The following is a 69,018-nucleotide window of genomic DNA, read 5'->3' as shown; positions in this document are numbered from 1 at the left end:
GCTACCGCCGGGGGCTGGCTTCTGCCGGCACCGCCTGCCCCACCGTGCGGTGGGTGGAGGGGCATGTGGCCCCTGTCGGCTGCCATCGAGGGCCACCACGGTGGGCTGAGTGCCCTGCAATGGGTACACATGGGGTGACCTATGCGAGTTTGCTCCCGGGCCCTCGGAGCCGCTGCTGGTGAGGGTCATGGACAGCACGCTGGTGACAACAGTCGGTCTTGGGTGGGATCCTGGCTGGAAGAGGTGGGCTGAAGGACAGTCACTGCTGTCTCCCGGTGTGTCCCCACCTGTGTGCTGGGCCACGTGGATGAACTGGTGCGGCTGCGCAGAGCCACGTCCCCGCTCCCTCTGCAGGACTTCCGAGTGGTGATGGGGGAGTGGACAGTCCCCGAGGCTGCCAAGAGGGACTCCTGCCCCTCGAGGCAGGAGCCTAGAACATCCCTACCGGTCATTTCTGAGAAGTCCATGCTCTCCTTTGAATGGAGCTTTTAGGGTCATTTGAGAGCCTGGAGTGTGGGACAGGCAGGCTTTGAGGTGAACTAGGGGTGGCCCCTGAGTAGAGCAGGGGACGTGGTGCCTGCGGGAGAGCATGGGGACCCGTGCACACTGGAGCTCCTCAGCAGCCCTCTGCACGGCCCTGTGTGCAGGGGTGCTTCCTGGCGGTGGTGTGGGTTCAAGAGCGCCGTCTGCTAGGAGAGTAAGCACTCAGCACTGCGGCAGACGGGCACGGATGGACCCGCACCTGCTGGGTGGATTCGGGTTCGAGCAGCGCTCTTCCTCCGGGACAAACCACAGTCTGTTAGAGAATCCGGCTGCCGCGCCCTGGACGCAGACCTGGGATCTGGGTCCTGGAGGCCGTCTGGCTGCTGTTTGCAGAAGGGAGGTCAGGCGTCATCTCAGCTGACCTCGGCCCTGGGCTGAATCACGCGGGCTCATGCTCATTCTGTTCCCATTTGAGGTGAACTAGGGGTGGCCTAGCTCTGTCCCCAGACCTCTCCTCCACACCACGTCTGTGACATGCGGGCAGGGAAAAAGACTCACGAGGCACCTCGCTCTGCCGGTTCTCGCCCACCTGACTGCTCGGCCCCACACTGCCCCGCCCCCCTAATTGCTGGTTCACGTGCAAGGCTAAAAGCTGAGTGGGGACCCTGAGACCAGAGAGCAGGCCCCCACCCCCAGGAGCAGCAGCCACAGATCTGTGGGGGATACGAGTGTGACCCGCTGAGGGTCACACATTTATTGACAGAGCCCAGGTCACGGAGTCAGTCCCTTGCAGAGGAAGGCGCGGTCTCTCTCATTCACTCCCGGGCAGGAAGGCTGGGACCAGGTCTGGGTGTGGAAGGTGACCCTTACCTTGGGCACACAGACAACAGGTGGCCACGGACTGGGACGGGGGACAGACAGGGGCTCAGTGGACTGCAGGAGTTCAGGTGACCACGATGAGGCCCTCCATCCAGGTCTAAGTCTTAGGACAGGCAGGAGAGAGATGAGCCCCCGCTCTGGGTCCTCCCAGGACCAGAACCTGCAGGTCTGAGGAAGCTGTGGGACCATCACAGGTGTTGTCTCCCGTGATGCCGTTGATTCGGCGGGCTTCCGCCAGCAGCTGCCCCAGGCCCCAGGCCCTGGCCCAGCACCGAGCACACGAAGGCGGCCCACCCTCCAAGTGCACGACACTCACAGCCGACCCAGAAAGAGCCAGGACTCTCTGGTCCTGGTTCGGAGCAGGTTAGAGACCCAGGACGAGTCATTCACGTACTGCCTTTCCCACCTGAGCCCTGCACAGCCTTCCCACGGATTCGCTCTGCCCACCCTGCGCCCTCAGTGCAGGCAGAACATTTAAGACACACCCGCCCTTGAACCTTCCCCTGCTCTGGCTGTGATGCTCGGCCTAGTGCCCTGCGTCCTGCAGGCCTCAAGTCCTGAGAGCTCAGGGGACCAGACGCTCAGGACAATGAGGAAAAGAGGAGCCCTGGGACCCGGGCATGGGTGTGGAGAATGTGGGTCCTAAGTTACGTGCCACGTGGCTTTCAGACTTCACATCCTGGAGTGAGTGGTCGTCGATCTTGGACAGGACCAGCAGGTACGAGACTAAATGAGTTAACCTCGACAAAACCCTTTGAAGGGGCCCTGCACGCAATTACTCGGGAAGCGTTGTTGTCTGTAATAACTGGTTACTAGTAACGGCTGAGGAGCAGAGGCCTTGGAGCGCACCTTCCTAGTGCAGAGCTGCAAACACATCATATATTTAGAAAAGCAACTGCTTTGCACAATCCATTTGAGCTCCTCGTTTTGTTCATCATAAGCTCTTTAAAGCAGAAGATAGAGTAGTTGCTTTTTATTAACATTCACTCATTCATCAGATAGTCCCTGTGGCAGATCGATTTGCAAAATGTGGTCCCCTGCTATGTCTTGTCCCTGTGTGCCTTCTGTACCATGATGGTGGCCTTACAGGTGTCCCATGGCTAGGCCTGTGTCCCCTCTCCTTGAACCTTGGCAGACTTTGTGCCACTGCAACCAATAGGATACAGAGGAAGAGATGCCAGTTCCTAAAAACGCCATGCCCTTCCTTCAACCTTGTTCTCCTGGACAGCTGCCCTTGACACCTTGCCACTGTGCTGGGAGGAAGCCAGCACCCACATGGAGAAGCCCCCGTGTGGGGGGTTCCAGCAGACCACCCGCATCCGTGGCCCACATGCGAGTGACCAGGGCTCAGGTGAGTCTAGCACCAGAATTTGAGTCTTTCCTGGCCTCCAGGCTACCCAGAAGCAAGCTGTCCTTCCTGAGCCCCACTTAATTAATGCAATTTGAGCACCAGTTTGCGGTGACCTTAAGCATGGTAGGCACGGGGGCAGAGGGGCGTTCATGGGTGGGGCTGCCTTCACCCAAACCTAACAGGTCTGAGGCCGGCTGTGATCCCAGGCGGCAAGAGGAGGCTGGAGAGGCATGGAAGGGGCAGAAGGCGTGTGAGAGCCTAGTGGGCCATGGAGCATGGAGGGCCAGGCTGTGGGTTGTCAATATATGCCACACATTCTTTGTTCTTTCAAGGAAGAAGTCTGCCACCACTGCTTCCTGTGGTTTCATGGAAAACCAGAACTAAATAACCCACAAACCCCACGAGCTACTGAAGGAGTCTCCAGACAGAACATTCGAAGTGCCACCTGGCTGCTTGTGGAGGCCGACAACAAAGTGCCAGAGCAGAGGGAGGGAGTGAAAGTTGGCCTGTTCCATACAAGGGCCTGGGATGAGCTGCCTCTGAAGACATGACCACCTCCCCTCTCTGTCCCTCTGGGTGGTGAACACATCCACATGGAACAGATGGCTTCCAGGGTTCTATTTCCAATGCAGACAAACTAACAAACCAATCTTCTCCCCAAAAACAACTACAAACACGAACACTCTGGATGGACCCTGAAGGAACAAGCATCAGGCAGAGGGGAAGTGGGCGTAACTGAGATTTGCACTTCTGTCATCCACAGGTGTGCCCGAGTGTGCCGTCTGCATCTATCCAAGTAAGCTGGAGCAGCGCCCAGAATCCAGAGTCTCATAACAAGGCAAGAGTTTCCAAAAGTGTTCAGCAACTGAGTAGGAAAGAAAGTGACGCATCTGCAAGGGAAAAGACCCTGAGATAAACCCAGTGTTGGATTTACTAGACAAGGCCACCATTTGCAACTATGCTCCACGAAGGAACGGAAAACACCGTCACAATCAACGACAAAGATAGAAAATCAAGCAGACAATGTCAAAGCATCCAAATGAAAATTCTAGCACTGAAAAATAAATATCGTGAATGAAAAAGGTTTACCTGATGGACTTCATCAGCAGACTGGACAGGACAGAGGAGCGACTCAATGAACCAGAATGCAGACCAGGTGATAGAAATCACCCGATATGAAGAAAAGCAAGAAAACACTGTGGAAATAAACGGTCTGAAGGTGCCAAGACAAAAACCTTCTCCACCAGGAATTCTAGATCCAGTGAAAGCAGCCTCAACAGAGAAGAGTAAAGACATTTCCCCCAAAGGACAGCTGAGAGAATCCTCTTGCAGGACCCTCCAGAACAAGAAATGGCAAAGGGGTTCCCTCAGGCAGAGCAAAATGATGCCACGTGGAAATGTGGGTCTTCAGGAATGAACGAAGAGCACCGGACGTGGCAAGTATCTAGGTAAAGAGAAAACAAGAATTTTCCCTTTAGGTTCTCAGAAAAACATAAAACCAGCTAAAGCAAGACCTGGACATGATCTTGGGAGTTTATCATGCATGTGAAGTAACATGTTTGATGATGATCTTACAAAGGACAAAGGTGTGAACAGACCATTAACCCAGGTCGACTGAAAAATTAGGGAGCATTTGTTGTATCCCTGGAATAACCCCTAAAATATCAACTCAAAGCTGCATAACTTGAACATCAAGAAACAAATTACGATGGAATTATTTTTAAAAACAGTCACAGAATCCAAAAGAAAGTAAGAAAGTAGGAGAATAAGAATAACAAACAAACAAACAGAAAAGGAAAAAAAGACAGGAAACGAGATATAAAACAACACACCTAACACTTACTAATTCCATTAGTAGAATAAGTAAGTACTCCAATGAAAAAGGCAGAGGTTATCAGAATGGATCAGATGGAAAGTGAGATCTGTCAATGCCGTCTACAAAAGAAGCATCTCAAGTATGAAGACAAAATAGGCTGAATGGTGAGGGGTGGGAAGCGTACACCATGAAGACAGGAAGGGTAAGAAGTTCAAGTAGCTTTATTCCCATCACGTACAGTAGACTTCCAAGACAAAAGATGTTGCCAAAGATAAAGATGGACGTTTCGTCAAGATAAATGGGTCCATTAGCCAGGAAGAGGGAATAAGCACAGAGTCTGAGGATGTATGAGACACTCATTGGTAGAACTAAAAGAAGAAAAACGAGGTCACGCTCATAAAAAAAGGGGGGGTTGCTGGAGAGAAAAGTCTATAGAAATGTAGAGGACCTGCACAACATCATCCATCACCTTGACCAAGCTGATACTGAACACTAAGCCCGATCACTGAAAAATGTGCCTCTTCCCAAGTGCGCACGGTCTGTTCCCCAGACAGACCATATTCTGAGCCATGGAGCGAATAAACCAAATGTAAAAGGGTTGAAGTCAGACGGAATGTGCCCTCTGGACCCAGCGGAATTAAACTAGAAATCAACAATAAGAGAGCTAGGAAAGTCCCGCGTGCCAACAGCATCTAACATGCTCAAGGAGGACATCTCAACGGAGATCAGAAAATACATCACACAGAGGGGATAACGGAAACACAACAGGTGACAGTTTATGGGGTGCCTTTAGAGTCGGGCATACAGGGAAACCCACGGTTCGAAGTGGCTTCTGTCAGAAATGAGCAAAGGTCCAAAATCGATCACCAAAATTTCTATCTCAAGAGCTAAAAAAAAGAGAGAAAATCAACTCAGAGTAAGTAGAATGGAGAAAGGAATAAAGAAAAGATATCAGAGAAATAGGAAATTAATAAAAATAGGAAAAATTGACAACAAAGCCAAGTGCTATTCTTTGAAAAGATCCAACAGTTGATTAAAACCACAGCTAGACAGACCAAGAAAAAAAATCAGAAAAAAACCATAAATGATCCGTATCAGGAATGAAAAAAATTGCTTATTTCAGATTGTTTTTTAAAAAGATTGATTGATTGATTGATTTTAGGGAAAGAGAGAGAGAGGGTGAGCAGGAGGAAGGGCAGAGGGAAGGAGAGACAGACAGAGAGAGACGATCTCAAGCAGACTCCTTTCTGAACAAGGAATGAGGAGCCGATGTGGGGCTCGATCTCACAACCCTGAGATGGTTACCTGAGCCTAAATCGAGACTCAGATGCCTAACCAACCAAGCCACCAGACAACCTGCTATTTCAGATCGTAAAAACACAAGAAAATACCATGAATATCTTCATGCCGATATCTTCAACAACAGTAACAATTTGATAAGGGCATCATTAGTAACTTTACCCCGGTGGGTCCGATACATTCCTTCTGTGAATAGGACAAATTCCTTGGACGAAACTAGTTGCCAAATTTTGCATTAGAGGAAAGAGGACGTCTGTGTATCTCTATGTCTTGTTTTTCTTTTTTTTTTTTTTTAATGAGGTTTTGCAACAACCAGGGCACCTGGGTGGCTCATTCCGTTAAGCATCTGCCTTTGGCTCAGGTCATGATCCCGGAGTCCTGGGATCAAGCCCCACATCTGGTTCCCCGCTCAGCTAGGAGCCTGCTTCTCCCTCTCCCTCTGCCCCCCCCCCTCTCAAACAAATAAATAAATAAAATCTTTTTTAAAAAGCAAAGCAAAGAAAAACAACAGCAGCAACTAGAAAGCAGTATTCCTCACGGACTTCAATGTCCATGCACAGCTCAGGGAACCCAGCGACCTACGGAAAGGGATGACCCATTAAGACCACGTAGGGCTTCTCTCAGAATACAAGGACGGTTTCACATGTGAAAATCAGTTAAGGTAACTGACCAGTATGAACAGAATCAAGGAAAAACCAGGCACTTGTTTCAGTAGATACAGGAAAAGTCCTTGGACAGAATTAAACTTCCAATCGTAATAAAATTCTCAGCCAACTAAGCATAAAGAGAACCACGAGGACAGCTCCGTGAACCCACAGAAAACTTCTGAGCATGTGAGGCTCTATTTTGGGACCCAAACTTCATCCCGTTTTGGGGACAGGAACTGAACTACTGAACTGGGTGAGCGTGTGTGACTGAACCCGGGACTTCAGGTTCGGCACTCTTGATGAGAACCGGACACCTCGCGAAGGGCGTCTGGCCAGGCACTGGCACAGGGCACCCGGAATCCTGTGGGTTGAGGAATGTCATTCTGTCTCCAGCCATCACTTTTGGAAAGAACTCGTACCTTTCCTAACGCTTCCACACCTTGCCCATAAAGACCGCTCCCTTCGACTCCTCAGCGGGACACAGTGGGGCTGTGCCCCCAAATCCCAGTCCCGAGACCCAAATCAGAGGTTCTGTTCTTATCCCAGCGCTTCCGTTTTCTCAGTCGACACCAACATCGATGGTAACCTCACGCTCACTGCGGTGAATGCTGTCCCTGCAGGGACCCTGCTGTTCCCACATCTACTCGGCATTTCCTGGAGGTCCTGGTCCGTGCAAGAGGGACTCCGCACAGATGTGAGAGGAAGCGGACCATCTCGGTCCTTGGGTGGAGCTGGGGGTCGAGCCGCAGCTAGAGGGCGGAGGACCAAAGGCTGGGCCGACCCTCCGAGCGGGTGCCAGAAGAGACCCTGCGCTGGGATGGCCTCTCTTTAGCCCTTCCCCAGAGACAGAGAGTGGCTCCAGGGTGTCCGCCCCCCCCCCCGGCACCCCGGCTGGACAAGGAGGAGGGAAGCTGTTGCAAGAGAGGGAAGGGGCAGCAGCATCCCACCCCGATGAGGTCCCCACGATTCCACGGCTCTTAGCACAGGCTGGACACCCCACGGAGCTAAGGATGGTGGTACCGGTGTGGTCTCTGCTGGCATAGCCGGCATCTGAGCAGTGACAAGGCACCGAGTCCAGGAGCGAAGCCGGGTGGCCCGGCACGACCAGCACCCTTTCCTCCCCAAAGACCAGCAGCTGATGAGGGGAGTCGGCCACGGGCGACCCCCGGCCTGCTGCCCGCACCCCGGGAGGCTGTGTCTGGCCCCCCTGTCACTTAGTGGGCTCTGGATCTACACCTGTCACTCCTGGGATCCGGAGCCAGTTTATCCGAGGTCATGAAGGGCCCGGAGAGGCTGGGAAGGAATGGTGAGCACTCGGCTCAGCGCCTGGACGAGGGAGAAGCCGGGCAGCCCCCCGGCTCTGAGCACAGGCGGCCGACACCTTGCGTGGGAGCAGCCCCATTTGCTAAGAAATGTGCAGAGAGGAGAGGGGAGAGTTAGTGCCGTTGCCTTGGCAACCACTCTGTCACATTGTAACGAGGCTGGCATGGAAGGAGGCTTGTCTTAAAGGAGCAGGAAGCATATCGCTCAGCCTCCCAGAGGGGTCTCAGCGGGAGCTCAGCTCCTTCCCACGCGCTCGCGAGGCGGGCGCTCCAGGGCGGGACGCCTGTGGACCACACCCTCGGGGCCGCGTCCCAGCCCAGCTCAGGGGCTCCTCGTGGTTTCCCAAGTGGGAAAGCTGGCGGGGTAGGAGGAAAGACAAGCATCTGCACGGGGCAGCAGAGAGGTGTGTCAGTGTCGCTGGCTTGGTCCCCTGGCACCTGACTTCGGTCAGCCCAAAAGGGGTGAACCAAAGCACGGAACTCGGGGGGAGCCTGCTGGTGGCAGGGGGGCCGGCACCGGGTCCCTTGGAATCCCGAACTAGGACCAGCTCGCCAGGGGATTTTTTTTTTTTTTTAAGGTTTTATTTATTTATTTGACAGAGAGAAAGAGAGAGGTGGGGGAGGGGCAGCCTAAGGAGGGGAAGCGGCGGAGGGAGAGGGAGAAGCAGCAGGCTCCTCGCTGAGCAGGGAGCCTGACGCGGGGCTCGATCCCAGCACCCCGGGATGGTGACCCGAGCCGGAAGCAGACCTTTACCGACGGAGCCCCCCCAGGCGCCCCTCACAAGAGGACTCTGATGTGGGAGGTCGGTATGAACAGTGTAAACCCTGAAACTTGAAAATAACGGAAACACTAGAAATAAACACAGAGCCAGGAGGGCAGCCAGAGGAAGATCGAATGACCTCCGCCCCGGGTCCACGCCAGGATGGGAGCCTGGGCTGGAAGCGCACTCGGCTCGACCGCGCCCGGGCCCTGGGGATTTCCCTTTCTCCTCATTAGCAGGTTTTCTGGGAGATGCTGCTTGTGCTGTGGCGGTAAACGAGCTTCTAGCTCCCAATGTCTTCGGCTTCGCTTTGGTTTCCCGTCCTTCTCCAGGTCCAAGTTCAGGCCGCTACCTCCCGGCCGCAGAGCGCGAGGGGATGACCTCACCCTTTCTCGCCGGCGCCCGCCGCCTCTCCTGCGAGTTTCTAGGGCTGAACCGGTGTGTGCCAGGCTTGGTCCCAGGCGTCTCCCACGCCATGGCCCGCCGGCTGCACCCAGCTGGCAGGAAGGGGCTCGGAGGGCAGGGCCCGGCAGGCTGACGAGTCCGCATCGCAGGTCGGGACTCGGACCGCCGTCTTAGGGGACACCGTCTTACACTTCCGCAGGCTCCTCCCCTGCACACCTGCACACGCAGGTGTCTGCGCGGCCGTGCCCGGTGACGGCACCGGTTATTCTGGGCGTGGGCATCTGTTGCTCTCGCTGCTATGCTCTTCTTTGCATTTTATTTTCTTAAAGCAATACGAAAACGAGTATGTAACTTTAAAAAAAAAAAAAAAAACCCTGCTTTACTAAGATATAAAGTCCATCCGGCATGATCCACCCACCGAAGCATACCATACAATGGTTTGGGGTATATTGTTATTTAAGAAATTATGCGTGTGTGTATGTGGACCCTAAAATCATCAGACTTTTTAAAAGATTATTTATCTGTTTATTTGGGAAGGGGACGGACAAGCAAGAACAGGAAAGGGGCAGAGGCAGAGGGAGAAGCAGACTCCGTGCTGAGCAGGGAGCCCCATGCGAGGCTTGATCCCAGGACCCCGGGGTGGCCTGGTGGGAGTGGATTCTATGGGGTCCTTGCTTCTGGGTCTGGCTTACCTCTCTTAGCACGATGTCCTCCAGGTCTGTCCACACACTCGTGTCAGAACGCGGGAAGCTGAGTGGCAGCCCAGCCTGCAAACACACTACCTTCTTATTCACCTTCTGTCAAGGGACACTTGAGTCGTTTCGTTTTCTGGCCATTGCGGTTAGGGGTGCCATGCGCGCAAACGTCCAGACCTCTGTTCCAGACTCAGCAGAAGGGGAGCTCAGGCGGCAGGCCCGGGTCCCCGAAGGCCCTCCATGACCCTCAGCACCTCCCTCCTGGTCCTTCTGAGTCTACAAAATGTTTGTACCAGTCCTGCATTCTCAATAGCCTAAGGGGCTGGTACCGGCTTCATTCATTCCTATCCCACAGCAGTGTGGGACAAAACGCTCGAAGCCACTCCCTGGTGGGGTCAGGACTAAACCCCGGCCCCCCAGCTCCGCGCAGCTTCTCCCAGCGACCCCCAGTGGCTGACGGGCCGGTGAGAACCCTCAGTGCAGGGGGAGGACGGGCAGCGGCAGAGAGCTCCCGGGGCGGCTTCTCTCCCCTTCTCCCAGGGGTCACCTGCTCTCGGGCTCTCAGGGCCCACCCCACTGGACGGCAGACCCCAGAGAGTAGGGGTCCTCCACGGCAGAGCCGCTCAGAGAGCGGAGGCCTGGCAGCCCATCAGTGCCTTCTCTTCTCAAGGTGCCCAGGCCCACCTGCACCCCCTGCCCAGAGGGTGCCTCCTCCAGTGCCCGGCAGCACGGGGACAGGTTGAGAGTTGGCATCCCATCCTGGCTCTGCCCCTCCTTGGGTGACACGCTGTTACCCCCACCAGGGCTCCCGTTTCCCCGTCTGTGCTGGGAGAAGCTTGGGCCATCCCACTCGCCGCGGGCAGCCTTCTTCCCAGAGTGCACTTTCCAACAGCTACGCACTCAACAATGGAGAAGAGAGACGCGTGTCTAAGCATCTCTTGTCACCTGAGCTTCTCAGAAAACAGGTGCTTGGGGACTTTTATCCCCAGAAAGGGGTTTAAATGGGAAGTGGGAACCCCAGGACAAGCTGCCCTGGTCTACGACTTGCATCTCCGGCAGGGAGTACGTGTTAGAGGACAGCGTCCGGTGACAGGAAGGACAACACAATGCAGACCTCTGGGGGCCCCTTCCAGGCCTGTGTGCACCTGCCCCCCCAAGTATGCACACTAACCACAAACACAAGGACAGATCCTCACGCACACGCAGCCCCAGGACACCTTCTGTGCCCCCATGCTGACCACCCCAGGAGGACAGGAAGAAGGCCCACGCGAGTGCCAGGTGACCTGCTTGCTAACCCTGTCTGCGCCCCCCACTCCCACGCCTGCCTTGAGACCCCCTTCCAGGGTCTGAGTGTCAGTGTACCGTCTCATTAAACGCTGACATCTAAGGACATGTTCACCTTCGGTCTCAGTACCTCCTGGAGAAGAGATGTCGAGCTTTCCCCGGGGGCGGGGCGGACAGGCCAGACCCTCCCCCGGCGGCTGGTTCCAGCCCCGCCCCCTGCCACCCCCATTCCCCAGGGCTAGGGTCCAGAGCCCCTGCGGCCCCAGCCAGCGAGGATGGACTCTTCTCTCCCGAGTTAAATTTCCCCCGCCTTTTTGATGTCACATCCTGTCCCAGCCTGCTTCCCCGCCGCCGCCCTCCCCACTCCCGCGCGTGAGCGTGGCGCGCGGGTCCCTCTGCGCCACCCGGCCGCCTTCCTCGCAAACTTTTGGCACCCCCGCCCAGGCGCGCCGGAGCGGGTGGGGGAGCGCAGGAGGAGGAGGGGCCGCGGAGGGCCGCGCCCCGCCCGGGGACAGCGGGGACAGCGCGCAGGACGCGCTCGCCATGCAGAGCGGAGGCTCCGGGTGCTGAAGGCGCGGGGCCAGCAGAGCCGGGAGCGCGTCCGCGTCCACGCAGCGCCGGCGCCAGCACCAGGGCTCCTGCATGCCAGGACGGCGGCGGTGGCAGCGAGACATGCAACCGGCCCGGAAGCTCCTCAGCCTCCTCTTCCTCGTCCTGATGGGCACGGAACTCACTCAAGTACGTGCATCCAACGCCATTTTCCTCCCCGCGAGCGAGTGAGGGAGCGCGGCGGCCGCCCAGCGCGCACGGGGACCGGCAAGTCCGGAGCCGCTGGCGGGCAGCTTGGCGCCTGGCTGGGGAGGGGGCCCGAGTGCAGCGCGCGGGGCTTGGAGGGAGGGGTGGGGCCGACCCCAGACTGCTGCGCGCCCCCACCTCCCAAACCCCCAGCCCCACCCGGAGCGGCTGTGAGGCTGCCCCCTCTCTCTCAGGACCCCCAGCCTCCCACTCCCCGGAGAAGTTCAAAGGGCAGCTTGAGGGGCTCCTCCAGCTGCTACTGTCATCTGGGGGGAGGGAGAGGTTGCCGGGCAAGGTGTCCAAGCTCCTGGCGTTTCCAGAGGTAGCTCTGAGTCCCACCCCCACACCCCTGCTACAGAGCATCTCTGCCTTTGGGGAGAACACTGCCCTTGGGGCTCCCCAAGCAGGTGGTGGTGGCAATTGTGCCCGGGAGGCCAGACAGTGCCTGCGGGGCTGGGTGCATTGTGGGCTCCGCGCGGAGCCTGGTGGGGGGGGGGGATTGTGACCACATGCGCGGCAGGAAGTGTGAGTGGCAAGCCGCCGTGTGCCTGTGTGTGGGGACTGCTGGGCGTTTTAAGCGGGCTCGCCATCCCCTGAACAATGTATCAGTAGAAAGCCTGTCTCGGGCTGGTATTCTCCATTTTTAAAAATCCATTTCTGAGCTGGCAGGGCTGGGAGGAGGAGGGCCGTCTGAGAGCTCCGGAATGGGGGAGTCGCTTTGGCACCGGGGTGCTGGTTGAGGCTGCCAGCTTCAGGAGTCCGGCTGCTCAGGAGTGACATTAAAACGCCCTTTCGATGGTGCCCCTGTGCCACGCTCGGAGCCGAGGGATGCTGGCCCCTTGGAGCTGCGGGTCCAGGGGGCGGACGGGCGGCCCCACACCTTGGCCACAAGCCCCAGCCGTCCTGGCCCTCCTGTCCTCCCGCGGTCTCCCTCCATCTCGGGGTAAAGAGGAAACACAGAGGGCAAGAGGTGGATCACAGGAGAGAAGCCTCTGGAACAAGCTTCCCTTGTTCCGCCTCGAAGCCCTTGCTGGCTCCCTGGCTCTGCTCGGGAAGGGTGGGGGTGGGGGGGAGGTTTCTCTTGCTCCCACTGCCCTCGGAGACCCTTTCCCTGGTGCCCCCAGATCGTCGGCTTCCCTGGAGAGACTCGGCACAGTCTCCTGGAGAGAAGTTTTCTTGGCGCGGGGAGAGCCCAGCCAGAGGGCTTGTGCGCCGTGGATGGACATCTTTGCACATATGCACGTGCATACACACGCACTTACACACAGGAGCACACCCGGGCAGAGGGGAGCCGGGCAGGGGGTGATTGGCAGCATGTGCCAGTTTTGGGAAAGAGATAACTAGCTCTCCAGGGCCCCTGAAGGGGCTGTCCTGAGGGCCCTCCAAGCCTCGGTGGCCTTCTCGAGTCCAGGCACCCTGACCACAGACGGCTGTACTCCGGCGGTCTCCTCCTGGCATCTTTTTAAAGATCGCCTGTTCTGGGAAGAAACTTTCCGTTCAGCTTCAACTGGAAGCTTTGTGTTGGTGGCCAAAGTGTTTGCCTGGTCGTGCTCATGGACGTGCCACCCCCCACCCCCGCCCCCTCCCCCGGCCGAGGGTCAGCCAGCCCCCGCCCACACACCTGCCTCTCCTCCTGCAAACAGGTCCCCCTTCCGGACCCAGGTCAGCTCCTGCCCCCGCCTCCCTGCACCAACCAAGGGAAATGGTGTTGTTTTCCTGTTCTGATGCGGAGCTATGGATGGAGGATGGAGGTCTCGGGGGACTGTGTCCCTCAGGGCAGCCCGGAGGCATGGCCCCACCCTCCCAGGGCTGCCTCTGGGGTTGGGCTGGCAGAGTTCTGTCTGCTGGAGGCCTATTGTCCTGAACTGGGGTGGGATTTTAGAACGAGGCTTAACCAGCTTAAATCGCTGGGATTGTTCCTAGTCTAGGAAGGTTCCGAGAGTGGCCAGCAGCTCCAGAGATCCCCTTGACCTGGCCCTGCCCCGGTGGCAGGAGACCCCGTGCCTGTCCCCTTGATCAGTAGCCTCTAAGGTGGAATGCAGAGAGGGAGAGGGTGTGGGCCAGAACCGGGCTGTTGGGAATCGAGAGCTGCTTGGGGACATCCACGGACCCAAGAGTCTTGCTCTCTTGATCCTGAAGTGATTCAACCCTGGAAAGCCACACCTCGCGGCCTCGTGCACAAAGCTCCGAATGCTGGTGAACCCCTCAAATCAGCCAGCAGAGAGCCGAGCACTGGAGGCTGAGCCCTGCGGGGTCTGTCTCCCCCGCCCGTCCTGCTCCTCTCCCACTGTCTAAGCCGCTCCCACGGCCGCACCCTCCCTTTGGAGACCCTTCCCGAGCTCTGCACACGAGGCTCCAGGGCCGTCATGGTGGGGGTCAGCCCGCGTTCAAGTGCGAACGCGTCAGAAAGGCGAGGCTCGTACCTGTGCTTCACGTGTGCGGCCAGAAGGAGCGAGGGGCGGGGCGGGGAGAGCAGCACACGGCCGCGCTATCTGTCCCCCGACAGCGCGTGTGATGAGCCGCGCGGCCCAGTGCCAGCCAGTGATGGACGGCCCACTGCCTGCCAGGCGGGTGGGCCCCATGAACCCTGTCCTCGGTCGGAGACGCCTGACTCGGTCTCGTTCTTCGATTTCCAATCAACGGCTGGTGCTTCACGCTCCTTGAGAAGCGCCTTAGGAGTTTCCCGTGGGTGTGGGGGACCTGACCCTTCTGTCCTGGGGGAGGCTGGGTGCGGGGGAGCTGACCTCTCTGTCCTGGGGGAGGGGGGCACCTGGGGCTACTTGAGCCCCAGGCCCATCCGGTCCAGCAATAGGGACGTGCTGTCTGCATAGGAAGGTGCGAAATGCGTGGGGGCGCTATAGTAACGACTTGACTCGGCTGCCCTTACCTGTACCAGGCGCCATTGGGGTGACCTTGAGAAAAACCCTTGGCTTCTTAGTATGAGCTTCCACCTTTTAAAAACGGGTTGCCTCTCAAAGACGTCGGCCCCCGACCAGACCCCGTCCTGCCCTGTTGCTAACCCGCCCCCGGACCGTGTGCTGTTCTCCGAGGCCAGCCGGTGGGGTTTGGCACAGTCAGACGGGGTTCGCGGTGCAGAGCATGTCCGAGCCCTGTGGTCTGGCGTCTGGGCTGACAAGCTTCGTGGGAAGACCCGAGGCTCTGCCGTAATGGTTTGTGTAAAGGGCAGGAGAGTGTGTACACCCAGGGCCCTGGGGTCGGAGCAGGCGATGTGCCAGCCTGCGCTCCGAGCAGGGAGCGGGGGCAGGGGGCGGAGGGGGCTCCCCGTGGGTCTGACCTCGCAGGAGCAAGGCTGTGTGGAGGAATCCGATTTATTCTAACAGAGAAGCAAGGCTCCTGTCTGTAGCCAGGCTCAGCCTTTCTTGAGGACGCCAAGCCTCGCCCCCACACCCTGAAGGGCTTCCAGCTGTGAACAGTGAACTTGAGGCCTGAGTGTCGTTCCAGATGTGAGCAGAGCCGACTCCCCCGGGGGAGGTGTGGGTGGGCTCCATGCACAGACAGGACAGCTGGGGTGGGGTTAGTCCCTTAGAGCCCCGCTGGGACCCATCACACCGAATCCGTTCTCTTCTGAGATTCTGCCCATCCCACAGAGGAAGACACAACCCGCTCCCCTGAGCAAATTTCATGAGGATAAAACAGCCCAGTTCTGTGACCTGTTGGAGTCTAACCTTGGACGGATGAGCCCCCCGACCTCCTGTCCAGCTGCGTGTGATCCTGGCCTCCCCCGTCTGCACTGGATGCTGGTGGTAGTGATGGGGGGGCGGGGGCTTGGGCGCTGTGGTCTTTTCCCGAACCAGTTAGTTCATGACGCACCGCATTTCAGGAGGGTCTGTGAGCTCCCTCCCCCCTTAGGGCTGGTCCAACAGAGGAGCATGGAGGGGACCGCCCCCCCATTCCCAGGTGGGCCCCCCTTCCAGGGACAGGGAGGTGCTGGGACACCAGGACGGCACAAAGCTGTAAATCCTCTTTGGCAAATCACGGAGAGCAATTTGCTTCTCATTCCACTGACTTCCGCCTTCCCCAGTAAAAAGAAAGGTAATTTTCTGCCTTGGGTTGTATTTATTACTAAAGTTATCAGGCCCTGTAATCAGTATTAACATCACCGTGGAAAGTAATACAAAACTAATTACCAGCTAAACTGAATTAGATACACGGCCACTGCCAGCCGGGCTGACAGGCCCAGGAGCCAATTTTTGGCTCTGAAAGGAGCTCGGAGGATGTTCCTCACACTCTGGAAGCAGCCGCTGTAGGGCCCTCCCCATGGCAGGGGCCCCCCCGACCGTCCAGGCAGCTCGGCCCCTGGGCAGCAGGCGGGAAGCAAAGATGTCTGTCCCTTCGCTTTCCAGGTGGTCACAGGCGTGAGAAACTCGCCGGACCCTCCGGCACAGGGTTAATCCCACAAGGAGGGTGACGGTCGGCTGGGTGTCCCCGAGTCCCACTGCCCGCCAGGAGTGCCGTCCGGATCTGCAGGGGGCAAGCCCAGCGATCCTGTGCGGCATCTTCACGGTCCAACCGAGGACCCCGAGGCTGGAGGGGACGTAGCTGAGTGACAGAGCCCTGGTGCGCCCCAGATCTGTCTGCCGCCTGAGACGCCGGGCTCATGTTTCCCATTAAGGCAGAGAGGAAGTGTGAAAAGCAGAGGGAAAGGCTCAAGGTCATGAGCAGCAGCCAGAAGGTGCCTGGAGCCATCAAGCCAGACCTGCAGACCTTTGCAGGGCAGCCCTGGGGCGTCGGGTCGGCCGAGTCTCCAGCGGCCGGCCCCGTGCTCGGACCTGGAAACTCAGCTTTAGAAGGGGAGCAGCAGAGCTCTGCAAACATTTTGGGGTGTTGCCCGTGCTGTGGTCTCCTTCCTACCATGAAGGGTGGCGGCCTAGAGCGAGTCGCCATCCCGGGGGCGTCTGGGAGAGCGCACCCAGGCCCCACCCCTCAGTCCTCTGGGGAATAACGTGAGGTGTGAGGAGGTTGCTCTGCATGTCCTTGGGGGTCCCAGCATCTGCCTGAGGGCTGAGTCGGAGAAGCCGCAGGACACACAGACACACTCAGGAGAAGCCGCAGGACACACAGACACGCTCAGCCAACGCCGCTCGTCGCGGACGGGCCGGCGGTCCCAGCTGCACCATGTGAGGCTCTGGCATCACCCACACAGCCCCAGGGGAGGAGGGACCAGACCCAGCTCCCCTCCCTCTGGGCCCGGGTTAAATCTTAGGACAATGGCCAGATGACAGAGGGTGAAGGTGCCTTTTTTGCTCTCGGGCAGTGTTTAAAGACTCGAGCTTTCCGACCCGCTTGCTCTGATCTGGGCCACAGGGACTGGTCCTGTGTGGTCCGTAGGCAGGGTTTAATGACACCTACAGTCCGTCGGTCAGTCAGGAGGAGAGTGGGCAGCCTCGGGGCAGTCTGGGGAGAGGCGGGCGGAAGCCCCATGCGCAGCCCCGCTCCGCGATCAGCAGCGCCTCTCCCGTGGCACCGGCGAGCAAGGCAGAGACTTCTCTGGGTGCGAGATGGCTCTCGAGTGTGGCTCTGGGAAGTAAGCAACTCCCACTTGTTTCAAGTGATGCTTGGGGTGTCTGAGGGTTGGAGAGAGAACAGAGGTGTGTTCAGACATGTTATAAATAGCGAGCTCAGCCCGCAGGGTGTTGGTGTTAAATCTGACAGCAGAGCGGGATTCGGAGCAGAAACGGGGATGGGCTTTCTGAAACAAACGCTGCCCGCGGACGTGAGTCCCTGGGCTCCTGCCCTGCCCAGCGCACCCCAGCTCCAGATCTCTGGGCAGCCCAGCCTCCAGGCCTTGTCCTGTGGACGCAGAGGCAGGGGCAGGGGCAGGTCAGCTGCGAGTGGGGAGCCGGGAGAGGGCGCCGGGGGCCTGGCATCAAGGCACTCTCTTTCTCCGGAGACAACCCTCCCTCTGTTGGAGCTGGCCAGGCAGATTTCTGAGGCCGAGTCCGGGCCCGGCAGGCAGAGCGTGGGCTCTGGGAGGGAAGAACGTGTGGCAGAGCCCGGGTCCTGCTTTGAGCGGGGGCCTCTGCCTCCACCGCTGGACCGAGCGTGGACTCGCGGATGTTTCCGTGACTCTGTCACCTTCCCATCCACGTCAGGAACCGTGAGCTCGTGTCAGGATCCCTGACTGACTCAGTAGAGACGAGTCCGTCCTTCTCAGTCAGTTACAGGGACTTCCCTTAATGGACGATGGGAAACAGTGATTTTCGTGAGGGATCCCCGAAAACCACGAGTTCAACCCATAGGGCCCTGCAGAGTTATCTCGTCTGGGCTCTTCGAAGGGCCTCTCCCAGACGTGGACCCCATTTCCGCTGGGCAACTAGGAGAACATGCAGCCGTGGCCTCCAGGTCTGGACAAAAGCCCATCTGAGGCAGCGTTTATGAGAGCAGCATAGAACTTTCCAGAGCGGGAGCAGAGAGTGTGAGGGCCCACAGGGAGGGGCCATGGGCAGCCAGCTCTCAGCTCTCTCTCTGAGGGCTGGAAGGGGGTGTCATGGCTCAGGGAAGAAGCAGGCCTGGGGACAGCTGTGGGTCACAGAGCACCCCCCCCGGGAGGCAGCTGCTGTCCCCACAGGGCTGGAAGAATCACCGTGAGCCCCAAAACCTCAGAGGAGTTTGAGCCTGCGTGGCCGGTGGAAGGAAGTGGCCTGGGAGGTGGCTCGGCACCGGGCCGGGCCAGCTCCCTGCAGCACAGTGAGTGAACTTCCAGCAGCGGCAGCTCCCAGGAGCGATGGAGCACATGTGGGGCAGGCTGGCGGCGGCTCGTGGAGCCCTGGCTTGGGTCTTCTGGATCCGCTCCGGACATGCTGTCCCGGTGGTCGGCCAGAGAGCAGAGCATCCTCAGCAAAGCGCACGTCAGGCCTTTCCACATGGCCCAGCCCCACAGCGGCTATGGCCGGAGCCCCTCCCCTACAGAGGGCCCGGCAAGTGCACGGGGCTGGGCCAGGAGGGGACCCCCCCCTTGGGAACGCGTGTGAGGAGCAGGGACCCTGTCCACCACCGTCCCGCAGGGGTCAAGCCAGAGGCCATGGAGGGGGCGGAATGAGGGGATGCTTGCATTGAGCTGCCCGTGGTGGGCCTCCGTGGCTGCTGGGAGAGGGGGTTCAGGTCATCTGTGGGCTCCTCCCAAGGTGCCCGGCCCCAGACCAGACCCTGTCCCTGCTGCAGGGTGTTCTTCCCGGCAGGAAGCAAGCGGAGAGGGCGCGTAGGGGCTGGAAGGAGCAGAACGGCTCTGCAGGGACCCTCCCTGTCTCCCACGTCGGTCTTCCCTCTTCCCCCACCCCAGCTACGGGCAGAGAGCTTGCAGGGTTTCCTCACAGCAAAAAAGCATCCAAACTTGGTTCTTTGGGGGTGTCCCTTGGCTCCGACCTGAGCAGAGTGGACCTGTGTTCTGTCTGTGGCACGGAGATGTCCCGAGTTCCTCCCCGCGGGCCACCGGAATGCAGCGGGCCTTCATCAGGTCGTGCCCCGACCCTCCCCCAGGTGCCGTCCCCTAGAAGAAGGACGCGGCTCTCAGCAGGAGGGTCCTTCCGCAGGCGCGTCACGTCGGCCCTCCTTCCGAGAGCTCTGAAGCCCTGGGCGCTCGAGGCCGGCGTTCTTGTTTTCGTGCGTGCTGGTGAACTTGCAGAGTCCACCAAGGTCAAGGCTGGAGCATAGAGACCTGGCTGGTCCCCCCCAATTCACATGTTGACATCCTAACCCCAAAACGTGACGGCACCGGGAGGCGGGGCCTTCGGGAAGCCCTTTGGGATGCACTCTGCCGACATGACAGGCCGAGTGCCCTGGACGTGGCGAGGAGGCAGGCCCCCCCAGAACGCGACCCCACCGGCCCGTGCTCTCGGATGCCCAGCACCCCCCTCCCCCGCTGTGAGCCACAAATATCTGTTGTTCACAAGCCGTCTGCCGGGGCTGCTCTGAAACGACCAGGGGAGCAGACACCACAACAGCTGTCGGGCGGAGGGACACCACGTTTTGGGTCTTGGTCCTGGGAATGGAAGGCGCCCCAGGTGACCTTGGACAGGTCTCGCCATCCTTCTGAGCCTGACCCAGTGAAAGCATCGGCCAGGGGCGTCCACCATGATGAAGGGGCGTCGCGCCCCCTCGCGTGAGGGTGTCCGGGGCTCCGCGCCTGCTCCGTTAGTGCTCCGGGGCTCGGCCGTGTCGTGAACCTAAGTAGAGGCCTTGCTGCTCGGGAAATCGTGCGGAAACTGGGATTTAAGTGCCTCCTCAGGAGCATGTGGGGTTGGCCGGCGCCAGGGGTCTGTGATCCAAATGCCTCGTTCTTCAACGATTCATAGTTTGCTTTGGGAAATACGGTGCGGCCGTCTAAACCGGATCGCACTGGCTCGAGGCTTCTCGGATGACCCTCTCCAGCGCACGAGGAGGCGTCATCTCTGCTACTGACGCATGGAGTCCGGCCACTGGAGAGGACTTTGGTTGGGACTGGATGAGTCGGAAGTGAGTTCCCTCCAACCTCCAGCTCGTCAGAGCAGGAGTGCAGGGCAGGGAGACAGGGGTGCATGCCAAGGTGATGGGGCGCAGGGCAGGGGGCAGGGGAGAAGGGTAGGGGGACAGGGATGCAGGGCAGCAGGGCGTCAGGGGTGCAGGGCAGGGAGGCAGGGGTGCATGCCAAGGTGATAGGGGTGCAGGTCTGAGCGGCAGGGGTGCAGGAGCAGGGCTGTACCCGCTGCACACCCCTGTTCTGTCTACACACACCGTCTGGGAGGGAGGGACATGAAAGACGCCTCTGTCCACTTCTTTATAAACACCGACAAGGAAGAAAGAGGTGGAGATGAGGGGCTGAGCGGCGTCTGGCTGGGTGGAGACTGGCTTCCCCCCGACCTCCCAGGGCCAGTTCTGCTCCTGAGTCACGCAGGACCTCCGAGGCACTGTCCGCATGTGGCAAACCCAGTACGAGTAACCCAGAGCCGCGTGTTTAAAAACCAGCTCCCAGCCATGACTTGACGGAGGGGGTGTGTGTGTGCCAGAAACCCTCCCCCCAGCTCGCCAACGTGACTGCAGAGGCGGCTTCCCCAGGCCAGCCCAGTGCTGCGCCCAGGGTCAGAGCGAGTTCCAGGCAAGCGGAGCAAAGCTGCTCCGCGGTCCCCAGACTTTCCTGCCTGCGCCGGTCCCTGGGACGGAGCGTCATCTCTGTCATCCCCACGGCCTGGGCTCCGGTCTCTCCAGGGAGGAGCCCGGCCACGTTGGTGCTCTAAAGATTTAGAGTGCCAACTGCAAATCCTTATGGACATTACTGACGTCAAGCGAAATCAGATGTTCTTCAAAATCAGGAGCTTTTTGTCGTTGCCTAATTCTTGACACTGCGCATCTGGAGTCTCACCGCCCGAGAACGAGGCTCTGCTTGGCGGGCGCTGTTTTTGTTTCCAGGCAGGACTGCTTCAGCCTTTGCGTGTCTGTTAGCAGCAGCAACAGCTCTCAGGAGGGGTGGCCGAGGTCTCTGCATGGGGGGGCGGGGGCGTACGTCCCAGCTCTGCCATTCACTTAAACCCTGATGGCTCAGTGGAGGGCCCTCCTGGGTACATTTTGTCTGGTGCCAAGCAGGATACCTCCCTGCGTGCCGAGGCTGCACCTCCGCTAACCGTCCAGTCTTCGTTATACCTGCAGAGAAAGCAGACGATCACTATGATCGAACCCATTTCATAGATGGGGAAACTGAGGCACAGGAGGGCTATTGCCCTGGCTCGCGTCTCCCAGCTGCGGCCGGCTGTCCGCCCCGAGTCTGCATTCTCATTCTCGGCGCTGAGTGGCTCATCCGTGATGCTCCCCTCTGGCCAGGGCGTGTCCGCGGTGGCAGTGCCGGCCGTCTGCTCTGGCGCTGGGACCGTTTCTGTCCGGGGCCATACAGCGCTCTGTCCCCATGTCTCGGCCTTGTCCCGGGCTCGGTCCACAGCCGGCTGTCCCTGTGTCTCGCACTAGCAGGTTATAGGCAAGTACGTGCAGCTTTTAGGGCCTAAGAGTTTGTAGATGGGGTTGAGTTTGACCTGGAATTCTTCCCACCAAGTAAGTGGCCACTGTCTGCAGGGGCATCTGAGTGTGTGGTTTGGGCTCCGAATCCGTTCGTCGTGTGCCGGCCGAGGAAGGAGGCAGAGCGCCGGTTGCCTCCCTGGTGACCTGGTGCGACCCAGGCTCCCCAAGGCTCCGCAGAGCCTGCAGTACCAGCACACGCTGGGAGATGGCGCCCTTCCCCAACGCTTGGAACTGGCCTCCTGCACTCCGGCTTTCCTCAGCGAAGCCAATCAGGAAACCAACCCTTCCCCCGGGTCTCCCCCCACCGCACTCAGGCCAGGACGTTCCTGGCTGTCATCAAGTCCACTCTCTGAAAGGGGACGGAGCAGAGTGAAGCCCCCGGGAAGGCGGTGCCCATCTTCCGGGGGCCCCAGGAAGGCTGGCCCCTCGCAATCCCCTTTCGGAAGGGGGTTTATTCTCACCCAGGCAGCAGCGATCTGGGGGATTCTTCCCTTCCCAGAGGGCTGGGGCAGCTGGACAGGGACCGGAGGAGGTACCTTTCACCCCCTGGAAGCTTCCTGCGAGGCTAAAGCCCTGTGCAGGGGTGCGACCCAGTCAGCCCCGGCGTCCGAGACGCGCACGTGTCCTGGCCTGACGGTGCTTTGAAGGCTGGGCACTTGAGCTAGAATGCCCAGCCCCTCTCCCGCAGCACGGGGGCTTGGGAGCACCACTCTCGCCCCCCAACCACAGACCCCAAGGCCCCCACCCAGGGCCATGCTCCTCGAGGGCAGGGCACCTTTAGCTCTCCGGCTGAGATGCCTGAGCCACAAACTTGAACCCAGCTCCTGCCCTGTGAGCTGGGCCTTGCACCCCTCCTGCACACTCGGACCCCTCCCACCCACACCCAGGAGCCCACGCTGGTGGGTGCCAGCCACTGCTGCAAGACCCTTGCTTCCCAGAGGCATTAGAGCGCCCCTACCTGCTCCCGGAGAGCCTTCCCCTTTACACTTCTTTCCCTCTCCCCCGGGGCTGGGGCTGGAGACCCCCTCCCAGCTGGGCTTCAGGGGGCAGCAGGGCTGGCCTGGGAAGCCTGGAGCCACCCCCAAGCAGGTCCCCGGCAGCCAGAGCTGACCGCCTGGTCCCAGAGGGATGCCCAGGCCTGACTCAGCTGGGAGGGTAGCCAGGGCGCACGGATCTGGACAGCCAGGCCACAGAGGCACAGGCGGATTTCAGGGCTCGGGGCGGTGGTCAGCTTTCCTCCCTGAGCACCCGTCTCAGCCTCTCGGCGGCTGGGGTTTGCAGGCCTCCTTGCCAGCAGCCAGGGGGCGGCGGGGAGCCGGAGCGGAGAGGAAAAATCCACCCATTTCCTGGGCAGATTGCGTCGGCCGCCGCCCGGCCGTGTCCCCGCCTCCCGACCGCGGCCCCCGCGCGCAGCCCGCGCGGCGCTCAGAGCCGGAGCCGGAGCCGAGCGGGCGGCGGGGCGCGGGCGCAGGGCGCGGAGGGGAGGCGGCACCGCGGACACCCGGCGGCGGGCGGCGGGCGGCGGGCAGTGGGCAGCGGCCACTCTCCCCCCGGCGCCCGGGGCGGCGCAGCCATGGCCGGGGCGCGCGGGGCGGCGGCGGCGACGGCGGGCGGGCGACGGCGGGCCGAGGGGGCGCGGGGACTCGGCCGGGCGCCCCTGCCCGCCGCGGTGCCCGCCGCCTGAAGGCTGCCCGGGGGCGCGGAGCCGGCGCCGGCGCGCGCGGGCGCAGGAGGCGACTCGAGGCGCGATGTCGGTGCCGCTGCTCAAGATCGGGGTTGTGCTGAGCACCATGGCCATGATCACCAACTGGATGTCCCAGACGCTGCCCTCGCTGGTGGGCCTCAACACCACCAAGCTCTCTGCGGCCAGCGGCGGGACGCTCGACCGCAGCACCGGCGTAAGTCCCCGCCACCGCCCCGCGGGCCCTCCCGCCGCTCCCTCCGACCCCGACCCCGGGCTGGGCGGCGCCGAGCAGGGCGCAGGGCCAAGGGCACGGGCTAGGGTCTCCTGCGGCTTCCCCCGGCGGGCGGGGGTGACCCCGTCCTGTGCTGCCCCGCTGCCAGCGGCCTGCCCTGGTGCTCAGGGGCACCGCCTCCTTCCTTTGCTGGGTTTCCTCGCGGGGCAGGGGCCTCAGGGCCGCTGTCGCTTCCAGTCCCCTTCAATTAGTAGTAAGTCCCTCACTGACAAGGTCAGGAAACTGAGGCAGGGGACTTGGGGACTTGTCCAAGGTCACTCAGCAAGTAAGGGGTGGGGATGCCTCTGCTCCACCCTGTGGGGCTGGTCCGGCCAGGGCTCCAGCGGAGCCCGCCCTACTTTGTGCGAGCCAGCGGGACTGGACCGCGGGAGTGGGCCGGCTGGCGGGCGGGGGAGCTGGCAGCTCGCACTCCATCAGGCTCCTTTCCCTGCTCTTCCCTCCGCCAGGTCCCTCAGGGTCCTGGAGCCCCAAGATGCAGTGGCCCGGGTGGGGTCCTGGGAGGCACTGGCTGTGGCGCTGGCCCCCTCTCTGTCTCATCAGCCCTCTGTCCTGCCTCCCAGGTGGCTTTTTCTTCCCTTGTCAAGGCCTTGGCTGGGGGGTTGGGGGAGAGTGGCCAGGGCGCCTGTGGGCAGGGCTGGCTCAGATGGTGGCTGGAGCTGCGTGAGCCAGGCTAAGCGGGAAGCACCCCTGAGCCGAGGAGGATGTGAGGAAGGCTGGCTCCCTCGGAGGCGGACGGGGCTGTGGGGGGTGGAGGCGGCAGGAGGCTTCTCTCCCACCTGGTTTGGGCTGCCCAGGGCACAGGGCTCTGGGAGGATGTCTCCACGTGACCCTCCTAAGCCCCTCGTCGTGTTCACCCCACCTCGTGTCTCAAGAATGACATCCAGGGCTGCTTTCATGATGACTGTGCTCCTGAGTCTGGGTCCTAAGCGGCTGGGGTTGGTGATGAATGAAGCAAGTGGACAGCTACTATAGATTCTCCACCCCAGCCCCACGCTAAAAATAGCAGGGAGGTGACCTGAGGCGACAGGGCAGGCTGGGGGGGAGGGTCTGTGCTCCGGGAGTGTTTCCGGACAGTGGTGTCGCCCCGTGCCTGTGCCTGGCGCTCCACACCTGAGCCGGGCTGCAAGGCGGCACCAGTGGTCCTTGGCATACCCCAGGACTGAGGCTGGCTGTGAGCTGGCCCCCCATGTCACCAGAAACTTGGTGAGATCCACACAATGACTCGTGGGTAGCAGCCCTCGTGAAGTCGGAAGGCTGGCGTCCCCTCGGACAGCGTCGGCCAGGCTGCCTGTGGGGTGGCAGCCGGGGCGCGGGTCGTTGCGGCTCTGGGCTAATGGGCTGCCGGATGCCGGCTATTACCCGGGCGCTTCATCTCCGGGTATCAGGGACGGCGTCGCGAGGCTGCGCCAGCCACCCTGGCTTGCCTTACGGGGAGGAGATCTTGTTTCTGAATTACGTGCTGCTGTGAGTCAACCAGCCCCTGCTTTCCTGCCTGACTCCTCTGTCAGGGCGTGTGGCCTCCCCCCTCCTGCTACCCAGCCTATCCATTCGGTCACATGCCGGGACACCAAACATCCCCGGAACCGAAAAATCCCCTGAATTGGAACAAAATTTCAAGTCTTGCCTGTTAAGCTTCCTTGCAGCCCCCGGGGGACCTCGATGGGATTCTGCCCTTTTGTTCTCAGGGGCTCCTGCCCCTCCCCGGGGTCAGAACGTGTCTTTGGCCCGTTTTTTGTCCTTCTCTGCCAGGGGTCAGACTTGGACAGCCCTCCCTGGCTGTCGTTCCAGGTGAGCTGCCTTCTGGTCTCACTTGTCTCCCTCTCGCTCCCTCACCACCCCCCCCTGCATCCAGGTGTTGCCCACCAACCCCGAGGAGAGCTGGCAGGTGTATAGCTCCGCCCAGGACAGCGAGGGCAGGTGCATCTGCACAGTGGTCGCCCCCCAGCAGACCATGTGTTCACGGGATGCCCGCACGAAACAGCTCAGGCAGCTACTGGAGAAGGTGAGTCTGTGCGGGGCGCGTGTGCGCGTGCATGTGCCCATCTACATGCGTGTGTGCACCCACACCAGCACCCAGGGTGGGCTGGCCTGCACGGTCTGTCCCAGCTTCAAGACCGCCCTCTTTCTTGGCGTGTCCAGACTCAGAATGTCTGTGGATGAATGAATGGGTAGATGGAGACCACCCGCATGCCCCACGGAAGGCGCAGGAGGAGATGAGTCGACCTTGCTGGTCACTCTGCGGAGGAGCCCCGTGGGCATGGGGAGAGGGGACGAAGGCGGCTCCCAGGGGCCACCGTTTCCAACGAGATGGAGACCTATAGTCCAGAGGGCTCAGGGCTGTGGCTGAGCAGCCACCAGGCAGAGCACCCAGGAGCCCCATGGGTCTCAGCCGATGGGCTCTTTTGCTGCCCACGGGAGGTGGAATCTGCCAGTTGCAGGTCTAGGGGGACAAGTGCACCCGGAGTCCGCCCCTTGGCAGCCGCGGGCAGCAGCGCTGTGTGGGTCCCGCACACATTTTAAATCCGTCATTTCAAGACCCTTCACAAGAATCATGTCAACTTGGTGAGATTTCTCACCTGGTTTCACCGCCCATGTACGCACACGGACACCGCACACCCGTGCACATGCCTTGTACTCACCACCCACACCTCCACACCGGGTACACACGCACCCCACATACACATGCGACACACATACACACACATGCCTCATACACCCACCACACATCCCCCCACACATGCCCACACCCACATACACACACACACACACACACACACACACCGGTAAGAGAGGACTTTGCCAGTTGAGGAGAAAGGGGTGGGGCGGAAGCCGCTCCCCTCCCCTCTCCATGCTGTGCTCCTTGCTGGGGCAGGTCGTGGCCCTGGCAGCCGAGGGAGGACAGCACAGCACACGGTGCGACGTCAGGACCGCCCCGTGTGAGCCCAGCTCAGCCGCAGCCTCTCATACAACTGCAGGTCCTTGTCGCGGCCTCCGTTTCCCCAAGTGCAGAGGGAAGGCGCGGGTTAGCGGTTCTCGGGGCTCCCAGCTTGGCGCTGTCCCCAGGACGGTGTTGTGGGGGGCGGGGAGAAGGGCACGGAGGCCTCCGGCTCGGCCTGGCCCCCGCTCCCGGGTGAGGGGAGTCTTTGCTCCGCCCTCTCTAGCCCACCCAGTATGTCGTTTAGAAAGAATTAAAGTAAAATACATTTAGCAGATTCCGCAAACGTTCATTAACACTAAACTAGACCGAAGCCTAATTGGGCCTTTAATTATTCAGAATTGCAGAGGAAGGAGGTGGAGTTGGGAGGGGGGCAGGGGGGAGGGCGGGAGGGGCAGGCTGCCTCCCGGAGCTCTTGGGGGAGGTGCCCTCTGGATTCCAGAAAGCTCTCGAGCCCCTGGGGGTGCAGGCCTAGGGCCCTTCTTCCTGCCTCCATACTCGACCGCGTCGGGGCTGAAAGATTTAAAGCCCTATTTTATACCCCAGTGGGCACTGTGTTTTCAGAGGGCAGCAGCCTTTTGTTGTAAAAGAGGGCCTCACGGCTTCCTGCGTTTCAGATTGTGCTGGAGTTGGGGGCAGGGCTGCTCCTTCCTTGGGGGGGGTGGGTCTCCCTGTGCCTGAAGTGCGTGGCTCTGGTGGTGTGTTCCCTCGGAGGCCCCAGTGCCGACCTGTGGCCGGCCCCACAGGCAACCCGCCGAGCGGAAAAGGCGTGTTGGGGCCACGGGTTACGTTCTCTTTGAAAAAGCCGTCAGCCCTGACTTTGGAAGTGTGGGCTTTGGAGGCAGGCCAGGCTTTGGATCGTTGCTGACCGCTGTGGGATGGTAGACAAGCTGCTTAACTTCTCTGGGCCTCGGTCTCCTTCTGTGTGGCCTGAGACTCGAGACCGCGCTCACCTGCCAGGGTGTTGTAAAAATCGGATCGAATCAGGGAGCGGATGGGCTCAGCCTGGGGGGGACGGGGTGACCTTGAACTCGTCAGTTGGCTTCGAGGGACACAGCCTGCTGGAAATAGGACGGATGGCCCCGGGGCTGGGGCGTAGACCGGGTCTTCTGGAGGGAGAACGCCCACCTGGGAGTGGTTGTGCCCCTCGGACCAGTCGTTGCTTTATGACCGGCCCGAGAGGGGGTCCTCACTCCGGGTGGGACGGACATAGGAGAGTCTGTGTTTTGTTTTAAGGCAGTGGAGTTGTTTGGCATCTTTAACATTGGCTTTCTCAATCTTAAATTTAATCTTACTCAAAATCCGTGAAAAGCATCCCTCGTCTGGCAGAGGAGAAGCCCGTTGCTCTGCGTGTGGCCCCTGTCGGAGGGCAGAATCTGGAGCTGGTGCCGACCCAGCAGCTTCAGCTCAGCCCGCGGAAGCCCCCGCTCTTGTCGGTTTTGCCAACACAGCAGGAACGCTGTGTCTCAGGAGGGAGAGGGCTCTCGGCTGGGGAGGCCATTTGTGTTCCTCCTCCCAGCATTGTGGCTGCGGGAGGACCTCGGTGCAATAGGCTCAGGGATAGGGTGGGGGTGTGGGGGGGGGGTTGCTGCGGTCCTGGGAGTGAAAAAGCCCCAGGCCCCTCCCACCCCGCGTTTCCCATCCAGCCAGCTGGTTGAGACAGATGTGTGTGTGGTTACTGCTGGGCAGGCACTGCGCCAATGAAGTGGTGCCGTTTCCAAGTAGTAGGCAGCCGCTTCTGGCTCTGGCGCATCCTGGAAACCTCCCTGGAGGAGGTGGTATTGGGGCTGGGCTTTAAAATATGAAGGAAACCCAAACTCACAACTCTTCTCCAAGAAGTCCTGTGGTTATTGGGTGAGACAGAATTGAGCAGGTGAGGGGGCAGGGAGAGGGTAAGAGAGCACATGTTTCCAGTTCCCCACAGGAAGGGTCAGAGGGTATCCCAGTCACCCACATCCGGTATTTTACAAACCCGGATTTTTAAACTGGATTTGTGTGTTACTTTTAAATAACTAGTCGTAAAATCCCAGGCATTTAAAAATGCTGCAGTGAGTAATATCGGTTTTTCTCCTACCGAGAAGCATTTCGCTTGTGCTCTTACTTTATCTACGGGGATGGAGGCTATACCGGAAGTGGTAGAAACCGCACTGTCATCTGTTCACTGACCGAGTCAAGCTACGGGTCATACCCAAACGATTCCGTGCCTAAAAAGGGATTTTCAAAGGCAGCAAGGAAATCAGAAATGGAGATCTGCGGTAGTTGTGAAGTGTCTTCCTCCCTGGTGATTGGATTCGATTCCCAGAGTGACCCGAACGCCACTGCACAACCCTGAACTCCATCTGCTCCCCCCACTGCCCCCAATGCATGTACACAGAAGCACCAGCCAGTTTCCCCAAAAATAAAACGCCCTGGCAGGTGGTTGCACCGAAACTGTTTTTCTTTTAAGCTCTCTGGAATCCTGTTGAATATTAAAGTTCCATCTTGAGGATAGACTCAATTCATGTCTGTCTGCAAAGATGGGAAATAGAGATTCTTCACGGGCCGGGTGATTGATTCCTGACTCTGTGCATGGAATGCGTGTGTTTGCAGAGCAGTCATCTGCCCATGACACCGGGAGGGGTGATAGATGGTGCGCGAGATGACACAGAGTCAGAAAGAGCAGTTCCCTCGTAGCTTGGCTCCCTCGTGCCCCCCACCTTCGCAGCAGGATCCCCATGAGATGTAGGGGGATGGAGAGTCTCCAGCCGGGGGCGGGGGGAAGCCCAACAGCACCGTTCAGACAGGCTGGTGTTTAAGCCTGCCTATCCGGTTTTATCCTGCAGAATAAGGAGACTGAGACCCAGTCTCTTCCCCACTGACAAAAGAAAGGAAAAAAGAAAAGTCACCCAAAGCCTCGTAGGCCTGGAGCTGGGAGCTGAGGGAGGACCTGAGGCTCCTGAACCCCTGATTTGCATCCCTGGCTGGGAGAGAACGCATTCCGGAACATGGCAGAGGAAACGTTTCCTAAACCAATTTGCTCTGTTTGGGGAGTTCTTGGTCATAACGCTCCCCGATGCTGGTGATTAACTAGTAAATAATGCATGGGCCGCCTCTGGCTCCCAGTGTGTCGGCTGCGTGGGAAAGGTCACTGTCGTGTATGAGGAGGCAAATAAGCCGGGCAGGCACCCGCTGCAGCTCCTTCCCTGAACCTGTTGCCTTTTTGACAGGTGCAAAACATGTCTCAATCCATAGAGGTCCTGGACAGGCGGACCCAGAGGGACTTGCAGTATGTGGAGAAGATGGAGAACCAAATGAAGGGACTGGAGTCCAAGTTCAAGCAGGTGGAGGAGAGCCATAAGCAACACCTGGCCAGGCAGTTCAAGGTACGTGTGCTGCTCCTCCTCTGAGTCGAGGCCGGGCTTGGTTTCTCTTTGCGCTTCCCCCTTCCCCTCCAGAAAGAGACACTTGGGGCCGGGGAGGAGCCCAGCAGACATGGGCCTTTGCCTTGTAAATGGCCGCCGCTGTCCTTGGAAAAGGAGAGGCAGCCGGCCCTCGCTCTCTTTTGGCGAAAGACACAGTCAAATGGGAAGATACAGCTGCAGTTTTCAGCCCCCATGAGCTTCCCAGGCCGGGGTCCCAGGACCTGGCTTCGCAAGCCAGGTCATAGATTAGCTGGGGAGGGACACGATTGGTCCTCATCATCCGGCAGCTGCTGTAGGTAAATCACATTAGCCAAGGATTAGCTTAATTGATTAGAGCCATTTCTGAGCAGGGATCACTCGGGGCAGTTTTTCACATCTGACCTAATTTAGCTATGACAAGGCACACTGTAGATTTGTAGGGAGGAAAGAGAGAGACACCAACATCTTTCTCACTTCCTGGTAAGTGTTTTTTCTTTTTTTTTTTTTTTTTTCTCTCCAGGTCTCTCTGGACATTAAAGCCAGAGTTTGGCCTAAAATTATATATACATATATAGAAATATGTATATATATACATATATATTCCTTAAGTTTACTCAGCTTCAAAATGATTAAATTGAAAAATTATATGCACCTTAATTAAGGCACACGTGCATGTTAATTACTAATCTAGCCCAGATATAAATGAACAGGTCAAATTACACAGCCCTGCTTGACTAGAAATTGCTGATGCTCTGTCTTCCAGTCCTTTTTATGCTAATGTTTTCCTTTGATGTGCTCCCTGCATGAAGCAAGAAGTAATCCACTTTTAAAACTGATACATTATACAGACGAAACGGCAGGCTAACGAAGTAATAAATCTATATTATGAATAAAATAATAGCAGGCCTGATCCTATCGAGGAGCAATGAGCCAGTGGCTCATGGTGGAGGCAAGGGACTATGTTGTCCTTGCTTCTGATGTCATCATCGTGGTGCATTATCTCGGAGAGAGAGATTTTTGACCTGCCTGACCAAAAAGAGTTTGTGTCTCTCCCTGAAAGCCCAGCACTCTCTGTGCCATGCTAGAGTCCGATTCCTTTGAAGATGGGGGTGTCTTTAGTGGCCATGAGCTAGCTCGTCTTTGCAAGCACTGTCCACACAGGCATCTCTCTCAGTTCCAAAATTTGGGGCAACATGGCCCCAGGGGAGGAAAAGCAATGCCTTGCCTTTGACCATGCTTTAATTGCATTAAGAATTACACCAGGAATTGTGAGAGAATCTCTATAAATGTTAAAGCAGTTGGTTTGGACTAAATCTAGCAATGGAGTGTGTTTTGGTTTTTTGTTTTTTTGTTTTTTTTTTTAAGTGACCGTGAAAATATTTGTCTATTGATGGCTGTCTGTTTAAGGCAGGCTAGTGAGGTAGCTCTTCAACAGTATTTCGTTTTCTTGCTTGCAGGGCTAACTTAAAAGCGTTTTTTCAGTGCTGCAGTGACTGAAGATGCAGTCCACTCCCATGTAACCATGAAAGAGGGTCAGAGAGCTTTTGCACCATGCATTTTTACTATTATTTCCCAATACTTAGCACCATGACACTAAGGAACCTTGAACACAACCAGGACCCTCTTTTGCATGCGACTGTAGCTGCATTCCACGGACAGTTTGAACCCTTGTCAATGCATTTTTTGAAAAAGAAAAAAAAAAAAAAAAGAAACTTTGTGTGTGTGACTAAAAGCATGTAACCTTAAGATGTTGCGTTCTAAACTGACAATAAAGACCTTTCCCAAATATGTTGGTGTTCTGAAGACTGTTTAATATGCTCTTCTAACTCTTTTGGGCCAGAATACATAAACCTATAAATGAAACAGGAGTGTGCACAGACTCCCTCACCCGGGGAGAAGCCAGGCCAAGGCAGGGTGTTGCAAGTTTTTGCACGCAGAGCACTGAACCCAGCTTATTTTAACCTTGCAGGCGATAAAAGCGAAAATGGATGAACTTAGGCCTTTGATACCTGTGTTGGAAGAGTACAAGGCCGATGCCAAATTGGTATTGCAATTTAAGGAGGAGGTCCAGAATCTGACGTCAGTGCTTAACGAACTGCAAGAGGAAATTGGCGCCTATGACTACGATGAACTTCAGAGCAGAGTGTCCAATCTTGAAGAAAGGCTCCGTGCATGCATGCAAAAACTAGGTAGGACCAGAACCCTGCGGGGGCGTGGCGCTGCCCCGCCCACCTCCGCTCACGCACAGGCTTAGGGAGTGGTGCTGAAGCGGACAGCGCCCGCCTGGCCTCAGGGAGGGCGCTGCCAGGGGCGTGGCGCTGCCCCGCCCACCTCCGCTCACGCACAGGCTTAGGGAGTGGTGCTGAAGCGGACAGCGCCCGCCTGGCCTCAGGGAGGGCGCTGCCAGGGGCGTGGCGCTGCCCCGCCCACCTCCGCTCACGCACAGGCTTAGGGAGTGGTGCTGAAGCGGACAGCGCCCGCCTGGCCTCAGGGAGGGCGCTGCCAGGGGCGTGGCGCTGCCCCGCCCACCTCCCGCGCAGGCTTAGGGAGTGGTGCTGAAGCGGACAGCGCCCACCTGGCTTCAGGGAGGCCTGGCCTGGCCGGATTAGGGCTCCTGGGTAGGGCTCCGGTTTAGGAGCACAGGTAGGCGGCACTCACCCTAGGGCACTGGCCAGCCCTGTGCAAAGGCTGGCTCACAGACCCCATGAAGTCACACATCCGGAAAAGGGACTAGATGCCACATGCCATCTGCAGAATGTATGTGTGTGCGTGCACACGTGAGTGGGTGTGTGTGTCTGTGTGTGATGGGTGAGTTAGGACATGAGTTTAATAGGGCCGGAAGCATACATCTCATACTCTCTCCAGGCTGGGGACAAGGGCTGACAGAACTCCTGAGAGAGCGAATCATGCGTAGTTTGAATAAAAGAAAACAGAAAATTCAGTCACACCAGCGTAGAGGACTTGCCATTCACAGTGAGAAAGGGCGTCAGTCCCTCCTAACAGCCTGGATGGAGGGAGCCCCTGGGCTCACTTGATCCTCAACCCTGTTGTTGCTTCCTTGGGGGGGGGCACCAGATCTGGGGGTTCCCCCACCATGGGGCGACCTGTCTGGATTCTGGCTTCTGCTTGAATTCCCACTCACCTTACAACTCCCCTGTTGGTTGCTGTCACAGATCGTGACTTACTGGCATCTGAGCCCACTCTTCTGGCCTGTTTCCCAATTTCCAATTCATTCTTGGGCTTCGTGTGCAGATCAGCTGGCCCTTCTCTCCTGCTATGCGTTTGACACCAAGGCTGTTCGTGTTCATACTGTATACTTAGTGTACCATAGGGTAATTTTTAGGGTAATTCTGGTTAATGAAGAAGTTTTCCTTGGGTTTTATCTGATATTCTAACTTGACTCCCTCCCCACACCTACCCACCCATACCCCAAATACCTTCTTATAAACTTTCAACATCCCAAAGTAGCAAATACTTTTAAAAATCCCTGATGCCTTGAGGCAAAAGGGAGAGAACATCCAAAAGGCAAGGAAGTAGTCGGCCAGCCCCCCTGTTGGAGCAGGTCCGTACACCCAGATTATTTCAGATGCTGTTCTAGACCTCCCAGCAAAGGCAAACACTCAAAAGTTCCCCAGCCCAGGGAGGATGGCAAGAGGCGTTGGGAGTTTAATCTGGCTTAATATGGGCACTTTGCTGTGTCCCATGAGGGATTGTCTTCTGCATTTTTCCAGTGATGCCCCAGTCCTGGTGTGTCAGGGGCAGGGAGACCTGGGACAGCCCCAGGAGGGTCAGGGCGGGGTAGTCACAGCATTTCCTGTTCGGACACTGTAGGGGTCGGTGTGGCTGTTTCGAGTGTTCACGATTATAGAACTGTATTTATGACTGTGGGTTATATAATCACTTCCGTTGGGCACAGATTGGGATTTCTACCCAGCATTAGCCTACGCTGACTGCCTCTCTCTCTCCAGACCCTCCAAATGCCCCCACCAGGGGTCTCAGCCTCTGAAGAATCCAGGAGCCGGGTGGTGGTGAGGGTGGTGGTTATTGTTTATTTTGTGCCCTCCCTGGGATACAGACTGCATATGTCAGTGAGAAACTGAGATGGGACCTCCATGCTTTCCCTGTAGGGGGGGTCAAGGAGCAAAATGGAAATTCAGAGTGGAAAGTTACAAACACCCAGAAGCCACAGGCCTCTCCCGGGGGGGACATCACCCCTCTTGGGAAGAGCCGCCTTTCCATCAGCACCTGGTCTGTTTTTAGAAGCTGCGTGAATTTTCCTTCCAGCTTAGGATCTTGGGGCTTCCGCACAGTTACCCTTGGGCCACCGAGATGTTCGATCTGGGAGTAAAGAGAGAGGATGACTCCCGGGGGCCCCGCTCTCTCCCATCAGAATGCAACCATGTTGTCTTGCTTCTGTGTTTCTTTCTTCAGAAACACCTTGACTTGGAGGTAGACCCACTGAATCAGAGTCTACAGTGGGGGGGTGGGGGCGTGGGGGGGCAGGGATCTGCATTTAACCAACAGCCAGGAGATTCCCATGAACACCAAAGGGTGAGAGCCCTCGGTCTGTAAGTTAGGTATCACCTGCGGCTGTGTGACTGTCCCCAGGCACTGACTGTCTCAAGGGCAGCCACTTGCTTATCTGTACAGTGAAGGTGTAGGAGTCCCCATGCCCTGGGATGACCATGTGAGTCCAGGGACACCTCATTGCCCAGCAGAGTGGGTGGGGGGTAGGGCAGGCGAGTTGTAAGTGCTAGGTAGGCAGCTAGGTGGGCAGACAGACAGATACGTTGACAGGTGGAGGGACAGATAGGTGGGTGGGTGTGGGGGCAGATCAACAGGTAGGTGGTAGTTTGAACAGTGGCTCTGCCCTCTCCCTAGGTTCCCATTCAAGCCCAGTAATTTAAGGACCGCATTCCTATCCCGTAGCTGCTTGAGATGGTCTTTATTTCAGCCTCACTAATGAGTATGATCTCAGCAGCCTCTTTCCTGCTTGGAGGTTCTGGGGACCACAGAGCCAAGGAGGCATCTCCTGCACTGTGAGGCTCCCTGTTCCTGACAGCTGCCGGGGAGCTTGGGGCTCCCGCTGGGTGTAGCCTTTCAGTAGCTCCTGCCCTGCCCCCTGGGCACCTCGGCTCCTTGGTCTGACGTCTCCCTGTCAGTCCCCGTTATTTCCTCCCGGTATAGACACTCCAGCCCCCTCCGCCAACGTGCTTTCAATTGGGTGGCTTCTTGCGACCACCCTCTCTTTTAAGTCGACGTGGTTGGTAATTCCTGACCCCAGTACATACACAGAGCAAAAACAAGCCTCCGTTTGTTTTCTGTTTCTATTTGTAAAGATTGCTGTCTCGATGGGATTGTATGTTTTTCCCAGAGGCCCAGCCAGAAAGGATTCGGAAACTCCGTTTCTAAAACCAGAGGTGGGGCTCAGCCTCTCTGGGCATCTCTGCGAGAGAGGCGGCTTCTGACCGCTCTCCTGAGCTCCCCTTGTTCCCAGACAGGGGAGCGCCAGAGCTGCCCAGCCACCTGGTCCACCAGGCTGGGGCAGGAGACTTCATGGCCCCTCTCCACTGGGACAGATGACCCAGAAGCTAAACCAGCAGGCCCAGAGACTCAGGATCCAGTGCAAAATGCTGTTCATACATCAACATCCCGAGCATCTCGTAGGTCTGTTAGCTTCAGGCCTCAATTTTCCACTCTGTAAAATGGGGGCAGGGGGAATAGCTGAGTTTTAGGGCTTCCCCCAGGGGGAAGGAAGTGCCCAGACACCCGGGGCCCTGGCATCAGAATCTCTGGGGCTCTGATTGTTCCACCAAGAACACATGTGAATGAAGCCTGTGGGCTTCAGTGTCAGCAGTCCCCCAGCCCCGGGTCCATGTTGATAACAGTCAGGCGTAGATATCTTTGCCAGTTTGGGATGTCAGGGCATGGTGCTTTGCCTGGGCTCCACATCCCTGGCTCTCTCTCCTGGGGGAGACAAGTCTGAAGCCTCCATTCCATTCTCTTGCCCTTGAGATGGGGCAGGCTCAGGAAGGCAGAGGGATTGGCCCCAGTCTGCTCCCAGGAGCCTGGAGGGACTGGGGGAGGGAGCTGCTGCCAAGGGTGAGGCCGAAAGTCACGTGAGCAGGTTTTGCAGTCAGTGGGGGGTGGAGAGATAAGCCAGGGAGACCTCAGCCTGCAGGAGACCCCACAGCAAAGAAACCAATCCACAGCTGAGCCCCAGTGGGACGCTGGCAGGGCAGGCTTCCCGTTTGGAGCCTCCCAGGAAGTACTGGGGATTGTGCCCCGGGGAAAGGTCTCCCGGCACCTGCCCCTGCCCTGCCCATGTGCGGAGGGGAGACGGGGGGACCCTCCCTGGGTGCCACTCCCAGGCTCGGGGTCTGCTTTGTCCTCAGGTTCTCCCTCCTACGAGGATATGTGCCTTCCCCAGCTCCCAGCCCCGCAAACAGTTCCCAGTCCAGGAGGGATGAAAGCTGGGGCTGAGGGAACCCGAAAGCTGGGGGCCCAGCCTGCCTGCTGCGGGGCTCTCGGGCCCTCGCTCTGGCCTCTGGCCTGGATCTTGGTGGGCATGTCACCCCGGGCCTGCTCCAGGCTCCCCGTGGAGACTGTCCCAGCTGTTGTTCAGAAGTGCACCCCTAGCAATAGCACGAGGCAAATGATTTCACGCAGGGCACTGTTTTGTCTAGGCCCCTGGCTTTGCACGGCGCCCTCCCTCCTGACACCCGTCCTGGGCTCTGCCCCTGAGCTCTGGAGGGCGAGGGCGGCCAGGCCCTCCCCGCAGGGCGCTCCGGCCCCGGAGCTCCGCCTCCTCTGAGCTGCACCTGCGCAGGGACCTCCTTCCCTCCTTACGCACATCCTGAGCCCGCGTGACAGAGAGGGACACTTTCCTGAACTGAATGTGCCAAGACTCCTCCATGAGGCTCTGCCGTGGGGCTTTTTTAGATCCTGTCAGCTCCCGAGGTCTTGGCAGAACCAGTCTGGACAGAGAACCAAAAATAACTCCCTGACTCAAGCGGGGGGTGGGGGGGCAGCCTCCAGCCCGGGAGGCCCTGGAGACCTGAGGCTGCAGCCAGTATTTGGAAGAGCAGGGCTCCCCGGGCAGCTGGACCCTTCTCTGCACGCTCTGATCCATGATCTCCAGGCTCCCTCCAAGGGGCTGGGGAGGCTGCAGGTAGCCCTCGGAGCCGGGGAGCACCTTGGCGAAGGGAGAGCAGACCTCAGCCCAGGGACGGCAGGTATTGGTGCTACTGCAAAGCGTTTGCCTCCAGATCAGACCCGACCTGCAACCTGTTTCCTTCAGTGGCTGGCTCCCCTGCTCTGCCCCAGCCCTGAAGGCCCACCGTGGGCAGGACACAACTGGGTGGTCCGAGGCAGCCCCGACCCCAACTTTTCTCCCCATCCTTAATCTGAATTCACAGTCATGAGAACGGCAGCTGTCTCCCCTGAGCCCGACATGCACGCCAGGCGCCCTTCTAGAAGCTCCCAACTGCTTCAGCCCCTACAGCTGCCCTTTGGGCTTCTGTCGCACGCTCAGAGGAGGGGGACCTTGCTTTACCTCTCATCCCCTCTGCTGGGGCATGTGGCGAAGGACACCGTGAGGGTTTTCTGAGAGATGAATCATTTTCCCTCTGAGGAACTGAGAGATGATTCCCTCACTAGTTCACGGACAATGCCTTGGGCAGAGCCTTGGGGAAACAGCAAGAGAGGGCAACAAGCTTGCAGCCCGGGGCAACCAGACCTGGACCCTCGGGTCTGAGGCCCCAGGACATATGGGGTCACTGGCAGGAGTTGGTGAGGACGAGGTGGGCAGGGTTCCAAAGGCGGAGTCTCAGGACGAGGCGTGGGTTTGGGCCGTAGAGGACAGGGGGCAGGGCAGGCGGAGGACGTGCAGGGGGAGGGACAGCCAGAGCAGAGGCGTGGCGGCGAGAAGGGCCGGGCCTCCGTGCTGCCGGGGTAGGCTGGCCCGCCATGTTCGCCCGCCGGGGGTGATGTGGAAGACGGACAGCTGGTCTCCTTTGGGGAGGTCAGCCAGCTCGGGGGGCTTGGCCGGAGCCTCGGTGTGAGTCAGTATAGCGCTGTGCGGTGTCCGATCCCGCGGTGTCCGATCCCACGGTGTGCTATCGGATGGGAAACCCATGGGCCCACCGGACTCCCCGAGCCATGACACCCTTGAGGGCGATGGCTCCTCCTTCCAGGCTGCGGGCAGGACCGCTGTCCCCTGGCTCCACGGTGGGGAGGCTGTTGGTGGCTGGACGTGTTCCTTGTCACCGTCTCCCGATCCCCACCCAGGTCAGAAAGGCTGCTGTCTCCTTGGGGACAGCCAGCCCTCAGAGCCCCCGCGTCATAGGAACCAGGAGAGTACAGGAGGACACTGGCCTCGGGCACCCCCTTTTTCTCCCAGTTCCTGTAGACGCTGGTGAACTTTGGACCTTCCTCCATGCCCCTTGTCCTCCCACAGATGGGGACATGTGCACGGGGCCCAGCGAACTTGCTGCGATTCTCAGCAGGGACCAGGCCCACCCGCAGACCTGCCGCCAGCCCCCGAGCGATGACTCCTGCCAGGAAGCCATGGGCTGTGAGGGGACAGTGTTTACGTGGGAGGGCCCACGGTTGCTCCTAAAAGCAGAACAGACAGGAAATTTGGAGAGGGGAAGGGATAGGCCGGTGAAAGTAGGTGTGGACCCAAGGCAGCGGGTTGCGGTGAGGAGGGTGGTGCTGCTGACCTGACGGGGACCTGGGTGCCCACCCCGCCCCCCAACGGCCTGCAGGCGGCTCGTCCCTCCTCACAGCCTCTGCGCTTCTGCCAGCACAGAGATGGGGCGCCCGGCACTGGGCTGGGGGGTCAGGGGTCTGTCTCTGCAGTCCTGCGTGATGGCGTTAGCGCACATACACACCCCTGCTTTAAGTTCTTAGAGACCAGCTTCCGAGGCCTGGCCCGGGCCCCACTCTCCCCCTACTTTTATCCTGATTATCCCGGCTAAACTGTGTCCCTGGCTTAAGTCACTGTCAGTCTTCTGAAAGCCCCGGATCTTCTTGGAAACTTGCTGACTGGGCCGTGTCTACCTGCCGACTAGCTTCTGGGGCTCGGGAACTCCAGGCTGGCGGGGATTCATTTATTCTGGAAGACCTAAGTGGTTGTGGAGTCTTTGCTGGGCCGGCAGGTGCAGCCTGGCAGGCCCACAGGGCTGTGGGAAGGGCGCTGGACTGCAGAGAGAGCTGGGTCTCAGCCTCCGCTGTCCCCGAGTGCTGGTGTGGCTCTAAGTACCCCCCAGCACCACCCCGGCCTCCATCCCTGAGACGGGCAGCACCGAGGCCACCTCTGAGGCCCGGTCCGTCCGGCTGCCCTGCTCTGTCAGTGCCTCCAGAGTCTCCACTCTCCTGCCTCAGGGCTCCTCCCAGGCAGAAGGGACCTTGCCCCCTGCGGGAGATGCTCACAGGCTCTCTAGGGAAGGAGAGGGGCCTTTCTCCTAGTCCAGTTCTAACTGGCCCCGGGACATGGAGCTGTGGGTTCTTCCCAAAGAGGTGTCTTGGGACCCTGCGGGGAGCCTAACACATGGAGCTTGGGATGTTCTCTTTCCCGGAGGCTTAAGGGCTCAAGCTGCTGCCGTGCCCACTGCCTGGAAGAAAAAAACCATGTCGTGGCGAGGCTGGTCACCCCCATGTCCTGCTCTGGCCCCTCCAGCCCCAAGCCCCTGGGGACCGAGGGAGGGAGACAGTGGGGGGGCTGCTGCCCCTCCCTCTCCCCGTCCACCCTGGCCTCAGCGGCTCTCTTTGGGGCGGGGGTGCTTCTCTGGACTTTGGGGCTAGGGGTGTCACCGGGGAGAAGAGAAGCAAGAGCAGCCGACACCCTGACCGAGGCGGGCAGAGGGACCCCGCGTCCTCCGCAGTGGGTGGTCGGGCTCGGGACAAGGGAGTCACTCCTCTGCGCTGTGTACTGTCTTCCAGCCTGCGGCAAGCTGACAGGCATCAGTGACCCCGTGACCGTCAAGACCTCGGGCTCAAGGTTCGGGTCCTGGATGACGGATCCTCTGGCCCCAGAAGGTGATAACAGGGTAAGTGCTTCCTCTGCTGGGCCTGGGTGCGAGGGTGCTGCGGTCACTCGGGGGACAAGTGAGCCTGGTCTCCATCTCCTGAACGTTTGGCCCTCACGCCAATGCCCATGTGCCCACCTGTGCCAAGAACCGCCCCGACGGCTGTGGCGGGAGCCCAGCTGGGCACCCCCACAGGTTTGTTCCCCACCCTACCTCCGGCCGCTTTGGGGAGGGGCTCACGTCCTGGCTGAGCTCCCTGTGCTAACCCCAAGTCACAGACCACAGGGATGGGGCCCAATATGGGAACAATGGTGGCAATTGTTAGAGCAGGGCACCCCTGCCAAGCCCTCCCTGGCTCCGCTCTAGGGGAGGGGAGCCCCCAGCCACCCCAGCCCTGCTCCAGGAGGACCGTCCGGTCGGACAGGCCTTTCCTACTTCAGTGGCATCTCATTTGTGTCAAGGCCGATGGAAACGCAGGTTCCTTTTTGATTTAGGGAAGAGATTGTGTTCGTTTCCCCCCCGATAAAAAGTCAGAAAAGGAGAGAAAGGCAGGGCCCGGGTTGAGCCTTGTGAGCCCCTTTGGGGGTGTGGGGTGAAGCCTGGCCGGCTGAGCGCGGGGCCACCTGGACGTGGCCGTTCAGTGGCCCTCAGAGCCTCTGCCAGAGGAAGACTGGCCTAGGGCTGTCGGGGAGGAGGGAGAGGCCTGGGCGTGTGACCTCTTGCTGGCTACGCCTCAGGGCACAGAACAAGCCAGAAGTCTGGGGCGTCTCCCACTGACCCCCCGGCTTTCGGCGGCTGACAGGACGGTTAGAAACTGATCACTTTTTTAAAAAGTCTCTGCTCTTCCTTCAGGCGGGATTGAGGGGGGCTGCTGGGCCTTGTCTGGGGGACTCTTACTGGGAAGGGAAGGGTCGCTTCCTCTCCGGAGATTTCTGGCCTCGCCCTCCCCTCCCCCACTGCCACAGCTGCAGGTGGCAGGAAGCAGCAGCTTGTATTTTGGAAGTGAGGTGGCCCCGCACTTTCTGCTGGGGAAGGTTGGGGGGAACAGGGACCGCCGGCCCGGCCCGTGGTGGCTGCCACCTGTCTACCCACCCTCCCATCCCCGCCCCTAGGGCAGCTCACACCAGCCTCTGCTGCAGGGGACTCTGGAGGGGCCGGTCGGGGACTGCAGACCCGGGATGCCAGTGCGGACAGGTGTTTGGGGCGGTTTCTGTTCTCATTCCTGAGTCTGGATGGTCAGCTGCTGCTTGCAAGTTCTCTGACAGTCTAAGGGGCTAATTGTAATCCCGATTGGTCTTCTGGCCCACATCCCCCGTGGCGAGCCCCAGCGCGGCTCCAGGGTCAGCCCCGCGCTGGCACAGCGGAGCCCTTCTGTGCGCGGCGATCCGTTAGTCACATTCCCGGCCCTCGGCGCACCGCTCTGCCTGCCGGTCCGGCTGGGCGTCCAGTGACCCCCTCGCGACCTGCCGGTGTGGAGGTTGCCGTTACCCCTGCTATTTGGTGAGAAAACCCCGGTCTAGTCTTGTGCCCACGGTCTTGGGAAAGGGCGGTCAGCGGTTTCACTAAGAAGCGTCTACAGCAGTTGCCCGGAGACTGCCCCGTCCCTCCCCGCCCCCTGCCGTCCGCCTGCCCACCGCACACGCCCCACACCCCTGGGTCTGGGGGTTTGTGCCCACGCGTGCCTCCGGCCCCACTGTGACACCCTTTCCTTTGTTGTAAGCAGTGCTCTCGGAAGACCCTTTCTCAGGTCCCAGGTATCGGGGCTCCGGGAAGCCGGGCTGTGTGCCCCAAACAGGGAAGCTGTCTGTTCGCAAAGCTGTCGAGGGGTGGGGGGTGCTCTTGATAACTCGACACCTGTTTTCTGCTTGGTGACCAGATCGCCGTCCAGAAAGGGAGGCCCCGGGGATGGGCAGAGCATGCGGAGAGGGGCAGCAGGAGGAGGCTTCCGTGGGGAGCTGCTGGCAAGGGGAAGGGGGGAGCGGAGCCTGCTGGTGGGGACGCTGGGCAGCTCTGCCGCACACCTGTGTGGCTGGGGCCATTCCAAGCCGTGCGCTCAGCACAGCCACCCCCAACTCCCGGCGTGCTGAGTGACACATCCCTGCCCTGCCATTCATCTGAAGGACAGATGTTTTGTTTTGCTCTTTCTCATTCTCCCTCCCAGTGTGGTCACACATGCAGGACACCAGTAACTTGTTCCAAAGGGAAACAATCCATGTCAGCTTCGGGGCAGACTGCCATGGCGGTGTGGTCAGAGACACGTGGCCAGAGGTTGGCGGGGGTGAGGGGGGTGCAGGGAACGCTGCACAGGGGGTCCCTGGTGGGGGGCCCGTGGCGGGGGCTCCAGAGGAGTGGGCACAGCTCACAGCGACCCGACACCTTCGCACTGAGCTGCTAGAACAGGGTTAGCTCAGGACGTCTTGTGCCTTTCCTTCTGTGACTCTTTTATTGATCTCCAGCTGTGTGCCAGGCCCTACGCTGGGCTCTGCGGTGTTCTTCTGTGCCCAGAGCTGCCTTCCCTCGGTGGTGACTAGCCCGCATGCTTCTGACGCTCTCACCCCTGATGGTAGACTGTGCCCCCCTGCCCCCCAGGAGACCCTCTCCCTGACTCTGTCTGGAGTCCACGACACCTTCCCTCCTGTTCGCTGGCTTCGGCCGTAGACGTCCCAGGCCAGTGGGCATCCGCTCCTCTGTGTCTACATCTCTCCTCCCCTCAAGACTCCACCCACTGGATTTAAGCACCTACCCTAATCCATCTTGGGATCCTTAATGACATCTGCAAAGTTCTCTTTTCCAAATAAGGTCAGAGTTACAGGGTCCCGGATGTGGACATGTCTTTTGGGAGCCACCCCCTACAAAATTGAGGCCTCCCTGCCTGGGGGTAGAGGGGGTGTAAGCAACATCTTCTAAGAGATGAACTTGATCCGTGGTCCGGGGGCACCGCAGTGGGAGCAGCAGGTGTGGGGCACAGGGAGGCCGGACCACAGGTGCCTGAGAGCCAGGGACTTGGCCTGCCAGGTGCAGAGGCCGCCGGATGCTGCCGGGAAGAGCCTGGGACTGGGGAGTCAGGTTTACAGAACAGCGATGGTCTGGATCACAGTTCTGGAAGGTTCTATCAGGTGGCACCAGCCCCGGAGGCCGATAGAGAGCTGAAGGCATAACCAAGGGTAAGGGGGCACAGGCCACAGCAAGACGTGCAGGCTCCCAGCCAGAGGGCCCAGCCTCACCTACACATTGGCGTCACCTGCTTTCACCAGCACGCGTGCCTGGCTCTGTCCCTGGAGTCCCATGCGACTGTTCTGGGCTCGGGGGGCAGCTGGGGGCTCAGGGGGCAGCCAGGTTCCAGGTTCTAGAAGTTCAGATATGGGGGTTCTGGGTGAAGCCAGAGAATCGGAGGAGGCTTCCTGGGGGCGATGGGATTCTGTGTGAGCCTCGGGACTCGAAGGGGTGGGGCAGGAGAGGTTTTCCGATCCAGAGATCATGGTGAACCCGGAGGGGCTGCCACAGTGAGGGAAGGGGTGACTTTTCTCCGGCCCCTCAGAGCTGCAGTGCAGTGTGTTCTTCGGTAGAGGGGCTCGTTGGGGGTCTTGCAGTCACGGGCCCAGAGCTGGTCAGTAGACATATAGGGTCTTGTGCCGGCTTTCCCTACCGGCCTAAACTGCGCTTTCCCGAAGCGTGCCCTGGGTCCGATTCGCTAGTTTCCGGGAAGAAGAGGCGGTTTACAAATCCGGGAAGAAGAGGCGGTTTACAAATCCCGAGCAATTTGGTGCCCATGTCACCCATTTCTGCCCACGAGAGGGAGGCACCGGACCCTGGAGGTCCCCCGTGCCACAGGTCCACTCGTGAGGGAGGAGACGTTGGCACACGTTCAGGGGTGCTCTCCATGCTGAGCGGGAGAGAGGCAGCTCCCATAGGCAGGGGTCGGCAGACGGTTCCAAGTGGGGCATGTTGTTTGGGCCGGGTCTTGGAAGAAGCAGTGAGCGCCCCGTCTCGGGAGAGAGCCAGGCGCAGGCAGGAGGGCCAGTCCTCGGCAGCGTGACCATGGCACCCAGAACCCCTGGCAGCCCAGCACTCTCCCGTTCTAATCGGAGACCCGCATCACCGTGGGCCGGGCTCTGGGGCCTGAGGGTAATAAAAGCCTCAAACGAGACCCAGTTTTCAAAAAAAGAAAAACTCATTAAAGAAAAAGCGCATCTGTCTCCAAGCATCCAGATAGATGCCTCAGGAACAAGGTTAGGATTTTTTTTTTTTTCTTAATTTTTCACGCATGTGTGATGCTGTGTCTGAAAGCTGCGCTTCCTTAATCTCCCCTGCAGCCGGCAGAGCCTTGATGGATAAAGCAGCTGTCTTATTGCCGGACAGATGCTCTGGGGATGGCGTTAGCCCAGCAGATCTGCCTCTGAGGAACGGCATTGCTTCCTAATTTTGCTCCCATATTGGTTGAAAATGACTAAAGCATTTTGTACCAAGTCTAGACGGTTTTGGAGCCAACTGGCATTTAAGCGATCATCAGAAAACTCTTCCTCTTTGACCCCAAACGTGGGCCACCCCTGGGTCTGTTCTCTTGGTGGCTTGTGGCCCTCTGTGACCCTTGGGGCCTTGCACGAAGGCTTCATTCTTCTTGGAGAAGAAGTTCGGGGGTTGCGGGGACCGTGATCCCACATGTATCGTCCCGCACGCCTTCCTGCCTGGCAGACAGGACGCCCCACCAGGCCGCTGGTGGGACAAGAGGCCTGATGCCCAACAGCCCCCTGGGGTGCAGGAGGTCACCCTTCCTGGCACCATTGACGATGGATCTCCACATCCCCAGTTTCCCCTTGTCTGGCGCTGTCTTGCTGGCTTGGGGGTTCATACACTGATGGGGTTCCTTCCTTCCCCCAAAGTAGGAGCACCTGCTGCGGACCCTGCCAGGGACAACGCAGGGAGCCACAGTCTGGACGCAGCCCGAGCAGAGGGGGCTGGGAAGGTTCTGTTGCCGCCCACTTCCCTGACTTGTGGGGTGGCCACAGCCCAGGCTTGGTGGCACCTGTCCCCAGATGTCCTGCCCAGAGTGTGCCTTCCCATGCTTTGTCCTCACAGACTCTTCTTTCCCCGCAGGGATGGCCCTGTCCCCTCTGAGGAGTACCTGTGGGTTTGGGGGAGGGACAGGACATCGCCCGGTCTTCACTCCCCTCCCTGCTTCTCTCGGGTCCTTCTCAAGGTCCCGGCTGCTGCCCAGTCAACGAGACTCTGAGCCTGAGCGGCGAGGCTCCGCAGGGGGGCACAGCCCGGCCCCTAGAGCCGCTAACGGGTGCGCTCTCTCTGCCCCGGCCCCAGAGCCGCTAACGGGTGCGCTGTCTCTCTCTCTGCCCCGGCCCCGCAGGTTTGGTACATGGACGGTTACCATAACAACCGCTTCGTCCGCGAGTACAAGTCCATGACCGACTTCATGACCACGGACAATTTCACGTCCCACCGCCTCCCGCACCCCTGGTCCGGCACGGGGCAGGTGGTCTACAACGGCTCCATCTACTTCAACAAGTTCCAGAGCCACATCGTCATCCGGTTCGACCTGAAGACGGAGATGATCCTGAAGACGCGGAGCCTGGACTATGCCGGCTACAACAACATGTACCACTACGCCTGGGGCGGCCACTCAGACATCGACCTCATGGTGGACGAGAACGGGCTGTGGGCCGTCTACGCCACCAACCAGAACGCCGGCAACATCGTGATCAGCAAGCTGGACCCCGTGTCCTTGCAGGTGCTGCAGACCTGGAACACGAGCTACCCCAAGCGCAGCGCCGGCGAGGCCTTCATCATCTGCGGGACCCTCTACGTCACCAACGGCTACTCGGGGGGCACCAAGGTCCACTACGCCTACCAGACCAACGCCTCGACCTACGAGTACATCGACATCCCCTTCCAGAACAAGTACTCCCACATCTCCATGCTGGACTACAACCCCAAGGACCGCGCCCTGTACGCTTGGAACAACGGCCACCAGATTCTCTACAACGTCACCCTCTTTCACGTCATCCGGTCCGACGAGTTGTAGTTGTCTCCGCCCGGAAAGCCCGGGGGGCCGTGGCCTCCCCCACACGGACCTTCCTGTGGGACAGCTGCCGACATAACCTAACGACACTAATAATACTAATTTCGCAACGTCAGCAGCAGCGTGGGCCCCGGCGCTGCGCGGGGGCGTCGCCTCCCGGTGCCTCCGGTCGGAGCGAGAGGGCGATGCGCTTGGGAAGAGAAGATGCCCCCGCCCCCGCCCCCACCCCCACCCCCGTCTTTGCAGCTGGAACTGCATCCAGGGATCCGGTCCCGGTCCCCGCCCCTGCCCCGTCGCCCCACCCCCTCCCGCCTGGCCCCCCTTTCTGGTCAAATTACCTACAGAAGTAAGGCAACGACTGTTGGCCAGTTCTCGCCCTGAGGACAACCACTGTTAGGTCGCATGGACACTCCCCCTAGATCGCGCTGGGCTCCGGTGGGTGTGCCTGCCGTGTCTCGTCGAGGGCCCGCGGCCGGCCGCGCTCGGCGTCCGCGGGGGCCGCCGTCGGCGACTGGAACTCAACCCATCGCAGCTGCCGTCTCTGGACCGCCTGTTGTGTCTCCGCCGAGCTGCCCCGAGGCCCCGCGCCCCCACGGGCCCGTGCGCACCGCCTGCCGCCGGCGGCCCCGGGCGTGGCGTGGACAGCCGCAGCGCCCACTTGTTCGAGCTCGCGTCCCCCCTGTAGATCTCTTGTGCCGCGTCTGTCTGTCGTCTCCTTGAGGTGGTAGCTCTGTGTGTTCAGTTCCTGCAACGAGTGTCGTAAATGCCGTGCTGTAGTTTGGGTTTAATAAGTGGATGGTTTTTGTTCCTAAAAAGAAAAAAAAAAAAAAATTCAGTGTTCACCCTTAGAAAGAGGTGATCAAGTTCCTGTTGATCCTAGAGGAATTAATCTCTTCTTGTTAAATTATCTAAATATCGTAACTGCGGATAGGAAGGGCTTACGGAGGGGAACTCTGTTTCCGCCGGGAAAGGAACGATCCCGAGGACAACAGTGCGTGGGGAGTTCAGTCTGAAGTTGAAACGAGCTTTGTACCGTCCAGTTATCGAAGGAACAATAAAGATATTAGGAGATGTCTCTAGTTCGCTCGTCATTTCGGAGGTGTTAAAGGTGAGGGGGCCTGGCAGAGCCCTCTGGGTGTGCCCTGCGGGGTGTCCTGGAGGGATTGCCGCCGGTCCCCAACCCTGTCCCCCCTGGGAGCCGGAGGACCAGCCTGGGCTCTGCCGCCCCTCGGGGTGGGTCCGAACCGAGGCTGCAGCTCTGGAACCCCACCACACTCCGCTCTGGGCGTCTCCTCCAAGAGCTCCTCTGGTTGGGGCCGGGCACAGGCGCCCTCCGGAGACAGGGCGGGGCCACCTATGGAGGATGGGTCCTCGGAGGTAAAGCAGGCTCTCCCTGGCGGGCTGGCTCAGGGGGGCTTTGCTGGGTCCCAGAGGTCAGCGTCGGGCCCTCTCTGGGACCTCACCCGGGTCCCCAGGCCTGGGACACAGAGAATCTCAGGACCTGGGCCAACTCACAGGCTGTGACCTTCCATGAGGAAGTGGGTCCAAACCCTCCCCCCCACCAAATGCTTTCCTGCTTTCTTGTCACTGGGCCTGGGCCTGTTAGTGTGTTTCTGCCGGGAGCTCAGGGATACCCCCACCCACAATGCAGCAGAGGAGGGGCAGGCAGGGGGAGGCCTGGGCTTGCATTAGAGCCTCGTTCACCGGACGTCCCCCGTGAGCAAGACGGCTCTTCCTCCTCGGCCAGCAGAGCTCGCAAGTAAAGATTGTAGAAGGGGGAGACGGGTTCCCACTTCTGCATTCTTCCAGATTTTCTCAGAGTGAGGCACCCAAGGTCCTCCCCCTGTGAGATGGGAGCCGGCTATTGGGATAAAAGCCCCGAGTCTCAGTAAAGCCACAGTTCAGTCCACAAGGCCCCTGGCTGCTCCCGGGGTGACGGGGACCCGGCCAAGCGCACCAGGCCGGGGCTGCCCGGTGACCGCAGCTGCCGAGACGGGCCGACCACCTCCTCGTCCTCCTGAATGGCGCAGGGAAGAGCAAACATACAGAGAGACACCTGTTCCGAGTTCCAGAAACAAAGCAATGGCCCGAGAGGTGCAGAATGGATTTGCTGTCTCGGACCGAGAATTTGCTGGGGAAAATACGCCTCCAGGATATTCAATACACAAGAGAAATGGTCCGTCCGGAGAGGAAAAATCTCCCAGATCCCAATAACTGAATATATCGGCTGACGGCACAACATCTGCGGATGAATTTTCTTTATTAAAAGTCTGGCCTGGAATCAAACCCATGGTTCTTTGGGGAGGGGGGACTCGGAGGGCAGGGCATGACGCACTCAATCCCGAGCGCGGCCGGCCTGGGGCCTGCCCCATTCCTGAAAGCGCCGTCTGGAAGGAAGTCTGAGACAGTTGACTCCGCGTGCCAGTGCCCGCAGACCATGCTGTGGCTCCTTCAGACCCCCGGTGCCCGCACGGCCCTCACACAAGGCCCCGTGAGGAGCCCTTCTCCCTGCCCACGCCCTCGAGGGCCTGCTGGAGGGGGGCAGCTGCTGTGGTCTCGGCGGGCCGCTCGGGCTCCTGGGAAGCGCGGGGTCGCGGGCCGGTGCCGGCTGCCTCTGTGAGCCGGGCCCGAAATGGGAGGCAGTGGTGGCTGCCAGGCGCTGAGCACAGAGACAGCGGGGATCGTTGCTTTATTGGAACCTTTAACTGAATTCCATCTGACGGTTACAAGTGGTCGTTTGAGCCAAGGCCACATTAGGTGCCCACGGAGCGCCCGTCCGGCCCCCACGTGCCCCTCTGACTTCACAGCACCCTGTAGAAGAGGCACCAGTCCCTGTCCCCAGATCAGGGAACTCGGGCTCCAGAGGCCCAACCATCTCCCGGGCAGTTGAGCTTCCAACCCATGACATAGCGTCCACACCCACACGACGCTGCAGGCCGATGGAGAAGCGTCCGGAAGCTCCGGGCCTTTGCAGGCCGCTGGGGGCGGTGAGTGGACGTGTGGGCAGGACTGAGCCAAGGACGGCAAGCGGTTCCTCGTGCTCGTGCGGGAATGAGCCCCCCGGGGGCAGTTACCTTGAGGCTGGAGCGGGATGTGGGTCGTCTCCTTGCCCAGCCACATGTGTGGACGTGGCACCTCCCACGGAGGTGTGACCAGGAGCAAGTGGCCGTGGAACATTCCATGCCACAAGGAACGAGGAACCTGGGAGCTGGACGGTCTGTCTGATGCTGAGCAGAACCTTCTCTCTGTGACGCGGTCACGGCGGACCTGCTCGCCGTCAGATATGATGTCCCGTCCTTGGTGGCTCCGTCCTGCAGTACTGAGGAGACTATCTGGAGAGAACACTCTGTTTCGGTTTCCTGAGTAGTTCCCAAGGGGTCTCCTGTAGCAAGATTTTGCTTTGAGAAATCCATTGTTAGACATTGTTTTCACAGGCTATGTGAGTGACATATGGAGTCCTTTGAAGCCAATAGCCAGGAGAGGCATTGGCTGGTGGTTGCACCCCACTCTTCTTAGAAAAAAGACACCCCACGTGTGTATGACCCGGCACCTTGCCGTCCTCATGTAGCGGCTCTTCCTGAAGGTGACCCTGGGGGCACAAGCCACGCCTTGCTTCCTGGCACTGCAGTGTGGTAACCCCTTACCCTGAGACCCTCGGTGCTGGAGCTTCCTGGAGCACGACCCACGCGTCCCGCTTTATCTTTTTCCAACAGACCCGCGGTCCCAATATCACCCCTTGAATCCTACGCTGAGTGTCCCACGCACTTGGGTCTCTTCCTGGGATTCTCCCTGACTGAGCCTTATTGGATGCTGTCACTGGAAGTCCTACGCCAAGCAAAGGTTCGCTTACAGAGCTTGGGGGTGGGGGGGTTTCACGGTAGGTGAATATCCGTGACTTCTTGGACGTAGGCACGTGCGCCATGGCTTTTTGACGGGGTCTCGGAGAGGCTCGTGTGCGGGGACACCTAGCTGGGGCCAGTTCCTCCGTCTGGGTGGGATTTCTGCCTCACTAGTTCCGTTGGATCTACCAGGATTAAAGTGGTTTCGGGGTGATTATGTCTCAGAAGCGATGATTTGCTATTCTAAATGAAGCGTCTGAACACAGAGATGGGGCCGGGACTCTGAGAGCAAGGCGAGAACCCGTCTTCTGGCGGCTCGTGGGCAAGTCCCGCATCCTCCAAGCTGTGGCGTTGCCTCCATTTCACAGAGGCCGATGCGGCCGAAGGAAGCAGCAGCCAGAACCCGCTGCCGAAGGGCAGGCTGGCCCTGAACCTGGGGCCTCCGGGCCGCGTGCTCTGCTCCTCCTGCCCTTGGCTGGCGCACGGGCGCACACCACGCGTCCTCCGGCTGCTGAGGATCCCGCGGCTCATTCGTCACACGGCGGGCAGCCGAAGGTGCCAGAGCGGTGTGCCTGGCGAGGATCCGGGCCGGGCCTCCCGCCCTGGGTGCCTCTGAGTCACTGCTGCTGGACGCGGAACAGAAGGAGGGGAGCCCAGAGGCCCAGAGGCTGGGGTCTGTTTCCGCTCTACCCCTGCTGGGGGAGGCTGGTGGGGGCGGGGAGGGGGGCACCCCCTTCCTCTGCACCCCTTCCTCGGTGCACGTGTGCACACATGCTCACACACACATGCACACACACGCACACAGCCGCGCACACACGTTCACACACACATGCTCACACACATTCACGCAGCGCACACACATGCACGCATGCACACGTGAACACATACAGTGCACACGCACACATTCTCACACGCGCGTGCACACGCGCACTCACACGCACACACATTCACACGCGCACACTCCCGGCTTGGAGCAGTGGCAGGTCCCTCCTCCGCCCCTCCCCCGCCCTTCCCAGGACCAGGGTTCACCATGGCAAAGTGGGGTTGGCCCCGCGCACTTCGCGGGGAGACTTCCACCCAAAAGACTTCCTCCACCCCACCCCACCCCCGCCTGGCCTTCCAAGCCCCCCTGCCCCATCACGGCGAGGGAGGGGCTCCACTCTGCCTCCGCTAGGATCGGGCCCTCCGCGTCCTCGCCTGACACGGGTCTCGTGGGAGGGGTGCTGGGGGTGTCCCCTCTGATGCTGGCAGACGGTCCCTCTTCTCAGGAGGCAGCCGTGGCTCTGCGGCCTCCGCGCCCAGCCGGGGTTGGGGGCAGCCCTGGGAGTCAGAGATGTCGGGGTTCCAACCCTCGCTTTCTGGGGAGGCTGCTCTGCAGTTAGGTCCCGCGTGACCTTCAGGCCGGAGCCCTTGACCCTCTCACCTCGCTTTCCCACTCGGCGAGCCTGTGCGCTGGCGGGTGACCCTACGGGGGGCCCCCCCCCCGGCTCGGTAGGCCGTCCTCACTCCGCAGGTAAAGGCAGCGAGGCCCAGAGAGACTAGTTAATGCCTGAACCCGTCACCGCCGCTCCCCAGCGGCCAAGCCGAGATGGGCTCCCGCCGAGCGCGGAGCTGTTTGCAGAAGTGGGTGTCGTGCCGCTGTCCCCTGACCGGCTGGACTTGTGGGGTTGCCGACGCCCCCACCCCGCGCCGCGTTCTTCCTTCCGGAGCCAGGCCTGGCGGGGATCTGTGGCCTCACAGGAGGCTCCAGCAGCTGAGTCTGAAACACAGTAATTTCCTTATTGATCTTCTTCCCTCCCTCGACAGGCCCGAGAATCAGGTCGCCAGGAGTAATGTTCTTCCTGCTCGCGCTTCATTGTTTCATTTTGCTTATCGAATTCTGTGTCATCCGGGGGAATGTCCCCTCTCCCTCCCTCTAGCCGCTGCTGCTGTGAGGACCTTGCTGGCCAGTTGGTGCTCACCCCTCCGCGGCCAGGCCATCCCGAGGCACAGGGACGCAGAGGTGCCCGGGTCCAGCCCAGCTCCCCACCGGGCCCCACCGCTGCTGCTGCCCTTCGTTAGCAGGACCGGCGTGGCTATCCATTCCCGGCTGCCGGTCTGGCTTAGGCTGGCACCCGTTGTCCCTGTTAAGTTGGCTGTGACAGGCCATCATCAAGAAGAGAAACAGTGGCCGCACAGAGTCATCGGAGGACCTGACGCTCACCAGGGAAGGGCCCAGAAAGGAGACGTTCAGTTATGGGTCTCCTGCAGCCCACAGTCCCCAGCCTGGCCCATGCATTGTGGCGCTGTGGAAATGACAGAGGACAGACGGACGGGGTGTGCTGCCTGGGGCCCAAGCTCTGTGCTGGCAGCTCACCTGTGGCACCCCACCCCATAGCACGGCTGCCCATGGCACCCCAGCCCATGGCACCCCAGCTGATGGCACAGAGAGCTCCAGAAGCTGGTCATCAGCCTCCGCTTCTTGGTTACAAAAGTAGTAGCTCCTTTTGCCCATAAAAAGGCAAGAAAAAAATAGAAAAATTTAAGCAGCGTCTTCAAACCATTGATGATTCCATAAATACAGCCTCGGGGAAGTCTGAAAGGTGATTTTCTGGTAAGAATCACCCTGTTCTCACTCCCTCCCCCCGCAGCAGGTGTTTTCACGGAAGCTGAAGGACGTCTAGCCCCACGGAGCAGGAGCCGGTGAGCGCTGGAGGCCGGTGTCACCTGCTCAGACCCCAGCCCCAGTGCTGGCTCCTCAACTGACCCCCAGTGGGGCAGCTTCTGGAGCTGCAGAAAGAGACCAACCTGAGCACCTGAGCTCACCCTTGCACAGCACAGAGGCTGGGGTCTCTGGATGAGGAGGCTGGGCCGTGAGTCACCCGCACCAGCCGGGCTAGCTCCTGAAGCCTGACTCAGCGTGCTGGGCTCTGGGTGAGCCCCTTGAGTCCATTATGCATTCATCTTGGTGGCCGTTCCACCGCGTGGGCTGGGACGCTTGGACCGGAGCCATCCGTGACCTCCAGCAGGCCTCGGGGGCAGGTTGGCCATGCCCACCACCTTGCTGCACTGCCCGGGCAGCCCCACTCACCACAGACTGGTAGCCAGAGTCACAGTCCGCTCTTGGAGCCCCAAGGCCACACAGTCTCAAGGAAACCACAAACATCGGATCTGTAGCTGCTCATCTCCGCCGTCACATGGCAGGACCCGGTGCCCTTGCGCAGATGGCTCTCTCTGCCCGGCACATTCCCGTCCCCTCCCCCGCCCCAATGTCCACAGGGCTGACTTCTTCTCCACCGGCAGGTGACTCGACCCTGCGGAGCACGTCTGCCCTCCTGTCTGTGAGTCCCCGCGTCCCCAGGACCCAGCTCCACGTCCACGCACGGTAGGAGCTCAGTAAGTTTCCCGAATAAGTGAATGACAGCGGGCGCTTAGTCCCATGAGAGCGCGGAGGAGGGAGGCCGGCCCAGGCTGCACCGGGGCCTTTGAAATGCAAGGCGGACTCTGACCGCCGTCCATGCGCCATTCCAATGGAGCAAACCTTTCTGGACCTCCTTGGAGGTGTCGCGGGGCCAGCCCTGGGAGCTAGCCGCCGACCAGCAGGACCTGGCCCGGCTCTTCCGGCCGTGGGGGGGCGTCTGCACTTGGCCTGTCTGCTGCTCGAAACTGAGAGTCAGGCCCTGACACCGAAAGGACAAGGAGGGCCCTCGAGCTCACGTCCCTGTGGGGGCGGAGGCCGGCCCTGCCCGCCCCCTGCGCCTTCGCTGAGCTCCAGAATCGTGCAGGCCCCCCACCAGCGGGGGCAAGAGGAGGCCCGGGCTCCCCTGCCCCCACCCCCGGCGTGCCTGACAGCACAGCCTCCGGCTCCCACGTCTAGGCGGAAGGAGCTAGAAGCAATTTGGAGTGTGTGAATTATTCAGAGCCGCCGGAACGAAAGGCAGAATTGAGAGAGAAGGTGCACAGAGACGGAGTCAGAAAATAGATCCTACGCGAAAGAATTCGTGAGGTTGATCGTGAGAACAAATTAGCGGTGAGTTACAGAAACATTATTTGATTAGACGCCACCAGTTGTTTCGAGAACAATACCATAAATTGTGTTTCTCCAAACAGCCTCCCCCGCCCCCGACGCTGTTCCGCCGTCTTTTCCAGGATTTTTGCCCGCATCCGCCGCTCCCTGCCATGCGCTCCTGGGCGGGGCGCGGGCCCTTGGGACACACTGGCTGCCGGGCCTGGGCCGCACGCCTGCCCCCGCATGCGCTCGCTCGTCTGCGGCACACCGCTGCGGGTGCCCTTGTTCTGTTTCCAGCTGCCTCCACGGGAGCCCCTCCTATCGGTCCCACCCTGGCTCCAGACCATGGCCCTGAGCCGTGACCCCCACCGGCATGTCTGGCCCTGGCCATGGGAAGCCAATCGCTCAAGCCGGGTGCACGATGTCTGCTTGGAACTGTGTGATCCCCCTTCTTGTGAAATTATCCCAAACTGGGCTCTGCTGGTTCTGGGTCTGTTCTGGTCACGCCGCTCCTTAAAGCTTAGCTGTGAAGGCTTTTTGGCCCTGAGACGGGACCTTCCGGTGGGAAAGTAGGTGCAGAGCCGTTGTGTGGGTATTCAGACCATCAGATAACATACAAACCACGCAGAGGCTCCAGGCATCTAGAACATTCCCTGATGGCTAGACAAGGCACTGGGACACTGGGGCTGGTGGCCCTGGGGACGTGGACAATGACGTTTCCCATCAAGGTTGCCTGGGAGTGTCTCTCCAGGACTCCTGGTGGACACACAGTGTGAGCAGGGAGAGATGCAAGTGCCCCTGGAGCTGGAGCGGCAGGTTTGCTGAGCATGGGCCAGGCTACGGCTCTCTACCACTCACCTCCCCTTCTGAGCTGCTGGACCTCGATGCGCGAAGGTCTATGTCTCTTCCAGTCTGCCGTTCCGGGGTTCCCCTGTGGCCACGGGCTATGCGGAAGGCCCTGCAGCCACGGGGACACAGAGACCCATAAGCCCAGGTGTCTACGCAAAGATGAGGGAGCTCAGCTTGTAAATGACCAAAGGGCTCAATTTCCCTGGGGCTGCTTTGATGCACTGGCTGGTTTGGACATCTGAGCTTCTGAGCTCGGTTAACCGAAGAGCCGTTCACCCGTTCACTCACCCAGTATCTCCGCAGCACCTGCGGGTGCCGGGTGCTGTCTCGGGCACTGGGAATGCTTCGGTGAGAGGCAGGGAGGATACTCCTCTGCAGGCCTCCCACGTGGGTGGGGGGCAGCTAGAAACCAGAAAGCCTGTCGGCCACTGAGACGGGAGTGGCGAGGGGTCAGGGAGGCACGGGAGGCAGAGTTCATTCAGCAGGATCCAAGTCCCCAGGGCAGATGCACCGGTCGTGTGTGAGGAAGAGGGGCTGGCTGGTGTGGCCGGAGCCTGGACGGCGGGAGGGAAGGACAGGCGCATGGTCGGGAGGTCCGGGAGAAGGTGGGATGCGGGAGCACAGCAGGTGCCTGGAGCTTTGCCTCTTCAAGAAGCTCTGTTGGGAAAGGGGGCACCGCTGGGGAGAGGCATGGGACCAGGGGCAGGTCTGCTCCGGTGGGGGTGCTGGAGCATGCTGGGGGCCATCAGGGAGTGGGCAGCTGCAGGAGAACCGTCCCCAGGGTAGCTTCCTCCCGAGGATGCTCTTCTGTCTCCACGCAGCCTCCGGCAAGCAGAGAGACCGTGGGGTTAGCCACTTGGGTGCCAGGCCAGCCAAGAGCAGTGAGAAGGCCAGCAGGACGGCACAGAGTGAGGGGCAGTTGGGTGGTCAGGACGGCTCCCAGACACCGTGCGGTCAGGTGGGGTGGCGGTGTTCCATTGTGAGAATGTGGCCCCAGCTGAGGTGTTAAAACTCTGGAGGCCGGAGTGACGATTTGAGTGGAAGAGATGCCCGGGCTGACCAGGTCAAGGGCACGACCCGCTGCCTGGGTGGTCCTGGTGGGCGGAATGCAAGTTGATGGAGCCAGGGGGGCCGATGGGGCAGGACCGTGCCCAGCAGGCCCCCGCAGGTGCCACGGGGAGGGAGCTGGGGCTTCAGAGAGAGGAGAGAAGACAGAGTTTGACCACATGGAGAAAGGGCCCGCTCTAGGGGGGCTCGGGGAGCAAAGTCCCAGCCCTGGGGATACCAGCTCTCCTAGCAGGAGGGTGGAGGGAAGCGTTTGTGGGAGGCAGACCCTGAACGCAGGTGCTCCCCAGTGGGGTTAGTGAGCTCCCGTAGGGGACGAGGGTCGGCACCGGGTGTGATGAGGGAGGCAGAGGGCTGGGGCCAGGAGAAACACGCAGGCACCTAGGTAGCTGGGAGCAGTGGCCAAGCCCGGTGTCTCCGGGGCTGGCCCCCGTTTAGTGTCAGGTGTGGCCTCACTTCTGGAGGAAGAGCTAGACACTCGCGGCCTTAATGGGTGGAACCACCAAGGGGAGAGTCAGGGGGCGGTTTCAGTGGATGCCAGAAGAGCGTTTCCCTTGGGGGTGAGCTCCCCAGGATGGGCAGTATGCAAGCAGAGGGGAGGAAATCACTAGTGGGGTGCCCAGGAGATGTGCCCCCTGGGTGAAGAGCGGAGCTAGATCGAGGGACCTCTGTTCCCTCCCGGTCCCCCTGCGTCCCCCCATGACCTCTGCTCTCTGGGCCTCATTCCTGGGCGGTCTGCAGGCCACAGGGAGAGTGGTTGCCGGCCGGGGCAGGGTGACTTCCCCAGGCGGCCCCCAGCGCTCCGCCCCACCCGAGCCGTCTGTCTGAGCACAGCACCACATCGGTTTTCCATACATCAGCAGCCAGCTCCAGATGCCCCACCCGGCTCCCGCAGCCCAGCCCACCCCCGAGATGACATCTCAAAGTCAGCAAAATATTGTTTCATTGATTGGAGATGCTGGGCGTGTCGATTTCCTGCGCAGGGAAAAGCCGGCACTTTCCTGTCGCTTTCTTAAGTCGTAAAATGCATTGTGCGTCTAAAAGAGCCACATAAAGCACCGGCCGCGGCGCTTCTGGAGCTTCGGGAAGGGCTGACTTTATAAATCAGGGAGACGGGCTGCAGAGGGGGCCCGGGCTCTCTGGCTGGATGTCAAATGGTCTACTTCGAAACTGGGAGAGGTGTCAGTCAGCATGTCCCCGAGGCTGCCCCAGGGCACAGAATGTGGCCCTGGGAGACAGGATTTCTAAAAGGCACCTGCCAGGGCGGAGGGTGGCGCGGCCCTTGTCCCAGCCGGCCTCAGTCCTGGGAAGACGCTCACATCTGCGGGGGAGACTGTGGGGCCTGGGGTGGATCTTCCCGAGCTCAGTCATGGCCACCTGCTGCCTGGAGGCTTCTCACTCCCAGGGACAGCCTTTGCTGCTCAGGGGGTTTAGAAAGAGAGCCTCACGGGTGGCTGCGGGGTGTCTGGCCCCCGGTGTGATGGGTGGGCGGTCCGTGATCTTCCTGACAGGGTGAGTGGCCGTGGACGCAGACCGGAGTGGGAGAAGGGGACCAGACCTTGCCACAGCGGTTAAAATAAAAACCTCACCTCCTCGGACCTCTTGGGCCCAGCTCCACAGGAGCCAGGGGTGCCACACTGGGTGACCTCGGGCAGGTGACTCAACCTCCCTGAGCCCCCATCCTTATGTCCCCAATGCTCAGCCATGAGGACGGGACATAACCTGTCCAGCAGAGCCAGCACAGGTCACCTTCACGCTGACAGCATCATGGGGGACAGGACCTGACAGCAGTGTGGCCGTGGCAGGCACCCCCTTCCTCCTGTCATCTGTCAGGGACAGGGTGGTTGGGTGACTGGCTCCAGTCAGCACCCACATGTGGACACATCTAAGCGAGGTCCTTGCAGAGAGCAAGTGGGTCCTGTTCAGGACCAAGCTGGCTCACTGAGGGGCCGGGTCTGTGATGGACGCTGCCTATGGGGACTTCCCCGGATGCTGGCTGTGCCCTTCCGGGCTTGTGGTTGTCACCGTGCTGTGGTGGGGGGTTCTGTGTCCCCATTTGCAGAAGAGCACATGGGGGCACTTCTGATCCCATCTGAGGTGCCCAGCTGCGAGGCTGCTGGACCCAGAGCAGGCAGCGGGCGGCCACAGAGGGCTCTGAGCCACGGAGGGCAGCGGGCGGCCACGGAGGGCTCAGAGCAGGGAACAGGCCACGCTGGGTTTTGAAGAAGATGGGTCCAGAGCTGATGGAGCTTCCCTGTGACGCAAACCGCCTGAGGCCACCGTTCCAGTTTCCACCCAGAGGATGGAAATCGCGTGGCTCTTGGAGACCACACAAGAGACCAGAAGGAGGGTCTTCCCTCTGAGGCTGGATGGACCAAGAAGGTGGGGAGGGGGCTTCACCAGGGGCCGCGTGCTCCCAAAAGAGTGGGATCCTGCTTCTGTGTCTCCAGAAAACAGCAAGTGTGTTTCCTCAGGAAGTCACACTGGGGGCCAGGGAGGCGTGCCGGGGGGGGGAGCAGCAGGGCGCGGCCGCAGCTGGCAAGGTGTCAGAGCCCCAGCAGAAGCCCCCCATGGGAAGCATCAGCAGGAGGGCCGAGGGGCAGCCCGGGGTGCCCCGATCCCGGGAGGACGGCGAGGAGCTGGCGCTCGCCCGTCAGCATCTGATTGGTGACTCCATCTGGGCTCGGGGCGGGGGGGCGGGCGCTGACATGGGTCGCCTGTTCTGGAGCATCTGGCCGTGTTATTTAGTTGCTTGATGATGGCAGGAGAAGCAAGGAGTGATCATCCGTGTTAACATGTAATTTATTCCAAATCCGTAATTATGTTTTGCAACCAGTAATGAAGGAGCGCCAGGCCCCCAGCTTATCTGATGGCAGCGGCCTGTGGTTCGGGCCTTAATGAGGACCAGGCCCCCTTGGAGCCTCAGCCAGGCGGGTTAGGTGGGGCCGGGGGGCGCTGCTGTCGGGCTCCCAGCAATAACAAGGGTCCGGCTGGAACACCCCTGGGAGAGGAGCTGGGGACTCCACGGCGGACAGGGTCCCAGCCCCCGAGAGGCCTGTGTCCTAACCTGAGACACAGGACCCATGGGCCCCCGGTCAAGAGGGAGCCTCGAGGTGCTAGACCCTGAGATGAGGGATGCTCCCGGCAGTGCGAGCCCAGCACCGTCCTGCGGTCCTCACAGGACAGAGGCAGGCGTCAGAGGGGAGTCGGAACAGGGCCCCCCATCCCTGACTCCGTGGCGCTCGGACTTAGAGGGGGTGTTAGTGTGAGCGGGCGCACCTGTGCGGTCTGTTAGAGCAGCCCCGGGAAGCTCACGCGGGGCCCTCGGGGCGGCCCGGGTCTCCCCCACCCCGCCGCCCCCACCGCTGCCCACTCTACTGCCGCAGACCCCGCGGCCGCGCCGACAGGTGGGAGCAGAGCAAGTGCTCTTACTGCGCAGAGAAAGGGGTGCGTCGGGGGCACCAGGCTCGGGTCTGGCTGTTGGGGTGTCCATGACCATCCGGACAAGCGTCGTGAATGTCACCCTCAGGACCGGGCTGGGGCGAGAGTGAGGGACGGTGGGTGGCTGGACGGAGGTCCTCCCCCCCCATCACAGCAGCTGTCGGGAGGCTGGTTCACTGCCTGGCGTCCTGTTAACAGCCACGAAGGCGGGGGCCACGTCCAAGCCCTCACCACAGGTCAGGCCTCCACGTGTGGTCTGGCACTGAGGGAGGCCGATCGGGAGGGGAGGGGGAGAGGAAGGGGGCAGGGCAGAGGGAGAAGAGCGGGGGGAAGGGAGAGGGAGCCGCGGACCTGAGGCTGTGGGGGGGCGCCCCGGCCTGCGGCCCGGACCCCTGACCGCTCTCTGCCAAAGCCACCCCATACCCCGTCCCCCTCTGCCGCGCTTCACCCCAAGCAGCCGAAGCAGAGCTCGGCAGGTCTTTCGGGTCCCGATGCCTGCAGAGCAACAGTGTGGATGGTGACCTTGATTTTAACCCCCAGCAACTCCTGGGGATTGAGCGTGCCCCCCTGACTCCTGCCCCCCGGGGAAGGACAAACCTAGGGAAAGAACCTGGGCCCTTTGTGGCCGTGGCCCCGTGGGGAGCTGGGCAGGAGCAAGGGCTGTCTGCGGGGCCCGGCCTGGTCCTCCCAGGATGCTGCTGGAAATCACCCTCCACTCTGGGGCTCTAACCCTGTGATCTCAGGTGACGAAGAGACACCTGGGGCCTAGGGACAGATTTAGACGGCGCGAGCGTGCGCAAGTGCTGAGTCACGTCGCCTGTTTGGAAAACAGAAGCTAATTAAGTTAGTGTCAGGGACCGGAGGAGCAGTGGAAAAAACCTGCTGCCGCTCAGCCCACGGCAGTCCTGGTGGCAGGACGCTCCAGGGTGGGTGCAGGCTTGGTGGGGCCCAGGACGGGCCGGAGCACGACCCCCCCAGGGAGAGCAGGATTCTAGAAATCCCAGGTGTCTGCCCGTGAGTCACGCTGCGCCTGCCCCTCCGGAGAGTCGTGGGGAGTCTGGAGGGTGGCCGTGGGACTCCCAGCTCTGGTTCGGTTTGGGGAAGGGGTATGGGTCCCAGGACCCCCTGCTGATGTCACAGGCAGGTGCAAGAACCAGTCTGGCACGCTTTCCTGAGAGCGAGTGTGCTGGGAGCAGGTAGGCGGGCCGGGTAGTACAGGAGCCCCAGCCCCTGCTGTCTGCCCCAGAGCTGAGAGCCGGAGCATTTGGCCCAGCGGGCACGTCCAACAAAGCCTCTGTTGTCTCCAGGACCCACCAGCTGGGGGGGGGGGGGGTTTCCTGCTCCACAGAAGCCACAGCCAAGCCCCTGCAGAAGCCTCCAGGGGCCCGTCCAGGTGAAGGAACCAGGAGACCCACAGCCCAGGGAGGAGGGGGAGCTGCCCAGCGGGCACAGTGAGCACGCCGGGAGAAGAGTTCACCCAGAACCGTGTCCCCCAACATCCCCTGCCCTGCCCAGGACCGGGAGCCCTGAGAGGGGTGCCAGGTGTTGTCCTGAGAGCTCCTGTGCTCCTCCGAAGGTTCTCAGGACCCGTATGTGTTCACCGGCCCCTTGGCTCCCGAAATCATGCACGAGAAGTCCGACCTCCCCGGCTCCCAGGGTTTGGGGAGCAGGGGGGCGGCAGTCAGCATCAGCAGGGGATGGTTGCACGGGGGCCTCGGGCCAGAGCCACAGGAGTGAGGTAGGCCCCAGGCTGATGCAACTCCCTGTCTCTGGGGGGACGAGGGTTGCCAAGGCCTGGACGGTTGGCAGTGAGACTCGTCGACGTCGGGTCCCCAGGCTCCAGACGGGCCCGGAGGGTGTGTCCGCAGACGCAGACGGGGGCGGTGACCTGCTGACATGCTCCGCGAACCACGGCCGCTGCAGGAGGCGTCTGTGCTCCCTGGAAACTCCTCCGGAGAAGGCCCATCCCTCGAGCGGCCCCCACCACCCCCAGCCCTGCCTCCACCCCTGCCAGGGCGGATTCTGCAGGTTCGCTGGCCGCTGGCCAGCACCCGCTGTGCACCCACTCTGAGCTCAGTCCTTCCAGGCAGGGGCATGCGGAGGTCTCTGAGGGCCCGTCCCCCCCCGGCCTCTCCTCCTCGCTTCAAACTCCCCCGTCGACGTCTATGTGGAAATGTCCACCCAGTGTGTCCCCGTCACTCCCAGAGCCCCCATACCCTCCTGTTCACCCCCTGCCACCCCATTCCTCCAGCAGCTCAGACAACCCCAGGACGTGCCGGAGGCCCTCCCTTGCGCGTCCACCCCCCAGACCACGCAGGTTCCTCCGTCTTCACAGGAACCACCTTGGCCTCTGGGCCCGAGCTGATGCCCTGCCCGTCCCCAGCCCACGCCGCTGCTCCACGGTCCAGCCTCCGCGAGCCATCCCTGGACACTGGACACGAGGCCGCATGTTCTTGCTCCCGCCGAGCTTGGCCATCAGCTTCCCTAGAGCCCCTCCCTGCCCGCTCCCCCCGCTGGCTCTGTCCCGCACAGCTCCTTCTTGCCTCGGGGTTGGGGGGAGTAGCTCGTCTGCCTGAACGCCCTCCCCAAGTCTCCAAGGCCTATCTCCCGTCATTAGACCTCAGCCCAGTGCCGCGTCCTGGGGGACTGCACCCCCGAAGCCCACTCCCACACGGCCTCCTCAGCGTCCTGCCTGGTCCCCCCCCCGACACCCGTCCTGTTGGTTGTTCTACTCCCCACGCCCCTGCCCCCACTGTATACTGAGCTTCTCGACAGAGAGTCTGCATGGGCCTTGCTCACAGCCGGTGCCCCCCCGTCCTGATCTGGCCCGTGATGTCATGCAGTGGCCCCCCGGACCCCACCGCGGGCTTCCTTCCGGAGCCCCTGCCCCCACTCGGCCAGAGGGCAGACCTCACTTTCCTCTGCCCAAATCCTTCCCAGCTGGGGGTCCTTCTTGCTGCTCTCAGGCCAGCACATTCTGGCCAGTGTGGATTAGTGCTGTGGGGACACCCCAACCAGCCAGCACACCCTGGAGGTCTACAACCCCGGGAACGTGCCCCCCACCCCAGCCCGGAGGCCAGAGTCTGAGATCCAGGTGGGGCACGGGCTCCAGGGGAGGGTCTCTCCTGCCTCTCCTGGCTCGTGGAGCCCCCAGCGTCCCTGGGTTTGGGGCAGCGTCACTGAGCATCACCCTGTCCTTGCTTAGGCTCCTCTCTTTTAAGGACACTTGCCCTTGGATTCAATACCAAGGACGATCGCATCTCATGATCCTTAACTTAATTACATCTACAAAGACTCTTTCCAAAGAAGGTCACAGTGACAGGCTCTGAACAGGCATATCTTGGACAGACCAGCCCATCGCCATGCGTCTTCGCTCCTTCCCAGTTTCGGGTCCCCCTGCACCTGCAATCGCTTCACCCCACCCCCCTTCCAAGGGCGGCGCCGTGTCTGTCTGCCTGTCTCGCCCTCCTCCGTGCCTAGAACAGGTGGCCGCTGTGAAAATACCTCTATCTGGCTCTGGGGAACCCCAGGCGGGGTGCAGGTGGCAAGCAGAAGACCCTGCTGGGCCCCCTGTTCCCAGACAAATAAAAATCCTGCAGGGAGGCCTTTACAGACTGGACAGAGCTGCCCCCGCCGGCAGCAGCCCGGCCTCCCTGGTCCTTCTTAGAGCACCAAGTCCAGGCTCCCGGAAGGACCTGCCGGACGGCGTGTGGCCGGGGCCCAGACCTCCCCAGTGGGGACCGCAAGCAGGCCTGGGAGCATGGAGGTCCACAGGCACCCGGAGGGGACTTGCAGTGGGGGACACCTCGTGAGGCTGGCAAGCTCCTTAGGGCAGCTCAGGAGCCGTCAAGGGGTGAGATCACGCCAGCGGCAGGGCACACGCTTGGCTCTGACTCATTATTTTACAGCGACCCACTTCTGCCAACGGATGGGCACGGGCGCTGGCAGAAAAGCCATGGCAACCAGACGCCCGGGCTTCCTTACCCCAGCCCACGGCGCTTCCTCGGCGACATTCATGGGGCAGACGCCTCCCCATCTTGTAGCCAGGGAGGAGGAGAAGCTGACTCTGTCTGCGAGGGGCTGTGCTGTGCACCCTACCCTCCGCAGCCAGCTGTGCCCATGTGCCCGCTGCGGCTGTGAGTTAGGCCTGTGCCCGACCCTCTCCTCTGGTTCCCAAGGGTCCCACACCAGCTGGCCCTCCGGCTGTGTGAGAGCCACCAGGTCTGGTCAGCCTGGCCTTGCTCCGGCCAGCATGCCCCTGCTCACTGCGCCTCGGGCCTGGTACCGAATCACGCAAGGGGGCCCACGCACAGGGGCCAGGGCAGGGGACTGAGGCAGGGCAGCAGGAGGAGCGAGGGCGCAGGTGCTGAGCCCCTGCTCTCAGGCGTCCCGTCACATCCCGAACAGGCCCACGTGTGGCCTGTGCGTGGCGCCCCGTCCGCACGGACCGGCCATGGACCGCAGAGCCCGGCCTGTCACCTCCAGGATGCCAGGACCCTGCTCACCCCCGCCCCTTCCCCACTGCCCCTACGGCAGGCCGAGGGGTGACGCACCCCATCCCTAGGCTGCCGCGGGAGGGCAGGCCTTGGTGGGAGGGTGAGGGCACTCGTTCACAGAGCCCCACCGCAAGCCCACACCCAAACGCACGCTTGCCGTGCGGGCGAGCTCTGCTTCCTCCCTGGCAACCTGCGGCGGCCTCACAGACGAGAAGTGAGTTCCAGTGGGGAGCAAAGGCACAAGGCTTCTTGCCAAGAGGATGGAGGGTTCAACCCCCAGGGCGGTGCCTACAGCCCACTCCTGCCTCTCTGAGACCCCAGCACCTGCCCTCTGCCAACCCCTCTTTCCCACTTTGCTCTGAGCCTGCACTGTCTCCCCAGGCCCTGAGGTAGCCCGTCAGTGAAGAGAGGCCGGCTGCTAACGGACACACCTCCTCTTCCAGGCAGGCTTCCCTGACTCCCAGACCTATGACACTCAGCGTGGCGCAAAGACACAGCCTCAGTTCAGAAAGAAGGTCTGTTCCAGGTCAAGAGACGCTGACGCGCTGCATGGACCATCCCCTGTGTCCCCTGCTCCAGCGGGAGGGCTGCCAGGCCACATGGCCTTCTCCCCCGCCGCACACCCACCTTGCCCCCCGCCCCCGCTCCTGGTTGCCCACCCTCAGGGTTGCCATGGAGGAAGGGGCTCCAGTCTCCCGACCAGCAAGTGCTCAGAGCCCGCGCGCCCACACGTGGCGTGTCTGGGAGCCTGTGGGGGACTCTCCCGTAGGGGGTCTCCTGCTGCGTCTCTGTCCCCATGGCCTCCCTCTCCTTCCCCGGCCCCGACCGTTGCCTCTTTCTGCAGGGCCGCACACGCACACGCACACGCACACCTCTGGGAGAAGTCCTCGGGAGCCAGGTCCCCTTTAAGACGACCCTTTATGACTTTTCTACCAGGAGCGCCAGGGGCGAGGGTGGCCCCTGCGGGAGGCTCTCGCCTCCTTGTCTCGCCTTTTGGAACACTTGGCCTTTGTCCTTACTTTTGTCCCTGTGTCCCTGACTTGGCAGAGCTGTTGTCAAGCTCCTGGAGAGGCCCCATCACGGCCCCTCACCCGCCCTACGTTAGGGCCGGGTACCCTGCCCCTCGCCCACCTCATCGGCCCCCTCAGCCCCTTCCTGATGTTCCCACAGGTGACAGGACCTGGGTCCCCAAAACCGACTCCCAGAATCTCTTCGGGAAAACACACATCTTGATCTGCAGTCTGGGATTACCGACCGACTACGTCTCAGTGCCCAAATCAGTCCGGACAGAGGCGGCAAGGTCTTAGCCCTTTCCACACACGGGCACCGGGGGTCAGCCGAGGGCTCTGCCCTCTCTGTTCAGGTCACCACAGGGCAGCCCTGTGGGCAGCTCTGGTCCTGGCGGCCCTGCCCCTGTGATTGAATGCCACACTCCCTCCTGCTCAGAGCGCCTTGGCCAGAAGCGCTCACATGGCCTGACCACTCACAGGAACCCAGGAAGTGACCTCCTGGTGGTACCTGGCAGGTGGAGACCCGCACACACTGGCATCTGGACACCACCTATGCCCCCTTCCCAGCACCCTGCTCCCGGAGCCATGAACCCCTGGAGGGCAGGGACCCCGACTGAGGGCCAGATGGGGCACTCAATGCTTGTTAAATTAACAAATCAGGTCGCCCATAAAACCCAGGACACTTCATGTTCTTTGATGGCAGAGCCCACCAGAAGCGGCAGTCTGCTCTCAGTCTGGGTTTTGGGGACCATTCCTGGAAGTGTGGTCACACGCACACTAGAACCCCCAGCATGACACCCTCCCGGGACTGTGGCTTGGCTCAGAGCAGAACCCCTTTCCCGTGCCGTGGCTGGGGGAGCTCCTGCCAGCCCCCACGGCGCCCGCCTCCATGACGGAGCAGACAGTGAAGGTGGGTGCGTGCACCTTGTTCGTCCGTTGGACCTGACGGCCTGCCTTCCCGAGTCCTCCGTGCAGCCCTCCACGGCCCCCCTCACCTCTCCGGCCACACCCGCCCCCCCCCATCCTTTATGCTCAGGACCACTCCAGACTCAGATCTGAGCACATCAGGCCCCTGCTCGAGACTGGGACTTAGACAAAGTGGCCTCCGATGCAAAGCGCACAGTGGCCCAGGCTCGTCAGCCAAAGCTGTTCTGTAAAACAGAGCCACCTGCACGGGGCTGCGCAGCTCACCGGAGAGGACACGGCTGGAGCTGGGGCTGCGGGGTGATCCGTGCTGTGACCAGTTAGGGGAGACCCGCGGAGTCTCACCCTGCCTGTGGGCCCCTCACCGCCCCCACACCCCACAGTCTGCTTGTGCCGTCCTGCTTCCCGGCTGGCCGTCTCCCCTCCTCTTCCACCTGAAGCCCCCATGTCACCAGGGCATCTGTCATCCCGGGCTGGAACCAGTGTCTCTTTCCTCTGCATGACACCCGTCACAGAGACTCTGACTCCGTGGTAGGCTGCCCGCTGAGGCCATCACCAGGCCTCATGCAAGGCGGGGTCTGCCAGGTGTCGGGGACGGATTCAGGCCAGAGACACCCAGGGCTCTCCGTGGGCTCTGTGGCGCCTGGCCGTTGGGGCTCACCCTTGCAGCCCGTGCCCTTCTCATAGAGGGACAGGTGAAGGTGACCCCGAGGCCGGGAGAAGAGTGGACGCAGGCGCAGGAGGGTGTCAGCACCACGGCCAGCGCCCCTCCTGGGGAAGGGAGAGCCTCGGGGTTCACCTGCCCGCTGGCCTGGCCCCATGGAGCCCTCCTGTGACTTCCAGATGAGGAGATCTCCAGCTCAAGGCTGAGCCCCAGAAGAGACGCAGCAATGTCCCCAGCGTTGATATCGCTACCCGCTCCGTACAGTATGTCCTGAGTCCTTACGGCCTTCAGCGTCCGCTCGTGGGGAGAGGCTGTGCACACGCCCACCCCCACACAGGACGGTTCGTTGGGGAGGGCCGGGGGCCAGCCGTGCCCTTCCCTGGAGGGAAGACGGTCGTGCGCACGCCGAGCTGTCTCCGGCTGCAGGGTGCCAAGAACCTGGAGGGCAGCACCTTTTCCTCCAGCCAGTTAATGCCGGTTCCGCTCTAAGTTGCGCTGGGTGTCCTTGGGCGGGGAGGAAGAGCCGCTGAGCAGCCCCTTCCCTGCATTTCCGGGAGCCGCCCTGGGCTGGGCACTGGCCGTGTGACACCTCGGCGAGGTCTGGCCCTCCTCTTCTCAAGGTGAAATGAGACTGGACCGGGTCGTGGGCTCTTAGGCTACAGAGGGTGTAGGACTCCCCTGCAGAAGGGGGAGACTATGAAAAATGCAGAGTCTGCTCCACCCCCCAGGGATTCTGATTAGGAGGCTCTGGCCAGGCCCAGGGACCCCTTTCAATGGCCTCCCCCAGTGCCCATGTGGGGACGGCACCCCGCTCCGTGCTCGGCATACTGACATTTCTTGTGGACACCCAGGTCAAACACAGTCTGCTGTTTCCATGCAGGGCATTTGGTGCCTGTGAAGGTCGCCACCCACAGCCAGTCTAGCTGTCTCCTCCATCTGTCCATGAAAAGAACCTGCCCTCATAACTGACCAGAGGGATGGTTTAGTCTTAGCCATCATTTCTGAGGCTCCATCAGGCACAGACTAAGGTGTGAGTAAATGCATCCCTTCCTTCCAGGTTCGGTGAGGTGGGGGTCCAGATGGACGGCACCCAGCTCTATGTCTCAGAAACCTAAGTGCAGTGACCTCCCCAAATTCAGATTCTCTCTCTTGTCACACAACATAAATCCAGAGGTTTGCTGCCAGGGCTCGTATGGGAATGCCACAATGACATCAGGGACCCACTCTCAGCCTCTTAGACACAAAATGGCTGCAGTAGCCCCGGACTTCAGTCGCATTTTGGGCTGGAGGAAGGGGGAGCCTTGGAGGACAAAAGACAGAAGCAGGAGAGTCTGCCTCCCTTCATCAGGGACACGCCAGCTTTTCCAAAAGTCCCAACCCCAGACGTGTGCTCACCTTCCTGATGGCACGGAGTCTTGGGCCAACCCAGCCTCGGGCCTATGTAGTTGTGGACATCTTCCCAACAAGGTGCTGTGCCTGAGGAGGGGGCAGAGGGTGGAAGGAGAGGGGGCAGGCTGCTGTGCTGGCCACTGGAGGACTCCACCATCCTCACCGGACAGGGCCTGTGCTGGGCTGAGGTCTACGCCTGTGCTTTCGATGAAGGGGTTCGAAGGACGCCCAACTCCCTGGCAGGCAGGCGGTTCTCTGTCCTGTGAGCTGCACAAGGAGGCCGCACTCCGCTCCTCTCTGCCCTGGAGGAGAACCAGACCAAGCCAAGCGAGAGCGGAGTGCGGGAGGCTAGATGAGCCGGGGACGGCGATTAGAGCTGGAGGGTCTCGCTTCCACGTCCCTGTCCCTCGGCGTTTCGTTCCCAGGTTCATGGGGCCTGGCTCCCCCCACCCCTCTCTGTGGCTGCCTGTAGCTTATGACAACTTGGCAAAGCAAATCTTTTAAAAAAAGGTCAAAACATTTATTTTTCTCCCTACCCGATCCGTCCAGAATTCAGAGACTCTCAGGAAGCGTTCTCATTCCTTGTGACAATTTATGTATTTGCGTGAGGCCAAGACGGATGCCTCCCGGAGCAGGACCCAACCAGGCGAGGCCTGGCTGGGCTTCCCGGCCTCCGGAGGCTTCTCCACGTGCAACGTGAGATTCTTGACGGAAAGTTCCAGCAAAGCAGATGAGGAGGAAGCCGCGTGACCGGTCGCTCTTGCTGCTTGAAGAGCGCGGCCGAGTGTACTGAAAGCCGGACTTGGTTTGCCGACAAACTGGGCTTCCGGGGTCCCCTGGGACAGAGCCAGGCATGATCACGGAAAAGAAGGTCGTGTTTTGAGGATGCGGCTTCCCGGACGTCGGAGTCTAGAGCGGCTTGTCCTTTCCCACCAGGAACCAGACCGGATCCGGATTTCTTCAAGCTTCCTCCGGCGTGGGGCTGGAGCCCTCCAAACGCTAATTCCCAGTTTTTCTCCCTCTTAGATTCGGAATCAGTATGCAGACAGCACAGTCTCTTCCCGAGGCTGCGTCAGCCGTCCCGGCACAAGTCACCCTGAGCTTCACGGCGATCGCCACAGCGGCTCGCGTGCGGACGGCCCTCCTGCCGGCTGCCGCGTGGCCTTGGGAGACCGGCAGGGACAGCTCGCTGCAGGCCTGGAAGAGCCACCAGGCTGCTGCTGCCTGTCCACGTTCCCTCAAGGGTGCACAGAGCCCATGT

At 60.5% G+C, this 69,018-nt stretch overlaps 1 protein-coding gene across 2 annotated transcripts; it reads left to right on the top strand.

Annotated features, from left to right (window-relative positions):
- The first annotated feature begins 11,297 nt into the window (after window positions 1-11,297).
- Window positions 11,298-47,167, top strand: OLFM1 (olfactomedin 1). Of its 2 annotated transcripts, none has more exons than XM_059142419.1 (6): window positions 11,298-11,680; window positions 25,568-25,717; window positions 29,857-30,012; window positions 32,000-32,219; window positions 39,976-40,082; window positions 45,421-47,167. In XM_059142419.1, exons 1-6 carry the CDS (start codon window positions 11,585-11,587, stop codon window positions 46,093-46,095), a joined length of 1,404 nt encoding a protein of 467 aa, XP_058998402.1. In that variant the 5' UTR covers window positions 11,298-11,584; the 3' UTR covers window positions 46,096-47,167. The 2 variants fall into 2 exon arrangements, with proteins under 2 accessions (XP_058998402.1, XP_058998401.1); XM_059142418.1 differs by lacking the exon at window positions 11,298-11,680 and adding an exon at window positions 23,350-23,637.
- The last annotated feature ends 21,851 nt before the right edge of the window (window positions 47,168-69,018 follow it).

The sequence above is a fragment of the Mustela lutreola genome, chromosome 12 (genome assembly GCF_030435805.1).
Source record: "Mustela lutreola isolate mMusLut2 chromosome 12, mMusLut2.pri, whole genome shotgun sequence".
Lineage (NCBI taxonomy): Eukaryota > Metazoa > Chordata > Mammalia > Carnivora > Mustelidae > Mustela > Mustela lutreola.
Note: the sequence above shows the minus strand (reverse complement) of the source record. Positions and strands in the feature narration are given on the sequence as shown.

Coding starts and splice junctions, on each gene's coding strand:
- OLFM1 (XM_059142418.1), top strand. CDS start 23,488: ATGTCGGTGCCGCTGCTCAAGATCGGGGTTGTGCTGAGCACCATGGCC. Junction 25,718..29,856: donor TCAGGCAGCTACTGGAGAAG/GTGAGTCTGTGC, acceptor CCTTTTTGACAG/GTGCAAAACATGTCTCAATC. Junction 40,083..45,420: donor CCCCAGAAGGTGATAACAGG/GTAAGTGCTTCC, acceptor CCGGCCCCGCAG/GTTTGGTACATGGACGGTTA.